This window comes from Bidens hawaiensis, unplaced genomic scaffold (assembly GCF_021521415.1).
Source record: "Bidens hawaiensis isolate Kalapana, Puna unplaced genomic scaffold, B.hawaiensis_p1.1 tig00419516_1, whole genome shotgun sequence".
NCBI classification, from domain to species: Eukaryota; Viridiplantae; Streptophyta; class Magnoliopsida; order Asterales; family Asteraceae; genus Bidens; species Bidens hawaiensis.
The window spans coordinates 195,422-267,510 of record NW_027504887.1 but is presented as its reverse complement, the minus strand read 5'-3'; the positions used below and the strand labels follow the sequence as shown (position 1 = coordinate 267,510).

At 36.2% G+C, this 72,089-nt stretch overlaps 4 protein-coding genes and 2 pseudogenes across 6 annotated transcripts; 4 read left to right on the top strand and 2 right to left on the bottom strand.

The window, feature by feature from the left end:
- Positions 1-1,776: 1,776 nt before the first annotated feature.
- On the top strand, positions 1,777-6,893 carry LOC143609214 (glycoprotein 3-alpha-L-fucosyltransferase A-like). The gene is made up of 7 exons (XM_077084032.1): positions 1,777-2,354; positions 3,531-3,688; positions 4,806-5,047; positions 5,445-5,549; positions 5,756-5,912; positions 5,987-6,211; positions 6,287-6,893. The coding sequence occupies exons 1-7, from the start codon at positions 1,932-1,934 to the stop codon at positions 6,543-6,545; spliced, it is 1,569 nt and encodes a 522-aa protein (XP_076940147.1). The 5' UTR covers positions 1,777-1,931; the 3' UTR covers positions 6,546-6,893.
- Positions 6,894-19,668: 12,775 nt separating this feature from the next.
- On the top strand, positions 19,669-29,577 carry LOC143609224 (ferredoxin--nitrite reductase, chloroplastic-like). Its single transcript, XM_077084036.1, has 6 exons — positions 19,669-19,937; positions 22,336-22,337; positions 26,891-27,159; positions 27,819-28,173; positions 28,271-28,559; positions 28,650-29,577. The coding sequence occupies exons 1-6, from the start codon at positions 19,713-19,715 to the stop codon at positions 29,388-29,390; spliced, it is 1,881 nt and encodes a 626-aa protein (XP_076940151.1). The 5' UTR covers positions 19,669-19,712; the 3' UTR covers positions 29,391-29,577.
- Positions 29,578-30,052: 475 nt separating this feature from the next.
- Positions 30,053-31,693, top strand: LOC143609235 (nuclear/nucleolar GTPase 2-like; annotated as a pseudogene). Its single transcript, XR_013149385.1, has 8 exons — positions 30,053-30,067; positions 30,246-30,347; positions 30,430-30,534; positions 30,627-30,755; positions 30,838-30,978; positions 31,063-31,163; positions 31,262-31,319; positions 31,421-31,693. The product of XR_013149385.1 is annotated as a nuclear/nucleolar GTPase 2-like (transcript).
- A 10,160-nt stretch (positions 31,694-41,853) lies between these two features.
- On the top strand, positions 41,854-43,244 carry LOC143609244 (uncharacterized). Its single transcript, XM_077084051.1, has 2 exons — positions 41,854-42,444; positions 42,837-43,244. The coding sequence occupies exons 1-2, from the start codon at positions 41,993-41,995 to the stop codon at positions 42,841-42,843; spliced, it is 459 nt and encodes a 152-aa protein (XP_076940166.1). The 5' UTR covers positions 41,854-41,992; the 3' UTR covers positions 42,844-43,244.
- A 3,229-nt stretch (positions 43,245-46,473) lies between these two features.
- On the bottom strand, positions 46,474-49,842 carry LOC143609234 (uncharacterized). The gene is made up of 12 exons (XM_077084045.1): positions 49,784-49,842; positions 49,585-49,672; positions 49,289-49,335; positions 49,106-49,181; positions 48,931-49,000; positions 48,631-48,728; positions 48,352-48,420; positions 48,163-48,239; positions 47,897-48,023; positions 47,663-47,815; positions 47,348-47,439; positions 46,474-47,225 (listed from the first exon to the last, which is right to left on the bottom strand). Exons 1-12 carry the CDS (start codon positions 49,840-49,842, stop codon positions 47,153-47,155), a joined length of 1,029 nt encoding a protein of 342 aa, XP_076940160.1. The 3' UTR covers positions 46,474-47,152.
- Positions 49,843-66,878: 17,036 nt separating this feature from the next.
- On the bottom strand, positions 66,879-70,662 carry LOC143609233 (disease resistance protein RPV1-like; annotated as a pseudogene). Its single transcript, XR_013149384.1, has 5 exons — positions 70,142-70,662; positions 69,931-70,032; positions 68,739-69,837; positions 68,359-68,649; positions 66,879-68,259 (listed from the first exon to the last, which is right to left on the bottom strand). The product of XR_013149384.1 is annotated as a disease resistance protein RPV1-like (transcript).
- Between the last annotated feature and the right edge of the window lie 1,427 nt (positions 70,663-72,089).

The following is a 72,089-nucleotide window of genomic DNA, read 5'->3' as shown; positions in this document are numbered from 1 at the left end:
TATATACATATTTTTATGAAAAACAACATGTATATATAATGATTAAACTTAATTTCACAACCACTGGATTGGTTTAGTGACAAAGAGGGATGATTTTCAATCCAAAAGTTGTGGGTTCTAACCACACTTGAGACATATTAACCATATTTTTATAAAAAAAAAAGTTTCTTACACAACCAATTCATATGGCTAAAAAATTATTTTATAAAAAAAAAAGTTTCTTACACAACCAATTCATATGGCCCAAAAAATTAAAACTTATTTAAAAATTAAATTGTTTTAACCCAACAAGATACCCCTTTTTATTAAGGTCTAAAAAAAATTTCCCCTTCGGCTTGAAACTTTTTAACCGTTCTCGAAACCGGGCCTTCTAATTTAATGAATATTTAAAAATGAAGTGGAATGGAAGAACATATCGATTTGGATCTGAAATGTTTGTCAAGCTGAGAAACAAGATTTCAATGCTCTCTCAAATCGAATCAACTGAATTAGAGTTATGAACCAACCTAACATGACTTGACCAGACCAAAACCTCTTTGGTTAGAGGAATCTGACGGCTTTAGTACATTTCTCTTGCTTTTTTTTTAACATAAGAAATATCTTTTTTTTCCCTTTTAGGACGATAGTTCACACATTTTTAAACTCAACTCCTAAATTAGTATAACTTTTACAACTACAGGACTTGAACTCACATCATTTAAAAAAAAAACAAAATCTTATCCAACACACTGATATCGCTAGGCCAAATAAACTTATGATATTTTTTAAGATAAAAATCAACCATTAGATTTCACCTCTTACAAACAACCAATCATAAAAACTTATCTCACTTTTACCTGATTTCTCCCATATTCCCATAAATACCCAACTCATGGGGGATGGTGTTCCCAATCTACACGATTCACTTTTCCTCACAAAGCTTCTAGATTATTTGGCAACCATTCGGTTACTTTTAGTTGCTTTCTTTTCCCAAACACTACCCGATTCATAAGGGGTGGTGTTCTCAAGCTACTCGATTCACTTTCCCGAAGGTATCCTTTCACCCTTATAAAGGTTGACATGAAGTTGAAGCTAACTCAAAACTAACTTTATAATATAAAATATATTATTTATGGACAATTCTACTAGCTTATTGTTATTGTTAACAAGCTAATATTTAAGCTTAAGCTTAGACTTAGTTTTTAAATAAACTGATTGCGATGTTTAAATTTTAACTAACAATTCGCACTTGCATATGTAAGTAAAATTTAACATCAACACTAGTATTATGACTTAATTAATTAATTATATCATGTGAGCTTATTTGTAAATAGAAGTAGAATATAACCTCTAAACATTAAAAAGTAGCACTTATCTTAAAATGTCACACAAGTAAGCCAATGAGCGAGCGTACATTAACAGATTAGCTCGAGCTCAACTTATTTACAAACTAAGATAAATCAGTCTTCTAACCTATCGATTTCGATCAAGCTTAAAACAACTCTCTTACAACCTTAGTTTTAAGTCATCAAAATTATAATTTTCTAAATAAGAATGAGATCGGTATCATACTTATATCAAACAGGGTACGGTACCGGTATTTCATGCAAAATTAAGAAAATACCTACCGAAAACTTAAAAATTGATATTGATTCGATATTAACGATAATGAATCGATACCAAAAACGCTGATCCCTACCATAGACTTGACACATCCAAAATTTCAAACACATTAATAATACCCATAATAACTATAAACTCTCAAATTAAATGTAACTTAAAAAAAAAAAAAAAAAAAATCAACCAAATCCTACATTGGGCTCATCTTCTAGGTCAACCAACTACTAAACTGAATGAATACTGTTAGTCTACCTGCAGGCCAAAAGCATAGCAATCCATCATTTCTTCCCTAATACTTCACGTTAACCCTCAGATTCAGTTCAATTCGAATTATGAGTATGTTAAACCCTAACCACAGGCCATCAAGAACCCCTGCATTAGATCACCATCTACCTCCAACCACCAACGGATCAACATCTTCATCTTCATCAACTAATGCTCACAATTCGCGTAAAAAATGGTCCAATCTGTTACCGCTTTTTCTAGTGTTAGTTTTCATAGCCGAGATCAGTTTCTTAGGCCGATTAGATTTGTCGAAGAATGCCGATCTACTCAATTCGTGGACTGAATCGTTCTATCAGTTTACTACGTCGTCGTTTTCGGCTTCTTCGCTTGATATCGCCGATGATGATCCGATTTTGGGCGTTAATGAAGGCGTGGTGGATAGCTGTGAGGAGTGGTTGGAGAGAGAAGATGCTGTGGTGTATGTTAGGGATTTTAAGCAGGACCCTGTGCTTGTTACTGGTGCTGAGCAGGTATTATTATTATTATTTGTGTTTCTAGGGTTTAAGAAATAGCTTAGTTTGATGAAATGATACTTCACAGTCACACCTGTAATTTGTTCTTGTTGGACCTATACATACAGAAATTTGAAACAGTTATCCCCATAATTACAGGTGTGTGTAGTTTGTAAATACAGAAAATAAGGAATAAACTGTTTTGTTAGACGTCTAAGCTACATCTGATTTTGAAACTTCCTTGATTCAAAATTTGTTTACAAATTAGCGGGTTTTTAGACGTCAGTTTCATATTGTTTAGTAATTTGTGTCATCATCATCGTACTCAGAAAATCCCACCAATAGGAAAGCTATGGTAGGGTCTGAGGAGGGTCAGATTAGACAGCCTTACCTCAACCCCCTAGGAATAGAGAGGCTGCTTTCGGTGAGACCCCCGGCTCGATAGTAGTTTTGCATAAGCCTTCGACATAAGGGGGGACGGGGGCACCGCGTGAAGGGTGCTCCATCACGCGTGATGGGTTTTTGCACACCGCCACCAGTGCCTTGTCAAGCTTGAGTGATGAGATTTGTGTGATGGCCATCACGCGTGTGATGGGGGTGAAAATCAAGGGATGGAGCTGTTGGATGGATTATTTCATCACATCCATCACACACCACACACCACACCACCACCCCTAGTAAAAAACCATCACATGTGATGGATTTGGGGTTGGTGATGTGGCACCATTTGATTGGGTGGAGTGTGTGATGAGTGATAACCACCCCTCCCCTCTAAGGTACATAACACTCACCCATCGGCCGATTGGTGCATGCACTCCTGTCTTTCGGCTATCAACGCCACCACATGATACGTGATTAACCTTCTGCCACTTTTCACGTTATTTTCACAAAATTAGTAAACAGTTTAACTGTTGCCCCCTGAGGGCCACGCATATATACATTATATGCGCACACCGCAAACAGGGCGTTGTTTAGTAATTTGGGTATGTATAGAAAATAAGGAATGACTGATACATTAAGTTAAGTATTGATAGGGCTCAAAATTTTTTGAATAAGGATAAAATGTGTCTGTTTTGTTAGACATGTTAGCTATATCTGATATTGAAACTTTCTTGATTCAAAGTTTGTTTAGAAATAAGTGGTTTTTACTTTTAAAAGATAGTACAATATTGTTAAGTAATTTGTTTCATGAAGGAGTGGAGGTCGTGTGCTGTGGACTGCAAGTTCGGGTATGATAAGCAAAAAGCTGATGCTGCATTTGGATTGCCCAATGTAGCTGGTACACCTGGCATTCTTCGGTCAATGGAATCAGCTCAATATTATCCTGAAAACAATATTGCTTTCGCAAGACGGTGGGTAAGAACTATCTAAGATAACCTATTGAATAACCATATTAAAATGACATTGTTTCAACATTATAGTTTCTGTATATTTCATTTTCGAATTATAATTTTTTGAGTGCTTATGAATATGTTGCTAGCAGTAAACAGGCAATTGTTAAAGAAAAATCCTATGGACTTTTGCTGAATTCTGTCATAAGTCGTTCGACTTTATTTTTGCATGATTAAATGCCTTGACTTTTAAAATCTAACGATAATTCCATGCTCTTTATTGTTAATATAAAAGTGGTTTTGCGCATGATTAAGTCCCTATCCTGTACTTTTCAGAGTTTATAGTTAACGTCCTTTTTACATGATTAAGTCCCTATACTTTTTAATCTGTGTAGTTTTTATGTATTCACACCCAACACTTTTTCAATTTAATTGCATTATATGTTACTTCATATTCTCAATGCTTATGCTGGCTAACCTCTCAAACATCAGCCAATTCAAATTGTTCACCATTGATTTATTTAGTCAATTTGTTTGAGTTATAACATTATTTTTTTGATTAAAGTTAAGTTAAAAGACAGCACTGATGTTGAAGGTATTGATGTGTTTTGGTAACCATCTAATTGTCATCTAGTAACAATCTTTATCAGTTGTTTGATTTTAGCTGTAAATTGCTGATGTGATGCGGAACTTCTTGGTTACATGACATGCATATACTGCATATGCAAAAATGCTAATGAAACTAAAATTTAAACTTTTATACAACTTTGATAAGTTAATATATTTTCAAAAATTTTATATTTAATTTTAAGGCAGAATTTGAGTCATGTTCTTGCAAAAGTTGGAAATTACAATGCATCTACAGCATGTTTTTGTCATATATTAACTTCCAACTTTTGCAAATGAAATTGCCACTACAAATTACTTATTAGACGCTACATCAGATGCCACTTGGCATATATGACTATACGTATACAGTAAAATGGTAAATAAGAGGTCTTGTCAGCAAACTTTGAATGATTCGCAAAAACGAGCTTAGTTTCTATTTCAAGCAGTTTGTTTATAGTAAATGTGTGGGAGTAGTATGCAAAATGCTACCTTTTGTTTTATGTGATTAATAAAATTTATCATGTTTCAGAAAAGGATACAGCATCGTTATGACAACCAGTGTCTCCTCAGATGTACCTGTTGGTTATTTTTCATGGGCCGAGTATGATATAATGGGCCCAGTTCAGCCCAAATCTGAAAAAGCATTGGCAGCAGCATTTATTTCAAATTGTGCTGCTCGTAATTTCCGTTTACAAGCCCTTGAAGGACTTGAAAAGTCAAACATCACAATTGACTCTTATGGTGGTTGTCACCGTAACCGTGATGGGAATGGTAAGCATATAGGCGTGTTTGGTTTTTGTAATCAGTAATAAGAGATTTGGGGAAAATATTTATTATTCATATCATTCAAAAAACAATATGCATGATATATATAGGAAAAAGTTTTTATGAAATGTGTGTGTGTGTGTGCGCGCACACGTATATATATATTTGTGTGTGTGAGAGAGAGATAAATTTTGCTGTTTTAAAAGGGTAAATATGATTTTATGAAATTTAGAACGATATTGTTGATATAAATCCTAAAAGAAAATCAGTTACATATATCACTGTGTTGCTGTTTTGTTTTGTTTACTATAAGATTGGTTTTTTTGTCTTATGTTTAGTGACTTTCAACTATATTCAATTTGAATTTTTGATAATAATTTTTTTGTTTTTTGCCTTTTGGCAGTGAACAAAGTTGAAGCATTGAAGCGTTACAAATTTAGTTTGGCTTTTGAAAATTCCAATGAAGAAGACTATGTCACTGAAAAGTTCTTTCAGTCCCTTGTCGCAGGTATATGGATCTCATAATATTTGTATGATTTTCATTTCTCTATTTTAGACTAAAAATACCTACCTAGCAAATTACGTTTAAAATTAATTACAATGATGTTGGTTGCTAATAATGGCAATATTAGAGATTTGTAACATTTTTAGACTAAATATTTATTTTTTCTAATAATGCATGATAATTGATAAAAGATTAATTGTAATTTACAGGATCCATTCCCATTGTTGTTGGTGCTCCAAATATTCAAGATTTTGCTCCTGCACCTGGTTCTATATTACATATTAAGGAGTTGAAAGATATCGAATCAGTTGCAAAAACCATGAAACATCTTGCAGATGATCCCATTGCCTACAATCAATCACTAAGGCAAGTTGTTCATCATCATAATACATTTAAGAATTTGTAGTTTTTTTCCAAGTTATAGCATACGTCTTTTACAGATGGAAATATGAAGGGCCCTCTGATTCTTTCAAGGCCCTTGTAGATATGGCTGCAGTTCATTCTTCTTGTCGATTATGCATTTTTCTAGCAACAAAAATCCGTGAGAAAGAAGAAAGTTCGTTATCCCCCAAACGCCCTTGCAAGTGTGAACGAGGTGCTCAAACTGTATATCACATCTATGTAAGAGAACGAGGGAGATTCGATATGGAGTCTGTTTTTCTAAGGTAAATTAAAAGTTCTTTTTATAAGGTATTCTTAACTATAAAAACTGAGATTTATTTTTGTTCATCAATGGGCAGGTCTGGAAACTTGACCATGGAAGCTTTAGAAACAGCTGTTTTGCTGAAATTCAAATCCCTAAATCACGAACCCATTTGGAGAAACGAAAGGCCCAAAAGTATAAGAGGTGACAAAAATGCCCTCAAAGTTTACAAAATATACCCGGTTGGCATGACACAAAGGCAAGCTTTATACACATTTAGTTTCAAAACTAGTACTGCGTTTACGAGTCACATAATAAGCAACCCGTGTGCAAAATTCGAGGTTATTTTTGTGTAATCGAGTGCGACATAATCTGTAAACGTCACTTAGCGACTTTTGAGCGTATTTTAGTACGGATTTGATAGTGTTTTTCTGGTAGCAAATAGTATGAGTGATGAGGGAGGATAGATGAATATGAAAATGAATTAGAAACTCTTAAATGTGTTTTGTTTTCTTGTCATTTTCTACTATCTGTTATGTAAATTGTGGTATTCGAGCTTCAACAGATTAAAAACCTCAAGTCAGTTAAGGACCGAAACCGGGTTTCCGTCGGTTAGGTCATGAATCTGGTTAAGTATCAAGCCTGAGCCTGGCTAAGATCGAGATTAGGTCAGATTGGCCATAGGTCGGATATGGTTTTGTCAACTTTTTTATTGTTTATTTTATATTATGTATTGTTGAAGCCATCTGTTTTTACTATTGGTAAGAATATTTTGTTAAAGTTGTTTATAAGTTTAATCTAGTGAAATTAAGGTCAGTTTTTAACTTCTTTTTGTGAGGTATACTTTTAAACAATTTAAATTGATAAAAATTAATTGAAGGCAATTTAATCTCTAGTGATAGTAGTTCTTAGAGCCGAGTGTAATTTTGTATCTAATCTAGCTTCTTGCTAGTCTAGCTTTTATTTACTCAATAAGATTGATTGTTAAAAAAAAGTTCTTAGTTTAACATCCTACTTTTGATTATGAATTAATAAAATAACTTTCGTTTATTTTATGTGTCGTGTATCGGTTTAAACAATAAACCATAAGATGGTAGGCTTGAACTTTAGAAGATGAAACAAGAAATGGGATGGGCATTGGGTCCATGGGTTTAAGGGAGTATAAATACCCCTTAAACCCTAAGCTTTTCCATTTTTATCTTTACACCTACACCATAGTTTACACCATAAAAAACATACACAAACATTATCCTATAACCCGAGTCAAGATCCGAAGACGAAAACCCGAGATTATTGGTGCTAGAACGTTGTAACGAACCTAAACTACATCAAGGACCAGCTCGTGTTCGTATTTCAACTCGTTTAAGGTACGTTTATAATCAAAAATCATTTCTTTAGGTTCGGATTCATTTAGATAATCTTAGATCTGTATACATATGGTAAAAACGAACCAAACGTGATGATTCTTGCTGGAAACCATTAACGATTGATAGGTTAATTACTAACCTAAAGAACTCGTAACATATATGCCCAAATCGCACCACTTAAACACGAAAGTTTGGCTGATTTGATGGTTAGGGTTTGTAGGCGATGTGATTACGAGTTCATGGATACCAAACTCGTGTTATTTCGTTGAGATTTGAGGTGCTAATTGCAGATCTGGATAAGTTTGACTGCGGATGTTCTTATCAATTTTGACTTTGACCCTATAGTCAAAGATCTGAATAAGAACTGTTGGTAGTTCGTTAGGGATGATCAATTCGTTACGCGTACATAACGAATGGGACTCATTCGTGTAAATGGATAACGAATCTATCCATTCGTTATACTAAGATAACGAACTAGGAAACGAACCAGAATCACGAACCAGATAACGAATCAGGTGATTCGTTACGAATGAGGTAACGAATCAAGTCATTGGAATGACGAATCAGATGGTAAGAAGGGACGAATTTGGATAACGAACTAAGTAAGGTTATATAACGAATTAGGCTTAATTCGTTATAGCAAATGAGTTGGGGAATTAGAAAAATAATTTAAAATCCTAATGGAAAATGTGTTAAGACAGTTAATGAAAATAAAATTTTTCCAAGCTGACCCCAGCCAGGGGCTCTGCCCCTTGAACCCCGCTAGGGGCTGTTGCCCCTAGAACCCCGCTGCCAGGGGCGCTGCCCCCGGACCCCCGTTCGTTGTGAGTTATGATTAAACTAGAAACACGATATAGATCGTAATAGTTAATTGATATGTGTAATTGTTATACAGTTAGTCGTGCTCAGCTCAAGAAAGGAATAACTATAAACGGTGAACGTAACCGCATTCAGGTGAGTTTCTAGCCCAACTTCCTTGTTATGTTTTCGGGGTTGTGTGCATACTCGATGTGATTAGTTAATACACTTACCTTAAATGATAAGTGTATGTCTTATATGAATTATGTATGAATGAATGCTTGATGATGTATGAACGATCTTCGGATATTGCATGTACCGTCAAGGGATAGTTTAAAGATATGATATATATATATATGTATGATATACAAATGATGTATGTGCTATGGAAGTTATAATTAAGAATGTATAGAAAGGTATGGAAGGTATGGTTAGAAAGGGAACGGACCTTAATAATATCAGCGAATGAAGGGAACAGACCCTAATAATATCCGCGAATGTAGGGTACGGACCCTAATAATATCCGCGAATGTAAGGTACGGACCCTAATAATGTCCGCGAACGTAGGGAACGGACCCTAATAATATCCGTGAATGCAGGGAACAGACCCTCATAATATATGCGAATGTTTTAGGATGAGGTATATGTATATGTGTATATATGAAAGGAAAGAAGAAGGTATGATAGTATGAACATACGAAGGAAGGTAAGGAACTATGCATGTATGTGTACCTTCGGGTGCGTATATATGAATGTGTATGGACGTATTGTATGTTACCTGATTAACTAGAACTCACTCAACGTAGCTGACTTTTAGTATGCAAGCATGTGAGTAGAATGAGTGTTGGGTCCATATTTGGTGGTTTGTACTTAGTTCTATGTATGTTGGGTTTACTTTTGGGCTATGTATGTAAACCGAGATCCTTATGGATCTCGGTGGGCTTTTGGTTTATATGGGCCTAGGTGTTTTGGTTTCCCTATATATAGTTCATGTAATGTATAGGGTAAGGGTTGTTCACATTAGCACTTAGCAGAGAATGAGCAGAACTAGAGGGTTGTTCATTCCTAGTAATTGTGATCAAGTATTGTAAGTGCTTAAGCACCCGACGTATTTATCAATATACGTGTGTTTTGAAGCAACTATGTGTTAATTTACTTTGTCAACTCGTGTTCTTGAATCACCGATATAGGTATTCCGCACCTATACTTGTTGTATTGATATCATAGTTGTAGTGATCCAGATTCGGGACTTACAATTGGTATCAGAACCTTAGACCTTATTCAGGCTCGTTATTGTGATATCAACAGATTCAAGATATCTAGGTTTGGTGGTGTTGTTAATTTCCGGAGGGTCACTGTTCGGAGAAGAAGATAGGAGCAATTTTGGTAGAGATTTGATCATTTTGGAAACAATATTTGAATCCCTTGATTTATGGGATTCAGTTGGTTACAAATATCATTCATTTAATTCAGATCTCGGCTGAAATAATTAGCTATTCTCGGCCATTAACAAGAGTTTTCAATAAATATTAAGTGTTCTCTTCCAAGGTCATTATAGTTCTCGATAAGTATCAAGAGTTTTTGGCCTAAATTCATAGTTTCCGGCCAAGACTTGTGTTCTTTGCCAATATTAAGAGTTTTCGGTCAACATTTTGTGTTCTCGGTCAACGATAATTTCAGTCAACGCTAACTATTGTTTGTTCTTGGTCAGAGGGTGTTTTCGGTCAACACTTGTGTTCTCGGTCAAAGAGTTTTTTGGCGGGAAAAATTTTCTTGAAAGAAATTTTTCCAGAATACTCCTTATATGTAAAAATTAATTTTTGAAAATTTTGGCAAAAACAATTTTTTTCGGGGTGATTTTAGGTGAATTTTTGGCGGGAAAATCGGAAAAATTTGTCTAGAACGAATTTTTTCATAGACCCTTCTTTTGAGTGGGACATCTTTCTTGAAAATTTTGGTGATCATATTTTTTCGAGAAATTTTGGCAGGAAAATCAGATCAATTCCTTTTAACTACTCAATAGATTCTCCTCAACTCATCTCAATGTTTGGAGTTACTCTTAATCAGTCTGCTCCCTCACAAGTAACAAATTCATCTGAGCTAAGGTTTCAACCATGTTCTCTAAATTGTGGTGAAAAAATAGAAATGTATAAGCTTCATAATGACAGTCTAAGTAGAGATATGGAAAGAATAAAATCAGAGAATTTTAAACTTAAGAAGAATGAAAAAGGTTTTCTAGACAAAATAGAAGCTCAAAACAGGGATATTAAAAAACTTAAATATGATCTTAGTATAAAATGCTGTCATTATCTAGATGCTCAACAAGAAATTGCTGAGTTAACTGCTCAACTAGAAGCTTCCAAGTTAGAAATTTTAAATCTAACTAATAAGTTTGAAAGGGCTGAACTAGACTTCAACAAATTCGAGGGTTCCAGTAAAGTAGTCAATTCAATGATTGAAAATCAATTATGGTGGAAAGAAAACGAAGGCGAGGGTATAGGATATAGTCAACTACCCCCACCATACAATGACAACTATACTAGTCTTCCTCTTACCGAAAAACAGGAAGAAAAGGTTAAAGATATGAAGTATGGTAAACAGGTTCATTCTGAAATTATTGGATCAGGATCCCTAGAGGAAATCATGCATGTTTTTAAATGTGTGAACAATTTTGATGCTTCTACTTCATGTGCAGATATAGTAAATGATGTTGCTTCTGATAGTAAAGGGGTTCAGGCTAATAAAACTGAATCTAATTCTAACGTGTCATCAAACTCAGATGACACCACAACTCAAAATTGTACTAACAATAATACACAGAGTTGTGGCAGCAAAGGGAATGCACATAAGAAATCAGCACAACAAGGACAGTCTCGTCCTCATAGATCCTCCGGATCTCCATGTGTTGATAAATTAATGGGTGATATTTATATTAAGAGGCAAACATGTTACCACTGTGGCACGCCAGGACATATAGCCAGAAATTGTGTTCATCGTCTATATGTTCCCTATTACAAGCAAAATCAGAAGGCTGCACCAAGGGGTAAGAAGAATGGAAAAACTTTTCATAAGAAGGAATTCCAACATGAGGCTAGTGCATACGTTGACATTAAAAGAAGGATAAAGGCGTGTTTCGTCTGCGGGAAAGGCGAGCATTTGGCAAAGGAGTGTCACTACCGTGCTGTTAATAGACAAGCTCCTCAGGTGAAAGGTAACAGGTTTCAACCGAATCTAGTGGTTAAATAAAATGCTTATTTTACCAAACCACGAGTATCTGTACAACGGGTCACATATACTCAAGGATTCAAAGTTAATATGACAGGTTTGCACTCAAATGATCTAGAAATTGTTAAAAGAAAAATAAATTTTCAGAAATCAAAGAGTGTGGAAAGTTTTAAGAATTCGAATTCGAATTGCTCCACTCCAAAGTCTGTTCTATCAAATTTTACTAAACCAAGACAGATTTGGAAACTTAAAACTCAGCAAACAGAATCTGTATTAACAAATGATTCTGTTAAAGATGGGAAAGATATGAGTTGGCAAGAGGTCACATATAAAGATGTTCAAGGTAACCCCAAGACATTTATGACTTGGGTTCCTATGTCCAACTGATCCCGCTATGCGTGTAGGAACAACCACAAATTCATTGTTTATTAAATGGGTTGTTCCAGGCACATGACAGGGCAAATATCCATTTATTTGAATTCTTTAAACCATAAAATGGATTATTTGTTGCATGTACGGGATTTTAGGGTGAAAGAACGTTTTTAATCTGCTCTCTAAGTGTGTAGGAACAAATCAGGGAATACATTGCATATTAAAAGGTTTGTTCCAAACATTCAACTCGCAAGGATGCAGAATCTCAAAACAAGCTTATTCCTAGGGAGATTCTCATAAATGGAAAAATGATGTCTTGAAAATAAAAGGTAACTGTATCACTTTGGTATGAAAGATTGATCTGTCAAAAAGATTTTAAAATTTTAAATTTTTATTAAAAAAATACAAAAATATGTTCATGTATAGTTTTTCAAGTATAGTGTATTTTGTTTCAAAAAAAAAGAGAAAATGACTTGAACGTGCATGAGAAATGATAGTACATCAGTTGGCTGACTATCACACTTCATAAAAGGTTTTATTAAATACTACGTTTCGACGATTGAGTCTTTTTGAGATTAAATTTGTACATAAAAGTTCTCCTTTCGGTCAAATTTTTTACACAAATTTAGGGGGAGAAAATTAAAAAAATTCAAAAAGAGTGTGTGTGTGTTTAAAAAAAATAAAAATTTAATTTATAAGCATTTTGTCTTTGTCTTTCAAACTTCACTCTCGCTTAAAATTATGTCGGAAGCTCAAGTTTGAAGAACATATACTTGTATATGTTTGGTCCGGTGATCTATTTGTAGATTCACAGGATAGCCATTTATCTAAAGACTAAAAGCATCCGCTGGGCGATTGTGATGTGTTTTTTGTGTTTTGAATTCTTTCACTTAAAATTATGTCGGTAATTCCAAGTTGGAGGGACACGTATTCTCATATGTGTTTTGGTCCTGTTAACCACTAGTGGTCATACGGGATAGCCATTTACCTGAAAACTGAAGAGTGACCGGGGTGACTGAGTTCTTAACATGTCTGTCTTCTGTAAATTCTATGGGAAATGATATTATTATTCAGTTAACAGCCTTTTAGAAGCTTCAAAATATTTTCAAATGAAAACTAATCCAACCTTTGGAAAGTGATAGATAAATTGTTTTTGTGTGCATAACGAGTGAAGTTATTAAGCTTAAAAGGCTCTAGATCAGTTATTGATTTGTATGGTAGCTTTCCATGATGCATAAAAGTTAAAGTGATATAAACTAAATATGCTAAACTTACTGTGGAGAGTCATTTTGAATAAATGTGCATGTCTCCAGATATATCTCTCCGAATGATAGGTAGAAAAGCAATTACCCAGTCATACAGAGCCCGTTAGTGTCTTGATCACCAAAAATATTATGTTTCTAAGTTTTTGCTCAAGTTATAAAAAAAAATAAAAATAGATAATAAAAAGAAAAAAAAAGGATTATTGTGAAGCAAAAAATAAAAAATAAAAAATTCGTATTTCAAAAGCTTAAAGGGTCAAACTAGAACTACAGAGATGGGGGCACACAAATAAGTCCTGTCATGTCTCGAATGAAAGGCTTATCAGTTTAATGGCACTAAGTCCAATTTTCAACCTTAAAGTCTAAGCTTGCTTTTATATAAAATCTTTTGATCAAGCACTAAGTGGAGTCAAATTGGGGTGATCTGGGGAAAACCAAATAAGCTTTGAGAAGAGATAGGAGGCATCACAGATCCATGAGTGATGTCCATCTAAGCTTTATGCCGAACTGAACCTAATTCATATCACTGATGCAATGAAAATCATGCTAAGTTCATTATACCTGCTATCAACCTGTCTCTTTATGTCATAATAACGTTGAACATGAATCATTGTGACAACACCTTAAACAATATGATTCCATGTTCGGATCTTTTCATAAAGGCGGCATTTTTATCAAAAACTGAAATTTTGATCCCAATTTTTAGCTAAATTACAAGAAGACCGGGTGATTAAATTTGTTTTATTTGTTGTTTTTGATTTTATTTTATTTCATTTATTTTATTTTTACTTCTTGATTACTCTTGTCGAAACAATTGTGTTAAGAAATCATCTTAAAAATTTTGTCTTCAGCTAATGAAACATGATATCGGTTATTGTGTTATAGTTGGTTTAGCTGGTATGATCTCATTTCAAGTCTTTTCAAGAAAATAAAAAAAAAACAGAAAAATAAAAATTAAAAATATGTATGTCTTATTTTGTTTTATTTTATTGTTTTCAAAAATATTTTGGTTGATCTTTCTATCAAAGTTGATTGTTCTTTCAAGACTGATTTCTTGCAACGGAAGTATATGAAGTATCTGAGACTCAAATTGGATGATGCTTACAAAGAGGGGGAGATGGAAGAGTATTGGATGCAGATGCTGAAGTTGCTGATCATGCTCTAGTAAAGATTCTGAAGATCTTGAAAGCATCAGTCTAACGGCAAGATTGTTGGGTCATAAATTGGTTAGACTAACGCATATCAAAAGGAACGACATGATCAAGACTAAAGTGACATAAACAAGGACGAGTTGAAGAACTGCATTGGTGTAATACCGAAATCTCTATAGATTTCGGTTAGGCTAGTCTGAAGTGGAATAAACAAGAACGAAGCTACAAACCAAGGGGGAGATTGTTGGGTCCATATTTGGTGGTTTGTACTTAGTTTTATGTATGTTGGGTTTACTTTTGGGCTATGTATGTAAACCGAGATCCTTATGGATCTCGGTGGGCTTTTGGTTTATGTGGGCCTAGGTGTTTTGGTTTCCCTATATAGTTCATGTAATGTATAGGGTAAGGGTTGTTCACATTAGCAGAGAGTGAGCAGAACTAGAGGGTTGTTCATTCCTAGTAATTGTGATCAAGTATTGTAAGTGCTTAAGCACCCGACGTATTTATCAATATACGTGTGTTTTGAAGCAACTCTGTGTTAATTTACTTTGTCAACTCGTGTCTTGAATCACCGAGTATAGGTATTCCGCACCTATACTTGTTGTATTGATATCATAGTTGTAATGATCCAGATTCGGGACTTACAATGAGGCAGTTGGCTTGAGCGGGGCACATGGCAGAAGAATAATAGTCTGGCATCTGAAGACTTGTTATGTTATGTTTTGATTTTGAAAGACAAGATGAATGTTTTAAGACATGTTATGACTTATTATTGTAATGTTATGAAAGTTTAATATTTCGCGAATGTTTTAATTAATTCTGATGTTTAGAACTGTGTTTATGAGTAAATCCAACGTCCAAATGTAGGGCACCGGCAACGGGGCCTTACACTTAGAGTGAGAATTTGATTCTATTAGCTCATGTGATATGTTACGTGATCGTAAGATGAAGTGTGGCCGCTTAGGCATCACGACCAGGACACGCCTAGCCGACCCTCCTTGGACCTTGGTGATTAGCTTGAGCATGAGCCAACTCATGAGGGTGAGCGAGGGCTTAATTTGATTTCAATTTGATTTTGATTTTTTTTAAATCTTTTGGTCAATCAAACAATACCTATTTTATTTAACTTAAAACTTATTTTGATATTTTTTGTTTCAAATAACTTTTGCTAGTTAGTTTTATTTAGAAAAAACTAAATACACAATCATATTTATCACTCTCTCTCTCTTGAAAACTATGATATAAATTTAAAAAAAACAAAATTTCTTTAAAAGGCCTGTCTTTGGTCTCGTAAGCAATTTTGACATGTGCTTGGATTGACTTTCAGATGGCAAGTAATCGTCTTAAAAAATAAATAATATTAATAATAAAATACATTAAAAGTTAAAAAAACACACTCACCATCACTTACCATTACGGCATTACATGTGTGTTAGTGATAGTGAAACTCCTCTTGTCTACGTAGATCTACATTACATTACTCTCACTATCACTTACCATAATACACGGTCTTCAATAATGGAGAGAATGAATCCGAGACTAGGATTTTATCTTTTGGATTGCATAAATAACTTGGGAGCTCTTATAACTCTTGAATAAGAGTAAGTATCGTGATAAATGAGGGAGAGAGACACAATATACGAGGAAGAGAGATGTGAGTAGTAAATGGGAATTGGGAAGTAATAATGCATTAACCATAGGGTTCGTTGCTTAGTAATGTGTGCACATAAAGGAGTCATCCCCATGTGTTTAAGGGTTCAAATCCATGGTGGACAATAGTGTAAATTTTGAAGTATAATTAAATGGGGTTGTGTGTTTGTCGTTCTAAAAAATGTATTGTTTATTAGACTTAGGTATTAACGGTTGAATGCCCTTACTATAAGTCTAGACTTGACAAACAAGGAGTGTTATGTTCGTGTTAGGGCATTCAATACCCGCTGACTTTTTCAATGGCTAGGTGCTTTGAAAACGTAGCTTGATAGCACCCATCAATCTAGAGCTACATCACCCTTCAATCCAAAGACACATTCTCCGGTTCCATTATATGGGAGTTGTTGCTAAACAATGTAGTCCAGAGTTGCAGCTCTAGATGTGTTGATCTGAGGGTTACACATCAAATTATTTAATCTTATTAAATTTTTGTAGTTTTTATAAACTCAAATTTTCACAATTTATTAAGCATAGGAGGAAATAGCGCGTGTGGGTGATTAATATTTGATTTCATACTAATAACATCGATGACCAAGCTGAAGCGAAGGCGTTTAAAGCTAAAACGAATTGCATATTTGATTTTCAGCTTTTTCGAACCAAAATTGAATTGGGGTTTAAAACAATCTAAGTTCGATTGAAATCGAATAGCAAATAATGGTTTCTCAATCAAATTATAGTTTTACTTATCCGGTCCAACAAGAAACACAGGCTATTCGTTTTTTCGCACGAAACCAAAATGTAAACTGAATTTAAATGAGGTCTCGAGTTCGGTTTTTAAATTGTAAATCTAATAAAAACCCCGTTCAAAATAAACCGAACAAATCAAAAACCGAATAAATTAACACTCAATGGAGTGTTGTCTTAAAAGCATTCTTAGTATGTGCCGTATAATTTATGTGAGCGAGTTTTGTAAATTATATGGTATGATAATGAGTGATTGTGAGTAGAAGAGATTGAAAATATTATATGAGAAACTTGAATTTAGGGTTTACCATATATAGCCTATAATTTTTAAATGTTTTATGAGAGTAATAGTGAGTATGGAGAGTAAAAAAATAATAATAAAGGTATAAAATTGTATTATTTAACTGAAAATGGTAGAGCATTCACTTTACTAGTGAGAGGTAGGGGGTTCAAACCTCACTATCACCAATTTATATGAGAGATATGAGGGATGACCCTGGCTTGCCAGGGTTCGAGTTCTGATCTCACCCGGTTTTACCGGCTCCTCGCTGTCGTGCCGTTTGGCTGGCGTGGGGGTCGGGTTTTATCCGGTGAATCCCTCAATAGGTGGACCGCTAGGGGCTCTGTCAGTCCGGAATAGTGACCGGCTTGGGTTACCTTTAGCCAATGACGCGTACAGGGTACCCAACGTTACTTAGTTGTCCGTTAAAAAAAATGAAAATGAAAAAAATAATAATTTTTATTATAACTACATGACTATGGATAAGAAATAAATGAAAATACTAATTAATATTTTAAACTATTACATTTTACGATTAGTTTCAATATAAATATTTACTTGATGATTGTTGTGGTTGACTATATTAGAAAATTAAACCCGGTCCATTCAAGGAAAGGAGCACATGGTTTTTGCTGCGGCTTGGCTTGACTCCCATTCGTGTGGGTGGGCTAGTGGCTGCCTCTTCCGTCTTCTCTAAAGCCAGACCACACGACCTCCTCAACCGTCACCTGCCGATGCCATTTATATCAAAAAGACCATCAAATAATTACAATATTTTTATTATTAATAATATCCGTTCTTTTTCATTTTTTAAAACCTTGTATGTATATTCCTTTTTAGTAACAACTTGATACTTGCTTCTTACGCAATATTATAAAACACCAAATATTTGCTCAAAATATTATCCTTACGGCACTTGTAATATTTTATTACCGGAATAGTTATCAAACTTTTAAATTAGATTCCATAGTGGAAATTGCGATATTTCGAAGTAAAACTATGGTGTTTTTTAATTTTATTTATCATAAGAAGTGTTTTTATTCTTCATCTTTATGCCAAAGTGAAGAATGAATAAGCATGTCAATCAATCATTTTGCTTTTTTCTAAAAGAAATATCGTAAGAGACTAAGAGTAACATTCAATTAGTTATATAAAAGATGCCTTCACCAAGACATTTTAAATTACAAATAATAACACACCGAAAAATTACAAAATAAAGCTAGATGCAAGAATTACTACATCTGTTGGAAAAAAACAAGAATCTTATAGTTATTTGTATACACTGTATTATATAATTGACACATCTCGTCTGTTTTGATAGTGTAGAAGTACCTTCCGTTATTTTACTCTACCATTTTTTCATGTCATCATCATTATACACAATATTATATAACTGACACATCTTGGCATTTTTTTCAAGAAAGTAACTCCCTTCTTATGAAAAATGCACAACATTACATTCACTTCAAGAGACATCATTGAAACTAGGTCATTTGTATATACATACATGTGTACTTCACTTAACTTCAATTTACATGTTTAAGGGGGTATTTTATGGGACAAAACTCAAGTCGTCAAAAGGCCACGTTGGCAGGTTTTAGCGTCAACACCTCACAGGTGAAAGGGCATTGCCCATCTAGCACTATTAGTTTAACGAGCACTTCCCTCACAAGACATTTTTTTTAATTATTAAAGAATTATGTATCTCCACCTTATCCCACAAACACCTTTTACATTTAACAGCACCATAACACATCAAACTTGGTGTGAAATGTGAAAGCCCACACTACGTACCTACGTGACGTCTATACGTTGCCACTTCACATTCAACACATCCAATAACATATATCCTAATCATGCTTTAGCAATTCATTTTTGCCAATTACTACTTCGCACCTAATTCCTATATTAAACACATAACGCGATTAGGTTTGAATTAAGAAGTATTTAGCTAGTTCATGATCAGTAAATCCCGCAAGAAGTTGAACCAGATAAAAAAACTAGGAAAATATAAATAAGAAACATATGACTAATGTAGAGTAATAGTTTAAGTCAGTCCCGGTTTAAGTTACCGGTTTGAAGCTGAATTAAGTAATAATGTTTATACCCGATATATCTATAATCCTAACATAAACGAAAACCACATTGAACTTAAAACTCATGAAAACCACTATTAAACACAATTTTTTTTTATTTTTAGTTATATTAATCTTCGTCAAAACTAAAAAGAGAGAAAAAAATATAGATTGTGGAAGTACATACGACATATATGTATCTTGCGAAATTACATATATGTATATTACGAGCTATATATATGTATTTTCACGAACTATATATATTTCTTTTAACTTTTTTTTGGTTTTGATAAGTATTAAAAATACATAAAAGTAATGAAAAAACCAAAAACCAAGAAAAATTTTTAGAAGTGGTTCTAACGAATTTTAAAGTATCTCGTTTATTATTATTTACTATATATATGCTATCCATACGTTATTCGAGACAGGTGTAATCTATTTTAACACACATACAATTTTATATATACTATTTAAAGCCCAACACTACTCATCATACAATAAATATAAAATAATTATATAAAAAACCACTTACTCGAAACGCTGACAACTAATTTAGGTAGGAGCTGTGATCCAAATTGTCGTTCTTGTTTCTACTTCTCATGTTTAACTTAAACTTAACACACGACCCGACTCTTAATAATATCCAAGAGACACCACCCACCACCTCCTCCGCCCTACATAACCCACCCACCCTCTCTCTCCTCCACCACCGTCTTCTCTCCAACATGTCATCTTTTGCCGTCAAGCTCATCACACCTACACCGACAACTAAACTCAGTTCAACCAGGCTTTATGCTACTCCATCGCAAACCGCCGTGCCGGCTGTTAGAATAAATATATTTATATATTTATTTATGGCCCTTATGATTATTTATATTATTATAATTGATCAAATAATATCATAAGCCTTATTAGATAATAGGTAAAAGCTTGATGGACGCTTTTACCCTTAAGACTAATTAAAAGGTTTCCCCTTGGGTGTATATATATAGAGAGATAATTAGAGAGTCTAAGGTTGGTTAATTGGCTAATCATAACACCTCAGAGTCACCCTACAACTCTCTCTCTCAAATCGTGTTCATCAAGAACACATAACTCCATCCTAACCGATACACCCTAAAGGGGAACCGAATCAGATTAAGAAGATGTCGATCTCCAACATCACTGGATTATCAGGTATTACATCCTTACTCGTTTCCATTATATCATCAAATAGAAGAAACTGAACAACATGTGGTATCAGAGCATGATGTTGATTAATCAGTTTCTTCGATGTTCATAAAACTGGAATTAAAATCGGAAACGAATTTTTGTTTAAAACCCTTATGTTTACGGTTTTGATCATCATCATAAAATTGATTGGATTTGATGTTCGTATTACTTCCAACGAATTGTCAGGTCTGATTAAAACCTGTTTATTATCAAAACCTGATTATTTTCGAAATCTGTTTTACAAAACGTTAAGATTTCGATTCCAGTGTTATTAATCTGATAAAATAATCGAATTATCAGTTTCATTATTTTTTTGAAACTGTTCTTATTTTCGAAGATGTTCTTGATGAACATCATAATTTTCGAAAAACTAACACTAATTTGGATTAACTTGGGAAACTGAAATCTGTTAAAGAGATAATGTTATCTGTAAATTTAATTTCAAAATCTTTTAAATAAAATAAAAGATATTATTTTGAAATCTTATTAAATTTTGAGATAATCTAAAATTTTAACAGAATCTCCCAAATCCCTTAAAATTAGGAAATAGGTTATCAGGTTGATTAAAATTAATTTTTCGAATTCTGCTAATGTTGCTAATCAAGGCATCCATTCGCAACAAATGGACTCCAATCGCAACAAACAAGATGTTGCGAAATCGCATGATGTTGCGAGTACTCTTAATCGCAACAACTATGTTGCGAGTGCTTTAAATCTTGCGAGTAACATGTTGCGATTATCAACTAATTATGTTGCGAATCAGAACCTGGCATCACAAAATGTTGCGAAAGGGACACATGTTGTGAAAGGTCACTAATGTTGCGAGTGCTTAAGATGTTGCGAGTATTACCTATGGATGTTGCGATCAGCCTTGAGATGTTGCGAGTATTACCTTATGTTGCGAGTACTCTTAATCGCAACAATTATGTTGCGAGTACTTCAAATCGCAACAATGCTGATTACATCGCAACAACATCATTCGCAACATCTCTTATAAAGCATCAATCGCAACATTACTTATGACCTCACTATCCGCAACATCTAAAATCCCCTAACCAAATTCGCAACATTATTTCGAAGTAATCGCAACTTCTCTTATATCTTAGATGTTGCGAGATGATCAGAAACCCTTATGATAACCTAACTGATTAAGGGGCCCTGTTTGTTTTTTTTTTAGGGGTAGCAAAATTTTTTAGATGATGTGTAAGGGGGCGCTGCCCCCCGCACCCCCCGTTAAATTACTTAACTTAAATAACACTTCTAGTTCACTTCTGCCCAACGGTGATGTGTAACCTAATATTGTTATTTAAGTCTAATTAAGTATGTCACTTAAAAGTGTATGTCCTAACATTATCAGACATTCGCGTGATTTTAGTTTTGCCTTAAATACACAAAAGTTTTCACTTCTGCCCAACGGTGATGTGTTATACTTAGTGCATTGCGAACCTACTTAGTGCCTAAAATCTTAATTGTCTCACTTCTGCCCAACGGTGATGTGTTACAATTAATTTTGCACAAAACTTTAATTTTCATAATTGCTTGAATATATTCACTTCTGCCCAACGGTGATGTGTTTTTATTTAAGTAGAACTTAATTTAAGTCTGTTATTTTGGTGTTTTATAATAGACTATATCACAGCTTCCTTATATAATGGTCCTTACTTGTTTGCCTGCTTTAGATTAAGTGCCCTTAGATCACTCTAAATTCTTCCTTAAGTTTCCAACTAGATGCCTTATTTAGATTAGTATCTTATTTTCTCATCTTATTTCCACCAGCTCCCAACTGTGGGATTGAAACCTTGACTGGCGCTAACTTTACTGCTTGGAAAGACTCCCTTACGCTGACACTTGGTATGCTGGACTATGATCACGCGCTCAGACATGAAGCTCCTCCTGCTCTTACTGATAAGAGCACAGCTGAACAAAAACTTGCTCATGAAAGGTGGGAGAAGTGTAACAGGATGTCACTTATGCTGATCAAGAACTCTATTACTGCTACCATCAGAGGAGCCATTCCTGATTCAACTATCGCCAAGACTTATCTGGCTTCTGTGGAGGAACAATTCAAGGGAACGTCTAAGGCACATGCTTGCACTCTTATGCTTAAGTTGGTGACTACAAAGTATGATGGAAGGAACGGTATTCGTGAGCACATCATGATGATGCAAGACACGTCGAACAAGCTTAAAGACTTGGACATGTCAATCAGTGAGGGTTTCTTAGTCCAATTCATTATGACTTCTCTTCCTGCTTCTTATGAGACTTTTAAAGTCAATTACAACACACAGAAAGAAAAATGGTCAATGAGTGAGTTGATCGTTATGTGTGTCCAAGAAGAGGAACGTCAGAAAGTGGACAAACCTGAGATGGCTTACCTTATGACTACCGATAATTCCAAGAAGCGGAAAGGAAGTTTCAAAAAGAAAGCTGCTTCTAAGTTCCAGAAAAACAATCCAAGTACAAGCACTGCCTCCAGCTCTAAGAATCCTTCAGGGAAGTTTTTCTGCAAGTTCTGTCGTCTGACAGATCATAAGCAGAAGGACTGCCCAAAATTTAAGGAATGGCTGGCTAAGAAAGGTAATGATCTCTTTATGATACTTGAGTCCTTTAATTTAGAAGTTCCATCTAATACTTGGTGGGTTGATAACGGTTCAACTGTTCATGTATCCAATTCTTTACAGGGATTCCTTACAATCCAGAAGCTGGAGGGAAACCGAAGAACACTAAAGATGCCTAATGGAAAGCCTCTAGTAGTCAAGGCTGTGGGAACTTTTGAATTACGCATGAGAACTGGGTTTTGTATTAAACTTTATGATACCTTATATATTCCTGAAATTACCAGGAATCTTGTATCAGGAATAAAGTTAGACAATGACGGTTATGTAATTTCTCATGGTCATGGCAAACTTACTATTAGCTTTGAATCTAAAGTTGTTGGTTTTGGCTATCTGGATGGTCTCTATAAATTAGAATTGGATGATGATTTTACCAAGTCTTTGTTATCATATAATCTTAATGAATCACTAACAAAGAATAAACGAAAACGAGACTTAGAAACCTCATCTAAGTTGTGGCATGAACGTTTAGGCCACATTTCACGAGAAAGATTATCTCGACTCGTGAAGGATGAAGTCTTACCATCTCTCGATTTCACTGATTTTGGAACTTGTTTCAAATGCCTTAAAGGTAAAATGACATCAGCGAATAAGAAAGGTGCTACAAGGAGTTCTAATTTATTAAAAATTATTCACACTGATATCAGTGGTCCTTACACTATCGCTGGAATAATTGGACATAATTCATTTATCACTTTCATTGATGATTATTCACGCTACATGTACTTGTATCTCATTAAGGAAAAATCTGAATCATTAACAACTTTTAAAGACTATAAAACTGAAGTTGAAAAACAATTAGGTCTTCAAATTAAAGTTGTTCGATCAGATAGAGGAGGTGAGTATTATGGTAGACATACTGACATTGGACAAGCTCCTGGCCCATTTTATGAATTTTGTAAAAGCCAGGGGATTGTGAACCAATATACCATGCCCGGTACTCCTCAGCAGAACGGTGTTGCTGAGAGAAGAAATAGAACCCTAATGAACATGGTTCGCAGTATGTTGGCCAACTCTAATTTACCTCAATTTCTCTGGACTGAGGCCTTAATGACAGCTGTTCATATACTAAATAGGGTTCCTTCCAAATCTGTCCCTAAAACTCCTTATGAACTTTGGACAGGGAGGAAACCGAATCTAAGATATATGAAAGTATGGGGCTGTCTTGCTGAAGCAAAGCTTTATAATCCTTTTCTAAAGAAACTTGACCCGAAAACGATCAGCTGTTTCTTTATCGGCTATCCTGATCACTCAAAGGGTTATCGCTTCTATTGTCCTTCTCACATTACTAGAATTGTAGAAACCAGGCGTGCCGCATTCCTTGAGGATTTTAAGGTCAGTGGGAGCAGTGAAAATCCTAATGCTGATTTGCAAGAAGCACAAGACGCGGGGGAGAGGGATTCCTCGCTCACATTAACTCCGATTACTCCTCTTGTACTCAATGCTGCACCGCATGTCACTGCACCAAATTCTACAGAACTTATCATACCAGAAAATGAAGTCACATTAAACGATCAATATCAACACAATGCTGAACCCGATAATCAACCCAGAAGGTCATCTAGGCCCAAAAAGCCTACTAATTTTGGTGATTATGTAACCTTTCTGGCTGAAGCTGAAGAAATGGATGATGGAAAGCTTAATGATCCTACCTCTTATCATGAAGCCATTAACAGTGATCAATCTTCTAATTGGAATAAAGCTATGACTGACGAGCTTGAATCCATGAAGCAAAATGACGTTTGGGATTTGGTTGAATTACCCAGCGGTGTCAAACCCGTAGGATGTAAATGGGTCTTCAAAACAAAACTGGATCCGAATGGAAACGTTGAACGCTATAAGGCGAGATTGGTTGCAAAAGGCTATACTCAGAAAGAGGGAATCGATTATCAAGAGACCTTTTCTCCAGTTTCTCGAAAAGATTCTTTAAGGATTGTCATGGCTTTAGTAGCTCGTTATGATTTGGAGCTACATCAGATGGATGTCAAAACTGCTTTCCTTAATGGTGACTTGGATGAGGACGTGTTCATGACACAGCCTGAAGGTTTCAAACCCAAAGGGCAAGAACACTTAGTCTGCAAGTTAAAGAAATCTATATACGGGCTAAAGCAAGGATCGCGTCAATGGTATCTAAAGTTTGATGAAGTCATGAAGAAACAGGGTTTCGAAAAAAATCAAGTGGATCAATGCACCTACCTCAAGATCAGTGGGAGCAATTTTACTATTCTTGTCCTTTACGTAGATGACATTCTACTGGCAAGTAATAGCTTAGACATGTTGTGTGAGTCGAAGCGCTTACTTTCGCGAAATTTTGACATGAAGGATCTCGGAGAGGCTTCTTACGTTATTGGCATCGAAATACACCGAGATAGACACAATGGGATCTTAGGTCTATCCCAAAGGGCCTACATTGAGCGTGTCCTAACCCGTTACAACATGAAAGATTGCAACCCCTCTACAGCTCCAGTAGTTAAAGGAGATGTTTTTGGCTCATTCCAAAGTCCGAAAACAGAGGCTGAAAAGGCGCAAATGAAAATGATACCTTATGCATCAGTAGTTGGAAGCCTTATGTATGCTCAGGTCTGTACTCGTCCAGATATCGCCTACATCACTGGAATGCTTGGGCGTTATCAGACTAATCCTGGTCTGGCTCATTGGAAAGCAGCTAAGAAGGTCTTAAGATATCTGCAAGGGACGAAAGACTATAATTTGACTTATAGAAGAAGTGATCATTTGGAAGTGGTGGGTTATTCTGACTCTGACTTTGCTAAATGCAAAGATGATAAGAAATCCACTTCAGGGTATATCTTTATGTTAGCAGGCGGACCTATTTCATGGAAGAGTCATAAACAACAGTTGACTGCAACTTCTACCATGATGGCAGAATACATAGCTGTTTACAACGCTACCTGTCAGGGAATGTTGCTTAGGAATCTTGTCACTGGACTCAAAATTGTCAATTCCATTTCTAGACCATTGAAGCTTTACTGTGATAACTCAGCTGCCGTTAGTTTCTCGAACAGTAACAGTTCGACTGGCGCTGGACTATTTCTTGATACAAAGTTTTTGTTCGTACGTGAACGAATTGAGGAAAATAATCTTTGTATTGAGTATATAAGTACTAAAGATATGCTTGCGGATCCGATGACAAAAGGTCTCCCATCTAAAGTATTCGAAGAATTTGTTTCGAGAATGGGCTTATTTAAAGATCTTATTTAATGGCATATTGTACTTACTTACGTTTATTAATAAAAGTTTCCTCACTTACTTGATTTACTTGTCTCTTAATATGTTCACGCTAGCCTAATGACATATAGACACTAATATGTAAGTCAAAATTAAGGGAATGATTTGATCCTAATGTTAAGTTTTAAATTTGGATTGTAGTATGATTAATGGGGGTCTTGTTTCGATTACTGATTCAATGACTGTATTTCTCTGCTACATTTGGGTTTAGAACTAAAATGAGTATTAATTCCTGCGCAGGCTTACCTAATGCTCATAATAAATAATCACTCGGCCAAGTGGGAGAATGTTAGAATAAATATATTTATATATTTATTTATGGCCCTTATGATTATTTATATTATTATAATTGATCAAATAATATCATAAGCCTTATTAGATAATAGGTAAAAGCTTGATGGACGCTTTTACCCTTAAGACTAATTAAAAGGTTTCCCCTTGGGTGTATATATATAGAGAGATAATTAGAGAGTCTAAGGTTGGTTAATTGGCTAATCATAACACCTCAGAGTCACCCTACAACTCTCTCTCTCAAATCGTGTTCATCAAGAACACATAACTCCATCCTAACCGATACACCCTAAAGGGGAACCGAATCAGATTAAGAAGATGTCGATCTCCAACATCACTGGATTATCAGGTATTACATCCTTACTCGTTTCCATTATATCATCAAATAGAAGAAACTGAACAACACCGGCAACTTCTCCGGCGGAGATAGCGGCCGACAGACTGGAACCTAGAGTTGAAAAGAAAGGAAAGTATTATGTTTTAAAGGAGAAGTTCCGGCAGGGTATTAATCCTCATGAGAAGGTGAAGATTGTTAACGAACCTATGAAGCTGTTCATGGAGAATGGGATTGAAGATCTTGCTAAGATACCCTTTGAGGAGATTGATAAAGTTAAGGATACTAAAGATGATGTTGATGTTAGACTCAAGTGGCTTGGTGTGTTTCATCGCAGGAAACATCACTGTAAGAACATGTTTTAAATATCTTTTCAAGATTCGTTTTTTTAGCATTATAAAGATAATAACTTTTGATTCAAAAACTGATCTGAATGGTTGGTTATGGTATCTCTAGATCAAATCAGAATATACCCATTAATCTTTGATTCGAGTTTTACTATTTTTATTGTTAGTCATTTTGTGGGATCATAAAGATCATAACTTTAGATTCAAAAACTGATTTGAATGGTTGATTCTGGAATTTTTTTTATTAAACTAGAAGATACCCGGTAATCTTTGATTCGAATTTTAGTTTTCAAAAGATTGAATTTTGCAATTCAAAAGGGTTGCGGAGCAGCTTGTTGCCGGTCAGCCTTCTGTCTTGATGTAAACATTATATTTAATTATGAATAAAAAACAGTATTTTACTGTTATAATTCGAGCTAGTCATTTTGTGGGATCATAAGATCATAACTTTTTAGATTCAAAAACTGATTTGAATGGTTGATTCTGGAATCTTTTGATTAAACTAGAAGATACCCATTAATCTTTTATTCGTGTTTTAGTAGTTTTACTGTTTTAGTTCAAAAAGATCATAACTTTCGATTCGGAATCAAGAAAATAATACCTTTCGAATTTCGTAACTTTTTATATTAATCTTTGTCATCAATGGGTTTAAATGTGTAGATGGTAGATTTATGATGAGGTTGAAGCTTCCAAATGGTGTGACAACTAGTGCACAAACCAGATACTTAGCTAGTGTGATAAAGCAGTATGGTGATCAAGGTTGTGCTGATGTCACCACACGCCAAAACTGGCAAATTCGAGGTGTTACGCTACCGGATGTACCCGCGATTTTAAAGGGTCTTGATGAAGTTGGGTTAACGAGCCTTCAAAGTGGTATGGACAATGTTAGGAACCCGGTTGGGAACCCGATTGCAGGAATCGATCCGTACGAGATTGTGGACACGAGGCCGTATACGAACTTGTTATCGCAATTCATTACCGGGAATTCGCAAGGGAATCCCGCAGTTACCAACTTGGAAGATATATTTTGATCTTTAAGTGTTAATTATCTTTACTTTTTGGTTGTGAAAAGATATACATTTTGACCTTTTTGAATGGCTTTTCTTTTGTAGGCCAAGGAAGTGGAATGTGTGTGTGATCGGTTCGCATGATCTTTATGAGCACCCTCATATCAATGATTTAGCATACATGCCGGCTACTAAGAACGGTAGGTTCGGGTTCAATTTGTTGGTAGGGGGTTTCTTTAGCCCAAAGCGGTGCGAAGAGGCTATACCTCTTGACGCGTGGGTCCCAGCCGAATATGTGGTCCCGGCTTGTGGAGCGATTCTCGAGGCTTATCGTGATCTTGGTACGCGAGGGAATAGGCAGAAGACTAGAATGATGTGGTTGATCGATGAACTCGTATGTCATTGTCTTTAAATTTGGTTTATAACTATAAAATTTCAATTCTGGAGGGTCTCTCTTGCTAATTTTTGTTTCTTCGGGGTGCAGGGTGTAGAAGGGTTCCGATCGGAAGTGGTCAAGAGAATGCCCGAACAAGCATTGGAGAGAGCATCTACCGAAGACCTCGTTGACAAAAATTGGGAAAGAAGGGATTTATTTGGTGTGCATCCGCAAAAACAAGGAGGTCTTAACTTTGTGGGCATTCACATTCCAGTTGGTCGAGTCCAAGCCGACGACATGGATGAACTAGCACGGTTAGCCGATGAGTATGGCTCAGGAGAGCTATGGATAACCGTTGAACAAAACATCATAATCCCAAACGTGCCAAACGCAAAAGTCAAAGCTTTACTTGACGAGCCACTTTTAAAAGAAAAGTTTTTACCCGAGCCACCTATTTTAATGAAAGGGCTAGTAGCATGCACGGGTAACCAGTTTTGTGGGCAGGCTATAATCGAGACAAAAGCTCGTGCATTGAAGGTAACAGAAGAAGTGCAAAGACTTGTTTCTGTAACCCGTCCAGTACGAATGCACTGGACTGGGTGCCCAAACACGCGTGGGCAAGTGCAAGTGGCGGATATAGGGTTTATGGGATGCATGAGTAGGGACGAAAATGGGAAAGTCGTCGAAGGGGCGGATGTTTTCGTTGGGGGCAGAATTGGAAGCGACTCGCATTTGGGGGATATTTATAAGAAGGCTGTCCCTTGTAAGGACTTGGTGCCTTTAGTAGTGGACATTTTGGTTGAGAAATTTGGTGCTGTTCCAAGGGAAAGAGAGGAGGTGGAAAAATGAAAATAATATTGGTGTGGGGGTAACATGTGTACATCTAAACAAAATTGAGGGACTCAAACTGAAAGTGGTAATATTGCCTTGAGGTACGGTAAGTTTAATGTTGTTCAAAGGTCCACACGTATATCTTTAGTTTTTTGATAATTGAACAAATGTAATAATAATATGTAAAAGTGGGGAATCCACTTAGACTATATAAGGGGGTGTTTGGTACAGAGAATTGGGGGGTGAGAAATGGAAATGGAAACAATTCTCTTGTTTGTTTACGAAAGAAAGAGGTGAGAAATGGAAATAAACCATTTCCATTTCCCCGATTTCTTTTCTCTAAAAAAAGCGGAGAAATCATTTCTCTAGGGTTTCATTTCTCACTTCCATTCTCTTCCTTTTCACTTCTATCACCAGCTTCCTCCTTCAGAGCACCGCAACCCAAAACAAGGTATGGTTCAAATTTCCGATTAACAGATCCATAAGCATTCAATCTATATATATCAGCTTCCTTTTCACTTTATTATTATTAATCGTACGAACTGGGTTTTGAGATGTTGAGTTCTGTGTAGTTTGTCTGTGCTTGCTGTATCAAGTTGGTTTTTCTTCCATCTGTGTGTACCCACCGCTTTTCCACAAAACCTTAATCATAATCAGAAATGCTCTTTTTCTCTCCCTCTATGTGCGATGTGATGGTCGCTTGTCGCCCCTGTTTGCCTACTGTTGTCGGGTTCAATTTCTGAACCCTAGGTGACGGTGGTGTGGTGGCCTGGTTAGGGTTTCTGATGTAAAGCCCCGTGACTGACGGCTGTGGGTCTTGTTTGCTGTTTGAGGGAATGAATTGATAAGTGGTACACATGTTTCTGATTACAGGTGTTGGATGCTAGGGATCCTCAAGGTACTAGATGTTATCATCTTGAGAAGCATTTAAAAGAGCATTGCAAACACAAACACATGATTTTACTGTTAAACAAGGTAACTGTGATCTATTTCTGTAACTAAGGTCTTTTTAACAAGGTAACCATGATCATTAAATTTTTTACTCGCATTTGTGCAGTGTAATTTGACCCCACCATGGGTCACAAAAGGATGGCTTAGGGTACTGTCTAAAGAATATCCTACTCTCGCGTTTCATGCCAGCATTACTAAGTCTTATGGCAAGGTATGCTAATTGTTATTAGTTACTCATATGTATATGCATGATTTCTGCCATTTTAGTTTCTGTTTGATGATCTTTTGTTAAATTGCTTACAGAATTCCCTTCTATCGGTGTTGAGACAATTTTCACGCTTAAAAAGTGACAAGCAAGCTATATCGGTTGGATTTGTTGGGTACCCAAATGTTGGAAAGTCGTCAGTAATTAACACGTTGCGTACGAAAAATGTAAGTTCATTATTTCTTTTTTTCTAAGCATGTGGAGGTCTTAACCGAACTTGATTATATTTTTTTGTTTTCTTTTATGAAGGTCTGTAAGGTTGCTCCAATTCCTGGAGAGACGAAAGTTTGGCAATATATAACACTTACAAAAAAGATATTCTTGATCGATTGTCCTGGTGTTGTTTATGGAAGCAGTGATACAGAAACTGATATTGTTTTAAAGGGCGTGGTATGTGAATTTTAACTTTTATCATAATAACAATTCACTTTCATTTCAAAGATTTTGCTTATGCTTAGTGTGTTATATTTGCAGGTTCGAGTCACGAATTTGCATGATGCCACAGAACACATTGGTGAAGTGTTGAACCGTGTCAAGAAAGAACACCTTGAAAGAGCATACAAGATAAAACAGTGGTATGCCTTATTTTTCCGATATATTTGTCTCATAAAGAAGTATTAGTATTTTTAGAATTGCAAATTCAATTTAAATTTTATCTGATTTTATGTCACAGGGAAGATGAGAATGACTTTCTGGTTCAGTTATGCAAATTAACAGGCAAACTTCTAAGGGTAACTTTTTCTCTCTATTCTCCAATGGGTTAAACATGTGAAAGTAATTTGCTTTATTCAAAATGAGTATTGTGATATATGTTTTATGTTTGAATATACAGGGAGGTGAACCTGATTTGATGACTGCAGCAAAAATGGTTTTACATGATTGACAGAGGGGTAAGATACCCTTTTTTGTTCCACCTCCAAAGCAAGACGGACCAGAAGAAGCTGATGTGGCGAAGGAAGATGTGGTGGTTGACGAGGACAAAGATTTAGCAGCAAAAAGAAGCATTGAAGACATTGTTTCCTCACAGCAGCTAAAAAATGTTCCTTTTCAAGAGGATCTGTTTACTGAGAATGAGCTAAAGGGGGATGCTGCAAATGAAGTTTGATCATAGGTTTCGGTTTTCTTGCATAGGTTTTTTTGGTAATTTTATCTGGTTTTAATGATCTGTTTTACTTTTTGGGCTATTTATGCACTGGCTGTTGTAACCAATTTATGCACCTTTGAGAGTGATACTTGACTAAAATTTTGTTTTATGTGTTAGAACAAGTTTATATTCAATTGAACTGTAACAAACAAATGCTCCTGAATAGTTTGATTATAAATTATTATTATAGAAGGATTTGTGGAATTAAGGCACTGTGCTATACAGGCGTTTAATGTACATGTTTTTCCTGTCACATAAGTTGTTTCACTTGTATACGGGTGTTTAAAGTTGAGTATTTCTATGCAAATGGGCGTGATGATTCCCTTGTAAATGAGCGTTCGTCCTTGCTTGTCCTGGTAATAATAAAGTTGGTTCCTTCTAGCCTCACCCATAAAAAACATATAGAATAAACATAGAATAAATGTATGACAACGTTGTCTCGCTATATTAAAAGCTCCACTATCCTCAAATGAAAGCATCTTCATGACATAATAGTTAATATGCTCTTCTGCGTGCCAGTGGTTAAAGAAAGTGAACCGCAAACCACTGCTTGCTGCTGTGGAGAAAATGAAAGAAGGTAATTGGTATATTAATCAATGCATATTTTGGTTGGAATTTATGCATCTTTTTATATATTTTTTATTTTTTAATAAATATTTGTTATGAAAAAACTACTTGTGCTAATGATAAAGTTGATATAATTATCTGTTTATTTCCTATGTACCAAATAAGAGAAATGATTCTCAGCTATATTTCTCTACTGAAATCTCTGTACTACCAAACAGAACAGTCAATTCTCATTCTCCAGACCAATTCCCTTTCTCTGCAATTCCATTTCTCTATTCCATTTCTCTACAATTCCATTCTCTGTACCAAACACCCCTAAGTGTCTCCCAATTTCTCTCTCATTAATAAAAATAAATTTTTTGTGTAACTTTTTATTTTATTTTATTTTTTAGTAACACAAAGGGTCTACACAGTTGATCCGGTTTACTAGTCTTGAATTGTCTTCATTTTGGCCAGTCAACTATGGGCCAATCTATTGAACCGACAAACTGGATCGGTTTTAGATTGGGTTTACAAAAAACAAATAAGCCCCATCATTGAAAGCCGATTCATGACAACAAATAAGTTCATCATTGAAAGCCGATTCATGTGTGATTGCAACCCTCATGAAAGTGACATCATTGAGTTTGTATGATGGTAGAGGAAAACGACGATAAACATATGATAAACAAAACTGGTTTCGATCCCTATGTTCTGGTTTAACGGTTTTTTAATGGTTTGGATCGTGTTGATTTTAAAAAGTTATATGTAGCTAAGCTGGAGTTTATGGATGGTTTCATAGAAGTGTGTATAAAATGCGTATGCTGTATAATTTCCACATGTTAACCTAAAATAAGTTGGTCATCTCAACATATTATAGCTTGGTTTGCCGGTTTTACTGGTTTGAATTGAGTTTTAAAATAGTCAAAACACTTCATGTTTTGAAGTTCTTAAGTCACACACGAAAGAAAAGGTTACAATTTAGATTTATAAAAATGGTTTCGATCGGGTTTGAAGTCGCTCAAAACCTCTTGGTAGAAATTATTCCTTTTGCAATAGTTTTTGCAACATTATTTTCTAGAGAATATCTCACAGAATAATAGACAAATGATGGGCAAATGATGGGAGGAGAGTCCCGGCCCGACCCTACCATCCGTCCATTCTAACCGCCTTTATAAATTGCCTCTCCATTTTGTCATAGTTAAACATATAAACTACAAACATACTCGTTACTCATTGGGCTAATTTGAAAAAAATAAAATAAAATCATAATTAAATACATATGTTTTGACAACTCAAATTAAAACAAACGAAATAATTGTATATAACTTGTTAATTTAAAGTTTATTCAAATGGATTATCATCACCAAGGACCATTTTTGTCTTAACCATCTACTCGTTGTTGCCACCTCCACTAGCACCTTCACCATCACCACCACCACCGACCCCACCATCATCATTAACAAGGGCACCGCCGCCGCCGACACGTTTGCTGCCTCCATAATCGACTCGTCGTCACCAATGATACCACTGATAGCGCCGTCACCACCGGCACCAGGGTTACCTTTATCTCAATCAGCATCACCGCCACCGATTTCTGGCACTGATAGGGGGTGAAGTCCCTCTCTCACATTACAACTTGTTCAATTAGTGATATTAACAATAGTTGTTTCCTAAATAAGCAAATCAACGTATTTAAATCATTTTATTTCACTTATAACTTATAAATGCTCTCATAAGGAGTATAGATAACAATAATAGTAATAAAAAAAACCCGAACATTTCTAAACAACTAACACTGTAACCAGGGTCGGCCCAACTATATACCCAACCAAAGCTAGGACTTTGGGCCCTTAAAAATTTAAGGCCCCCATTTTTAGAAGACTTATTTATATAAATTTTTACTTTGATATTGTGAACGGAATGGTGTTCTGCTTATAAAAATTAACTCTAGTCTCTAGTACTTAAAGTAACCTTTATCTATCATTAGTCTGTTCATTATCCCTATTTTTTAGTAATATTAAATTATATTATGTATTAATTTAATGACTGAGTATATGTTATTAAATAAAAATAATTATTTAAGTATATGTAGTAGTTCTTAATAAGTGATCAAAACTTGTTTCGGGTTTATAATTGGCATTAACCAACTTGTTTTTCTCGAAATTAAAATGATATATGTGCATAATAATTGCAAACGTAAATGTTGAAAAGAACCAATGTGTGTGTTGTTGTCCACATGATGTTTCATTATTCTCCGATCAACTTGCATCATGACGTGTTTTAACATATTTAAATTATTGTTGGTTAAGAAAAAAAATTCACGTGTTATTTTATATTATAAAATAGAGTATCTAAAGAGAATTGAAACTATTTTAGTTAAAAATTTAACCTATTCATTTAATTGAATGTAAAGAGGGATTCATTTTTTTTTAAAAGCACAACTCTAAACTTTTTAGAAAAGGCCCTCGTTTTTTTACTCGCTTTAGGCCATCAAAATCGTTGGGCCGGCTCGGACTGTAACAGCTACGTCAATTATATAATTGACAGGTTTTTATAAGCAATCACAAATACCCCTACTCCCCTAGTTAAACCATTGTCAACATAAAAACTAAATGAAATTTATTTTTTCACAAAACTGAATACATGTAGTTGGCGAAGCTAAAATTGTTTTGTAAACTTTATATGAAGGAATTGAGGGGACCGATGGTTGCCCATACGGTCTTAACCCCGTACCCGACATCATTTTCATGGATAGGTGACCTACTAGTGTCCTTACGAGTAAAAAAGCTATGATCGTTTTAACGAGATAATAGTACTAGCTCATGATTATTTATTTAAATGAATTTATGTACGTTTAGATCCCGGAACATATTTTCCCCACTAAATTGCCGAAAACTCATTGCCATTTGAACATGGGTTGCATATGCTTGGGTGTAGAAAAAAGGTACTCTTGACAAATACATGAAGAGGAACATGCAATGCACCATACTTATCAAATTAATATCTATTATCCTTTTCTTTTAATATACTAAAAGGTTATGCTATCTTGTATACCAAGTATTAGTAAAAACATATAATAATGTTCAATAATACAGGATTCCAAGAGAACCCAAAGGTTATGCTACCTTATATCATGTGTTAGTGCATGTGTGTTATGACTTATGAGTGTGTGTATTAGTGTTGTGTGTGTATGTGTATTAGTTTAAAAGTGTATGCGCGTGTGTATATATGTGATGTGTATGTATATGTGGCACTAGCTAGCATATATAACAACTTTATAAATTAAATTATATTGTATTTCAAAATGATAAATATAGATTATATTACATTTGTAGATGGATATTGAGAACTATATATATTGATGATTGCTAATGATCATAGTAGACGAACAATATTACTTCACACAGTCACACATTATATTACATTTTCAGATATTACACATTAATTAGGATGGATAATGAGTAATATAACAAAGGAACGTGTGTGCTTACGAGTGCTAATGCCTAGGCGATGGCGTCCTACCAATGCTTTCTCGTTATCCACATTTTTTGTGCCATGAACTCCAATGACTCGAAATGACATATATGGTTTAGCTCCACATTTCGAAGCTATCAATTCCAATACTGACATCCCATCATGATATAAGATATAAATGGCAATATTTAAATTCCGAAATGCCTAATTTCAATTGACTCGCTAAAATGACTTTCAACGTTAGCTCGCTTACGTGTTCTCAATAATTATGTACAAATTAGGAATCTTCTCTAGTAGTCCTTAATTAGAAGTTTATTGTTATGTGAAAAAATGTGTTATTTTCAAATTGTACAGTTTCCGAGTGACTTAATGTCACAAACCACTTAAATGTCAAGCCCTTTAAGGGACACATGTAAATAATATTTGGTTGTTCAAGCCCTTTAAGGGACACATTTAAATAATATTTGGTGGTCTAATAACAAATTGGAGGTTGGGTGTTCAAGCCCTTTAAGGGACACATGTAAATAATATTTGGTTGTTAAAAAAATATATGTAAATCGTCATCAAACAGCCGTCATTGGTAAATGGTCGTTTGAAATTTGTAAGAATCTATCAAGGATACCTGGCGCTGCTGATCCCTCAATAAACACTTGGTAAATTCGTTTAGCACACCTGACACCAAGTTTTTCGGTAGAGTATAACCAACGATTACCTACGTACGGGACCCACTTTCACCGATAGAACGAATACACCCAAAGATGAAAGCCCTCTGCTTTGTAGTATGCATGTAATAGTGTTTGAAATTGGTTAAACCAGAAACCATCTATGTTATCAGTTCGATCACCAACCGGCAGATTAAACACAACCAAAACGACTGATCTTAAGCAAATCCATAATAACCAGAGGAAAATGATTGAAACTATATATAATAATAATAATAATAATAATAATAATAATTCCCGTTCTTTTCGATCGTTTATGAGATCCAGTTGACATGATTACGGGCAAAAGAAGGGGAGGCCCGTTTCCAAGAATCAGCCATTTGTCAACATTTCATTCGAATAGTTTCAATCCAAAAAGTGTACATTTAACCAAACCATGTGAGCATCAATACCTGATTTCCTATTTTTTTTTAACTATATTTTCACGTGCATTTATGCTTGTAGCCATTTAATATTTGCTAAGAAAAAAAATGTTTCATTTTCATGAATGCAATAAAACATAATGATTTGATTGTACTCGAGTCAAACAAATATGTTTGAATGAGATGTATTGATTAACGCCATTATGAGAACATGTGATTGATGTTAATCATGTTATATTCATACAAATATAAATTTACGTATATATATAGATCTATAAATCAAGACAAAATCAATGGGTAACAAGTTAAAAATCAAATAAACGAAATTTTGCTTCAATTCAACATTAGCAGTACAATCCGAAATGATCTAAGTTGCTACAATTTTGAAATTGTTAAATTCGTTGCTCTTGTCAAGAAATGTATAATGTTTATTTTCCATTCTTTTTGGACTAATATTAGGGTGTAATGGATACAATACAAAGTGACAAACTTTGCCTTCACCTTATAACCGAGTTGTCTTAAGAGATGATGGGTTCAAGAAATAGGTACGTTGGATTCGCCTGATTTATCTAAAAATATATGTATTTGCTTTTGGTATCAATATGGTTGGTCTTCATTTTGAGTGGACTATTTGATAAGCTTGATTTATTATGCGATAAGAACGATTAGCTAGGTTGCAAGATCCAACTTTTTAAAAGGATGGCGAAGTTTTGCATAGAAGTATATATAGGTATTTAACATTCAGAATAGAGAGAAGAAAAACTTAAAAAGGAAAATAAAACAACCTAGAATGTGATATATATATATATATATGTTCACTATATTGTACAAGTTTTATGAACTCAACCAGGTTTGGACAATTGTTACAAATATTTATGGTTTGTTTTAAACTTATTTTAAGCACATATGAAATACACATTTAAAAATGAAGTAAACACTAACAATTCTTAAGTCTTAAATAACCAACACAACACTCTGAACAATAGGAAATGTATGCCTCTAGAGGATGAAAGGGAGATAATCAAGTGAGTCAGTGTGAAAATGATTGCTAAAAGAAACACTATTTCAACGACAATCCACTAGATATGTAACCGATCTGGATAAATTTTGAAATCATGACTTCAAAATAACTTTAAACTTCTATCATGCATCACGTTGAAATTTTGAATTAGTATACTTATATATTAATCAAATTATTATCATCCAATAAGTATCAATGCCACTAAATTAAGGATCTAGTGGTTGGAGAAGTAGAAGCATAAGGAGTTAATGGAAGAAGTTGAGATGAATTATTGATCAGAAATGACAATAAGGTAGTGATATGGTTAGGTTTGACCATTGACCCACTAATTGCATGGTCAAACATCTACAGCTCATCCACATTCCACTATCACTTTAGTATCATCACTAGTTTCTTTTCACTCTTGAGGCTTGGATTTTTCTACTTAATATATGGTATTATAGTTTTGTGATATAATATATTTGGTTGTATTTAATGGATATGTATTTAAATTGATTTTATAGATTTAGAATCACCATTAAATTATAAGATTAAAAAATTTGATTTGTTTACAAAATTTTCTATACAATTCTAAACTACTTTTTATAATTTATATATTATATATGTATTATCACTATTTGGTTTAATCTATTTAAATACTTTTATGACATTACTGTTCTTAAACAAATTTTTATGTAACAAATTAAATGTAAGTATCTTTATTAACAACAATAATATGAGTAATTAATTTTATATAATGTACTTAAATATATTAGCTTTTAACGTATGATTTTCTAAAATGCCTATTTATATATATAAAAAGTAAACAATCTTAAAGCTATATACATAAACTAATAATTTGCTTCGGAAAGCCATCAAGTTTAAAGGAAAACCAAAAATCACTAAATGTTAATTTATTTATGAATTGCGATTTTTCAATATTTTAATATAATAAGCTAATACTATATAAAAGTCAAATAAATAATATCAACTGGTTTTAAACATATTATGTGTTTAGAACCAAATCTAACTATATAAGTAACAACTTGTTAATAACACATGTACGTACTTTAATAAATAAATAAATAAAAATATAAACTTTAATAAATATGCATTCTAAAAAATAAACCAATTAAATAATAGAAGTACTACAAACATAAAACAATAGGAGTAAAAGTACAAATAAAATTTGATTTTAGGTGTGAAAATTTTTAAATAATTTAGTACCTTTACTGTTACATTATCAGAATCTTTAACACAAGTCTGAGTCCTCAATGATGATTTCCATAGTTCCAAGTTCATATTATTCTGGCATTATTCCTGCTTCAAAAGAAAACATTTAACATTTTTTTTAACCAGTAGACCCGTCTTTAAAGTTCAAGGGATCATTAAAATCAACTCCAGCTACTGCCAACACCAATCGAGCTAACTCTAATAGATCTTGTATAGTCCGAGCTGTATTTAACCTTAACTTGTATTCCACTAGAATTATCTTCTAGTGTTGAAACTAAGGACGTGATATTCTGACCAAATATTAGCATTATGTCATTTCAATACTGACTGAACACCAGTATTAGCATTTTGTGATACTGGGACAGGTAAGTTTGATGCTTACGAATGACCAATTGTGAGACCTGGGGTTGAGGTCTTACAGTTAAGGGGTTCTTTACATAGGTGTGAATTGATAATTGATCTATTACGTATTCCCTTTGGTATTATTGAAAATCAAATACGGAAATATGGAAACAAATTAAATTCAGTATTATAACACAAGTTGATAATACCAAGTACACACACATATTCCATAAATGAAACTAGATGTTGCATTCGGCGCAGCGCGCCGATGTATTATAAAACTAATAATAGAAACAATAGAAATTACACACTTTATTTTACAAAAAAGAAAAAAAAATAACTAAAAGTTGGCTCTCGCAAGGTTCAAAGTCGCATTAAATATAATGCAACACAACAGCTTTACCACTACATCATCTTAGTTTTTCGTTGTTTGATTTGGTATGAAATCTATAAATAAAATACATAGGTCTATTTCTATTTTTGAAAAAAAAAACCTAAAAATGAGCCAACAACATGAAGAAGAGAAAAAAAAAGAGCCAAAGATAAGCCAAGGTCCGAACTCAGGTGTTATAGATGGCAACAACATAACCATACCACCACACCACCTTTAACTTATGTTACTTTCTTTTCTTTCAAATCAATATATACATAAGGTTGTTTCAGAATATTTAAAAAAAGAATTCAGTGGCTAGTTTAGGTTAGTTTAGGGGTCTTGCGTATTACTAGCCATTTGGTAGTACGGCACGTGTATGATTATGCGTAAACTTTTGGGGTCTTGCTATGTGTTAGTGGTTAGTTTGGGTTACAAAAAAATGAATTAGTTTATAACAAGTAATTTTGGTGTTAAAAATATATACTTATACGCCTTTGGACCCCTATAGGCATTGTCAAATATAAGTGGGTTAGTTTAAGTTACACAAAATCACATTCTTTCATTGCAAGTCATATTAGTGTCATATACATGTGTATGATTAATTGTACACTCATTGGCATTAACACGCCTTGCCATTTGTTAGGGGGTTAGTAAACAATTTACACAAAACCATTTATGTCATGAAAAACATGCTCAAAGGGAGGGCATGGACTGAGGAGGGTGATCACCGCAGCTCAATCTTTCGAGAGACCTATAATTCTAAAAAAAAAGAAATATTTTATATATAAATTTGTTTCAAAAAAAGAAATAGAGTGCACAATTGCGATTACTATTTACCTAGACAAGCAACCCCATCCATTACCATCGGTACTAATCTACAATTTCACCATATATAACAACTTTACGTTCCTGGATATTAAAACTAAGATAAAACTAATAAATAGCTAGATATGTGTGCATATGCAGGTAGAACATGTACATATAGGGGACAAACTCTTGGTCCATGTCTGTCTTCAACCCTAGATCGAACTTGGAATCCAATCCGCTTATTATGTCGATTCTTTATCTACTGACTCCTAGACAAAGGATTATGGTGAGAGCGAAGGTGATGCGAGTCCCAGAATGGAGTATTTCAATTTCAACAAACCTGTTGGCATCGTATTAACTTACTACATGACAGATTTAACAGCACATTTCTGGATCCGCCGGCCCACATACCGCGCCCAAATGTTTATCTTACAAGTTAAAACACACGGGGTTGACATTTTCAGGCTTGAAAGACGGGAGATTACCAGTTTCTCACCAAGCTACTGTTGTTATTTATAAGCATCATTACGGATTGAGTTAGCGATGGAAATGCCGTCACAAATGGTTCCCTCTTTGAAAAGCGACTACACTAAATTTTGACAAGAGTCTTATAAAAATCTTATCTTCATATTACTGACGGACTTTCGAATTACTTTTTCCCATTTTTGTATTTAGGTGGAATCCGCGATGATTATGGTGATTATCCGTCGGTTAAAGCTATTTGTGTGGTACGTATAGTGACATTTTGAGATCATCCGAGTATTTTAACATCATATGTATACTAAAACAGTAAAACTACTCTATAGCTAATTAAGGTATGCAATATTGCAATGTGTACAACAAATCTCGATAAAATACTACATTGAACCTTTGTTTTTCGATAGATGGATACAAATATATTTTTGCATCTTAAAATTTTTAGAGCGTTTTTTTTGTCCTTAAGTATGTTGTTTTATTGAACCTGATACATTTTGTGGGATCCAGTACAAATAAAATTAGCATACTAAACATACAAATAACTAGAGTAATTACAGTTTTGAACTAGACTAATTATGTTATAAAAAACAATATAATGTAAAATAATTACTCTAGTTCAAAAATTATACTGTAATAATAATTACTCTAGTGTTAGCATAATTAGTTTAGTTATTTGTGCATTTCTCACAATTAAAACATTTGTATTTGATCTAAACTCTATACATTACTATTTATGGAATCCAAAAATACTTGAATACATGGTCTTCACATGTATTATTCTTAAAACAAATCATAAAGATAAGAAGCATCTCTTTGTATAAATAGGAGCATAAACATGTGAGTTGCAGCTACTTATAGAGTTTAGAGGAAACAAGAACTACTGTTCAATTCCTCTCTCTTTTTATAAATAAAATTTAAAAAATGGCATGCTTAAACATGCAAATGAATGAGCAACAACAAGGTGGCTTCTTGGGGCCAAGAATCTCATTTTCAAATGATTTTGTTGACACCCAACAGACAACAGCAGCCAATTTGAAGAAAAACACTTATACAGAAGCTCCTGTTTCTTCTGAATTTGAGTTTTCTGTGCCTTGTTTTGCTTCAAATTCTGCTGATGAACTCTTTTTCAAAGCCAAGATTCTGCCATTAAAAGAAAAGGCTGTCACAACACTTAGAGATGAGCTCCTTGCATCTAATGATGATGATGATGATGATGACATCTTCTTTCCAAAAAGCTCAGGGTGGTGGAGATTTGGAAAAAGTCAAAGTCAAAGTCTAAATCTAAATCACAATGGCTGTTTGGCAGCAAAAAAAGGTGATCATAAGAATCATGGTGGTTTGGAGACCATTGATGAAGCAAACCAATATCTCAGGTTAGCTACGTTATTATATTTTCTCTTTTAAGTTTAAAATATCACATTTGTCATTTCAAAAACTAAAGTTTTCACACAAACAAAAACATTATTTGTTGACATGATTTCATGTTGGTACATTATTTTTCGGTTTTTTTACTCATTATTTTTTTATTAATCTATTTAATTATAACTTTTAAAAGAATATATTGTTACATTATATATAGAATGATATATAAGAATTATATTACACAATATGCATGACGACAATGTATAAAACTTGTCAAACACGCAAAAAATCAGAGTTTTCGAAATCTTTTCACACATTGATATATACCATCATGAAGATCTTGGGTCCATAAATTGTTATTATCGGTCTAACACCATATGCATGAAACTACTTGATTTTGCAGGAAATGATTGCTATGATGGCGATGAGCAACAATTACAAGTGACAGGGTGGATTTTCTGTTTTTTACTTTAATCTATTTATATTTGTTTTAAGTTAATTATGAGGTTGCTTTGTGGAGTTTTAGGGTTTTAAATTTGGTCATAGATGTTCAGATCCGTGTGTATTCATATTGTTCGATATGTTACGATTATAGTTAAGTGATTTCAGTTATATATCGACAGTTTTTTGTACAGGATTTCATTGGAAAGTTGTTTGTACTTACGTTAGAAAGTTGTATTGATGTTTATCGTTTGTGTATCACGATTGTTTTAAGAATAGTCGGTGTCAAATAAGATTTTATCCTTACACGTTAAAATTAATACGTGCGTGAACAAATTTCATGTATATCTGATTTATGTTCGCGTATAATTCCAGATGTCTTGAAAATTAAGTATCTATCTTACCCATATAAATTTTAAGATAATACACTATATACTTCACATGAATAAATGTATTTAATAGAATATAAGAATACATGATTATTGATAGTCTTGGGTGTATTTCACATGTATGAAATTTTTTAATGGGAAAAAGAAGTTGGATCAGTTCAGAATTCAGATCTCAATCTCAATGGTCAATAGCATTAAAAGAATAGAAACTGATCTTTAAAGATTGTTGTTTCCTTCAATGCCCAGAAATCGCTAGGAAGCTGGCATTTTTCATATTACAAGAAAACTTAAAGAACATTGATTGATATCTGGATAATAGTAAATAAATCTTGAATACAACTGTTAAACCAAGAATGGTGCCATTACTATAAACACACTTGTACACACATGTTGATTAATTAGGAATCTTGATTTTGGGAGTGAAGACTAGGATTTAAAACTTACACACAATGGAGTAGATTATTTATTGGAGTACTTTAGAACTAGGAGTAGGGATAGATGGGTGTGTGTAGCCGTTAAAAAAAAAGATGGTCCAAAAACAAGTCGGGTGACAACTGTTTTTTTTCCAATTAATATGGAATTTCGTTAGATTATATTTGTTGCAATATCTCATTAGTTCCTGTGTTTCATAAGTCAGTCGTAAAATTCCTATTGTCATATAACTTTATGGCTAACTATACACATCACTATTAGAAAAAAAGTATAACTGATTTTTTAGTAGTTTGTCGGTTGGTTTAGGTTACGACGGGCATATTTATCAGTAACTTTCTGTCACTCACTGTTTTGAGTCGTTTGTCGGTAAGAACGGGTTGCAATGGGCATATCCGTTAATTAGTAATATGCCCTACATATAACAACGAAAATGTTATAATTTTTTTTAACTGACGATTAATCAATTCAAACCACAAAAAATGGGATATTCGTTTTCGTTCGATACCTATAATTTCACATATTCTTTTATTTTGTGGTTACTAAATGTTTGAATTGTCAGTTTGAGAATTAAAATCCGTCAAATTAAGTTGGTCTTGGAATCCTCGTGTGTGATGATCCAGATACCCCATGTGTACTAAAGAAGTGCACGCCATTTGCATGACTGTTATTTAGTTGTAATTCTCGAGTGAAATCGAGCTATGAAATACACATTGTAAAGATTAGGTTTCCTAGTCATGAGTTAAGGAACAAACATGGTAATGCGTGGGTCATGATCATCAAAGTCACTTGTGATGGAAAAAAAAAGTAGTAAGCATGGTAGTGTGTGGGCTTGTCGGTTTAGATTTGCAGAAGTCTACACAATAGGGAGTTAATTTGTGTACTAGCTAATTGCCTTAATACATGTAATAACGGGTCTGTTTATTAACTTTATTTATTGGTATAGAATAATAGATATGTGGTACCAGACACATTGATGACATTGTGAAATATCTGGAAACGTAAGTACACAAATATTTATTTTGTAATTGCTAGAAATGTAGCGTATTTTTGTCATACACATGTCTTTTAATGCCAAAATGACTTGTTATGGTCTAATGTGAATTTTGTATACTAAAACCAACTCACTAACATATTACAAGGCCCATTAGTTTACTAAATCAGCATAAATGTCTTTTAACACGCCAAGTGACTTTGTGCACCATAAACTAGCTCACTATCACATTACAAGGGCCAGAATGTGATCATACGAGTCAACGACTCATTTAGTGGTTTTCATAAAGGATTACCGAATGATTTTGCGACAAACGTGTTTTCGGCATTTTCCATTCTTCGGCATCATCAATTATCGTTGTCATCATGACCATAATTCGATAACCAAAATCGTCATCAAATGTTTCCAATGTGATTTAAGGGGTGAATTCGATAACCAAAATCGTTTCTCAATACAAACGACCTCCAATTTCGTTTTTCATTTTCACAAACCTCTCAACAAAACATAAATTCGGAACGCAGGCCGGATCCAGCAAGTCAATGACATCATGCTTACCCTCCTCCTATCCCACTGGCATTTTGGGTTGAGGCACTTCATACCGCTTGCTACCTTCACACCATATTACGCGTCAAACTCCTAAACTTTCAAACCTCAACATCCACTTTATATCTCAAACACCAATCCTATGATCGCCTATAAGTTTTTGGATGTTTGTGTTACCCGAACACCTCTTCCACTCGTCAAAGTTGAGTATAGGGGTATCGCAAACGCTATCGCTGAAAAAAGGAGTTGGATATGTAACCTACTGTTAGAACTACCTGTTCCAACCTGCAAGGCAACTCTAAGTTTTAGTTATATGGTATATGTTGTTTGGTTGTCCAAAAATCCTGTGCGGCATCCAAGAACAAAGCATGTAGAGCTTGATATTCATTTTGTGCGGGAAAAGGTTGTTTTGAAGCAATTCAAGTTCTATGCATTCCAGCTGATTTCAGTATGCAGAGGTTTTCACGTAGGGACTACCACATTAGTTATTTAATTGTTTCCGATTCATTCTCTGCCTATGGCCTTCTATGATTTCGACTACATGGGTGTATTAACGTAAATATTATTGTATTTTATTAGCAGGTATCCTATTATAGAAGGCGGAGATTTAGTTTCCTTATAGTTTGTATTGTATTTGTATATATCCTTGTAATCGATTCAACAATATGAGAAAAATACCTTCTCCGAACAAATCACAGTACTTGTTTTGAAATATTTGGTATTTCATAATCTCTGTCTAAATCGTCAACAATGATACTGAAATTATCAATGTAACAGATTTAAGAATCTGAGTCCTTCTGAATTTGGTGAATCTGCATAATCTTTGTTGTCTTCTGATGAGACACACTACCTAAATGTTTTCTTGTATGTTTTGTTTAGGTACAACCATGCCCATATATTCAATGTTTTATAATATTAATCATATCATATATGTTGCGATGCATTACATTTTACATCATATCATATGATCCTCTACTACTAGTCTCTATGTATATTATACTGCTTGTATCAAATAAAACTATCACATTTAGAAGACACTTTTGATGGAATATACATCTTTCCACCATATCGGATCTTGTTTTGGCATAATGTAGGTTCTCTTCCATATATGCTCATTCGTCTTCGTCTTCATCATCATCCTCATTTCTCTTGAGAAACCATTAGTAAAGACGCTTTCTAAACAAAACAACACTAGAGGTTACATTATAAATAGAAAATATATGGGGAGTGCATGGGAGTATATATATGTATACCCACCATGGTTCCAACGACAATAGTGCCATCAAGCGGATGAGTGGCACAAGCAGTAGCTCGTAATGATAATGGTACAAATATGCCTTGATCATGCTCAACACGCTCCTGGGGACTCTTGCTACAAGAATAATTATGAAAGTTCAAAATAAAATTTAGCTTTAATGGGAAAAGAAAATATGGGAAGCTTCTTACTCATTATCTACATGACACGGGGAGCTACGGTGTGGATTAAAATCTAAAAGGTACAGACCGTTGCTAGAACTCGATGGAGCTGCATAAATCTGCACATTGGTATAAGTATCAACTGAATCATATGCATGCTTTTGTTGACCAATTATTAAACAATTAACATATAAGTTAACACCACAATTTGTATAAACTGATCATGTGAGAATTTACTTAGCATCGGTGTCATGGAGCTAATAAAATGGTAAAAGAATAACTATTTTACTGAAAAGAAACACGTAAAAGTTAACGAGAACAAAGAAATAAAGAATCTTCTTTTACCGAGTTTTCAAGCCATGATGGTCTCCTTGAGGGTAATACAGGGATTAGAGTGTTTGACCTATCCATATTTTTATAAACAAAGAGAGATATTACAAACTTTGGATTATGAAAAAGCTATAACATAAGAGTTTATAAAGAAATAACAGAGAGAATTAGGAAGACTCACAACCAAGGTGGACAGGGAGGGCAATGAATATGCGACACTCGGGAGTTGTGCATATCAAAAACACCGGAACTAAAATTTTTAAGGCAACATTCAAAATAAGTGACAAACACAATAGGAAAAATAGATAAAAAGGAACACACTAATAAAGACATCGCGACAAATGAATTTATTTCCGGAGATATCTAACTTACCAGCCATCAGCAAGATGAAACCCCAACTGATATGAACAAGACGGATTAACGTTTATTGACTGTATTTCTTTCTGTAAAACGTTTGTCTTCGGCTGAACCATACAATTTGTAGAAGCATATTCAGAAAATAAATTAGGCAATTAAAACATAATTTGGAAAAAGACCCTATACATCAACTTTTTATACCTTTAGAGGGCCAAGTTTATTCAGCATAGATTTTAAGTTTATAGATGTCAGAGGAGAAGAAGTGTGCGCCTAACAGGAGAGATAGTTATTGTTAACCAAGAATGACTTATTTCAAAGTTGTGAAATTTATAAAATCAGAAAATAAACAACCTCAGAAGCACTTTGCAAAACATTTGATGATGATCTTCCACCACGTTGATCCCATATATGTATATACCCACTCTTACTAGCACCACATACAAACTGACAAATAAACATGCAGTTAGTGTTTGTAGAAGCAACTAAAAAGGTTAGTTTTCCACAAATTTAAATACGTGACATAAATTTGTTGTAGTTCATTATAAAAATGTGAAAGGAATTTACTTGATTTCCATGTAAATCAATGCTAGTAACACTGATGTTTCTTTCACTTGTGAGCACCATTTGTGGAAGACCATTTACTCTTAAGTCCCACATATTTACCGCTCCGCTAAAGTCAGAAGCGAGTACTCTATTCAACGTATCACGAGACTTACAATTATCAACACAATCAATCAAACCAGAGCAATATAATGATAAAAAGAACAACCATCGGTTACTCGATCGAGTTTTAGTTATTAATGAATATTAATGTTTTCTTAATTTCAAACCTTGTCCCTTCATTCACAAATGCTATATCAGAATAACCTTTGAGAATAAGATCATTCACAGGAGTCCTTCTTAATTTCTGCAAATTTATAAACAAAATAAATATGATTCTCATTGAAAGTTTATGTGTGATGAATACTAAATCAGATTGGCAACTGACTTGCTATGAGTATTGAGTAGAAAAAACATACGTGAGTTGGTTCGGCAAACGCAAGGTCATAGAGTATAAGTTCTTCATTTCTCCAAGATGAATATGCAATCTGATGCAACTCAAATGTTAAATCAACCCCTCTTAATATAATAGCAAAACCCAAACATATATCAATGCTACAAGTTTCTCATAAAAAATAAAAATAAAAAATTTCACTTAACGTTTGCTGTTTGGAAATTAGGGTGTTGGGTGGTGGTGGTGGTGGGGGGGGGGGGGGGTGGTTTAGAAAAAGCAAAAGACGTTATAACTAATAACACACCTCGGCCTGTTCAATAGGATTCCAGCGGATAGCGCTCAAACCCTGATGATCAACTAAAAAACCATGCCACGCCGGTTCGTTCTCATCTTCCTCTTGGTCTATAACCAAAATAAGAACGAAACAAAAACATAAAAACCAAACTGACAAACAATGATCAGGTTTATAGTTAAAACTTAACTGCCGACAGTCGAGTTTAACATATGATGAGTGGTAATTGGCTAAACAAAAATGTCCGTGCATGCTAATTAAGATGACTCTCACAAAAGTTCTAGCATTACACAAAAGGGAAAATAAGCTTACTATTGTATAGAGACTCATAGTTATGCACGCTTAAGCACCCTGATCTTGTAACGGATGCCAAGTAAGTCCCCTGTTAATAAAAATAAATAATTACTAAAGTCGCGCCACAACGAATCCTAAATATGGAAAATAAATTTGCCGACATGAGACCCGAATCAACAAAGAAAAACTAAACCTTTGTGTCAAAGTCCAAAGCAGAGACACCCAGACCGGAAAACGAACGTCGCATGTTGGGGAGCACACCTCGATTTCTGATATTAAACCAAAAGAAAAAATCGAATCAAAGCAATCTAAGCTTGTTTACAATGCAACTTAATATGAAAAATATAGATTATAGAGCAGTCACATAAATGCTTACAGTAAGCCTTCAGAAACGTGAGCTGGTTCATCATAAATCATACGCAGCTGCGAAACATCGTTACATTATATAAGCAATCATTCAAAACTAAACAATGAATTAGGCAGGAAAGGATGCAAACCAAGGGAAAGGATCTGAAATGCCTGGTATATGTGGGACAAGAGATATCTATGATATGATACTCGTGAGGAACTGCGCGAATCTGTCACAGAACACAGATCGATCTAGGGTTAGTAAATTACAAAAATATGAACCAAATACACACACACACACACACACCGACAATTCAGATATACCTCAGTGTAGGACTGCATTAGCAACTGAGAAGCCCCGTGAATGTAACTCCTTCCAGATCTGCCAGTGAGTTCCCGATTACAGCGAGACCTTCATTCGGATCGGATGATAATTAACAGAACAACAATAATAATATTTAGCAAATGATGAAAACTATCAAAATTAACAGTCTGAATTAATTTAGAGATCGAGTCGACGTACCATGCAACAGGTTTGGTGTTTGCACCGATCGGAGCTGCGGGAATTGCATTGTTTTCCATAGCGGATTATGTGATGTGAAATCGATCAATTGAGGTTTTGGGGTGGCGATGGACGATGGTGTGTAGTAGCTAGCAGCAGCCGTACAAACTACAAAGTTTCTTACCCTTTTATAGTGTTAGTTTATTTTCAGGTGTAACACTAACCTAGTATTTAGGGTTAAGCACGCAGATTTAGGGTTCCCGCCCGTTGAAAGTGTATATTAAATTCATTTCAAATTAATTTAATCAACATATAAAAAGTAATATATGAAATTTACTTGATTTTACTGAATTTTAACAAGTGTAAGATACCTTAAGTTCCAAAAAATAATAGGTTAGCTTCAAGAGATCTTCTGATCGCGAATTCCTTGTGTAAACGATAAAAAACAACGGATACAAGGCTCATGGCTTCCGGTATTTATGATATCGACCTGGACGAGCAAGTACAAAAGACTAGAGCCTCAACGTAAAATAAACATAGATGTATCAGCTTGACTGCCAGTGAAACATTGTTTTAAAAAAAAGTGTTTAGATGATGAAACCAAGCTCAAGGGCTTGTTTGAGGCGTATAAAGTTTTGTTGAGTCGATAAACATAATCTAGGTGACGCGAGTCAATGAACCCTAGTGGTTGTTATATGCAAATTGTTTCAGGATAAACAATTTAAAAAAACGGTTTTAACATCAAATTGATGAAGAGACCAACGGTTAATGACAATAATAGAGAGCACGGGATTGAATGTGTGACAAATCAAACATAAGAATTTTTGTAAAACCTTGAGCTACATGACGAGCATTATAGCAATAAAGTGAGCCATTGGATATATTATATAAAACTTGGAGCCAACGATGTTTGATGAGAGAAGACAACTAAAAAGTGTCCATGATTGGTTTTGATGAAGCGCAAGATTTCATCACTCATGGCATCACACCAATGTTGATGAGTGATGGTTGTTTAGATACCTTTGTATCATCCGCTGCAAATAGAACATAGTGATACGGAATCTACTTCGTAGCAAGTTAATCAGAATATGAGAATATGTCTCCGTTTAGTAATTGCATTAAACCCCAATTCAACGTCGCACCAAATTTTCAAATCATATCGTTTTCCATTACAAATTGTCTCCAATTTCATTTTCCACAAACCTTTCAACAAAACAGAAAATTGGAACGCATGATCCGACAACTTATTAATAAAAATAAAATTTTTCTAAGCTGACCTGGGGCTACAGCCAGAGGCTCTACCCCTTGGACCTTTCTAGGGGCTGCCGCCCCTAGATCCCCATTGCCAGGGGCGCTGACCCCGCACCCCCGTTGGCTAGGGGTTTCACTAACCTAAAAGTATGATATAATTAATTAGAGTTAGTTAATTGATACTTATAATTATTACACATTTAGCGGCGCACAGCTAGGGAGGGGAATTACAGTTAACTAAGAATAGAACATGGCACAAGTGACTTTCTAGCCCTATTTTCTTGTTATGTTTTCAGGGGTGTGTGCATACTCTGTGTGATTAGTTAATACACTTACCAAGTATGGCAAGTGTATGATATGTGAATGTTTAATGAATGATATAGAAAAGGTTAAGAGTATATATGAAATGTATGTATGGATGTATGGAAAAAGGGACCAAACCCTAATAATATCTGAGATCAAAGGAACCAGACCTACTAATATTTGAGATAGAAAAGAAATAGACCAGACCTTACTAATATCTGAGATGATAAAGATAGTTATACATGTACTCCCTCCGTCCCTTTGAAAGTGTCAACATTTCCTTTTTAGTTTGTCTTATTATAAATGTCCACTTTCAAACTTTATTAATTAATTTTCAAATTTACCCTTCAAAATGCAATCATTCCAACTTTCTTAAATTTTGTCTTTTTACATATGTTAGGGGCATTATAGTAATTTGTTAAGAAAAAGTGTAATCATTTAAATTTTTTTAAATTTTGTGCTTTTCAAACCATGACACTTGTAGAGGGACGGAGGAAGTAATATGAAAGTATGAGAGAATGTATGTATGTAAGAAGGAATGTACGAATGTATGTATGAAAGAAAGGCAAACATGTTAAGTATATAATATGTATCTTCAGATGCGTATATGTAAGTATGTGTATGAAATGTATGTTGCCTGATTAACTATAAGTCACTCAGCGTAGTTGACTTTTAGTATGCACGCAGACAAATAGGTTAAAGGAGCTGGCTTGATGATGGCACATGATATGGACTGAATGACTGACATCTAAAAAAGAAAGACATGATGCTTTACTTTTAAGTTTTATATTGAGACAATTTGTGATGTTTTAAGACAAATATCATATTGTTTGTAAGATATGGTTGACTTTTATTATTCCGTAAAAAGTTTTAATTAACTCTGATATTTGAAACTATGTTTATGAGTAAATCCAACGCTAAATTAGGACACTGAGATCGGGGCCTTACATTATACAATCAATTTTGATTCAATATCTGCCTAGGACAAATATCTGCATGGGGTGTATTAGTGTAAATATTATTGTATTTTATTAGCATACTGGCTTTAGAACCCGTGTGATACATGGAAAATGCAAAAGAAATACATTTAAACTATAAATATCAAATAATTAAATTTGAAAAAACATATATCTTATTAAATTAAACAGTTTAATAAGTTCAAAATACAATGAAATATTCATACAAATACGTGGGTATTCTCACGTAATTTCTTCATATTCACGAAAAAGATACACCTACTGATTTTATAAGTGGTAATTATATTTTTTTTAGAGAATAACGAATTATAACAAAAGATGATAAGATGTTTCATTATAAATGACATAAAAAGATAACATCATATATAAAATTAGCATCACTTAAACACACTTTTGTATTACATATTTGAAAGAGATGGATAAGAACTCCGTGGATCCATAGAGGTTGAATGAATACAAGAAAATAAAATTGTTATTCATTCATAATTTTTTCTTGTTTTATCTTCTTAGACCTATAAATTTCGTTCATTAATTTTTACCGCATTCATTTCCTACACTGAAAAGTGTTAATAAATTGTTTAATAAAAAAAGATAGATATGATTTCATTAAAAATATAAATATTTTTATTATATTGACATAAATACTCACATATTTTTAATCTCTATAAGTTAAATAAATAGTTATTTGATTAAATGATGGATTGATATGTTTTAATTAGACTAACATAAATAAGTTTTCATTAAAAGAGGAAAATTTTGTCTAACATTAATCTCCAAATAAAATTATCTCTAATTATTTTACTTTGTAAGAACACATAGAGATATCATTTTAGTTTCCTTATAACTCGTATCGTATGTGTATGTATCCTTGTAAATAATTCAATAGAATGATACGAGAGTATTTACCTTCTCACAATAAATCTTAGTACTTGATTCTAAAATGTTTCGTCATGTTGTTGTACCATTGTTTGACCGACCTTAGGAAAAACATATGCATATGGTTTTCAACTTAGACGAATGATATTAAACATCAACAAATGGGTCAAACAAAATGTCATAAATCATCCACACGGTAATAAACAAATGTCATTGAACACCAAACAAATTGGTCAAATCCAAAATCAACACATTTTACTAATAAAATGTTTCGTATTCACTATCCCATGAAACCTCGTAAAATATTGCATAAAATAGATTTCCTAAAATATTGCAACAAAACGTTTCTAGAACAAATTTGTTTTCCATAATCAAACATCTCGCTTCTTCAAGATTTTAAGTTGAAATTCATGAAGTGTATCGTTGAGGTTATGTTCTAACTCTAGCACACTTTCATTTGTGCAACACTTGCTGTTTCGTTAAAACGCCTCTTCTAGCTAGTTTCAAAATCTAAGACCCTTCCTCAATTTGGTTTGAAATGCAATTAGGAAATAGCCAACTTAAAAGTTCAATTTCGAATCTCATGTCCAACGTTTCACGTCGGTATATAAAAAACTTATACGCACTACTTTGTCAACAATACCGTTTAGGCTACTTCCTTGCCAATGTTTCGGTTCTTCCTTCAAGAAGCTAACAACAACAAATACTCAAATTGTCTACTAGGTTTTATGGCAAAGTAGTTATTTTTGGTACACATGTATATTACATTATTTTGATATATAATCATTTGGCTTATTTTTGTCTTCCCTTATGATTACATTTTTTGCCTTATAGAGTATTTGTTTTTAGCTTCGTCTTGAAAGCTCGAATAAGCCAAATGATTACACTTTTTTGTCCATACAATGCTAGCGAGCTACTCGAGATCGACTCGATAAAAAGCTCGAACGAGCCAAGCTTTATCGAGCCCGAGCTCGATCCGAGAAACATAGGCTGGACTCGAGCCGAGCTCGAGTAGTGTATAGCTCGAGCTCGGCTCGACTTGTTTGCACTCCTAGTCACTTGTCTGACACGACTTTTTTCAGCTAATTGTAAGAAAATATGTTGAAGAAATAAGAGCCACTTATTGTTCCATTTGTTGGAGATGCCTCATGCTATAAATATCTCGCTAAAATCACATATAAGGTGATTATAATTAAATTAAGTAAATATTTTGCGATGGAATTCAACTTAATTTTGCGATGGAATTCAACTTAATTCCATGATAAAAGTTTAATAGATTACATTTTTATAATTATTGGATATTAGGTTTAATAGGGTGGAATTTGTAATCAATTAAATACCTATCGAATGTAAAAGTTCATGCATAACATTATCTGTCAACCATTTTCCAATAGCAAAGTCGTCAATATTATGATAAGAAATTTCAACATGATATGGATCATCACAATGTATAAGGCAAAAAAAGATATAATAGACCAATCACGTTATTTTAAAACTGTTAAAAGTAAGCATCCACTCTCGCAAAAGAAAAGAAAAAAAAAGACAAACCTAAATGGTAATCGATCATAGCGTCCTTTTCACTGACAAATTTAATTCACCATAGCTTTAGGGAGGCCACTACAATGTTTGCACGGTATAATACTAAAATCTGGAAAATTGATAATTAAATGAATCTGCTCAAAAATCAAAATAAACTTGATCCAATATGTTAAACACGATCCATATATTTATCGGATTACATACTGAAGAAACACTAACCGGACCCCGAGCAGATTACTAGTAACCTGGGGGGTTAGATGTTTCCCACGAGGGGTTAGACCCTGAGAAGATGGTTCTTCTGATAACCTGCAAAACAGACACCGTGAGCTTGTCACTGAGAAGGGGGGGTTCCTCCTTGTGACCACCCTCCGGCGTGAGAATCAGACTAGATTGCTCTTTAAATATAAATGTATATTAAGAGATTGCTAGAGCAGATATCAGGTATAATATGATGATACAAGATAAGATGAGATGGTCATACCATTTGTGGTATTTATAGCCGAAGGTAGGTTTCCAAGGAGGTGTGGCCGGCTGCAACAGTATTCCTGTTCCACCAACAGTAGCCTACGCACGTGCCTGTTGGTAGTTGGTGGGTAGGCAGCGGCTGATAGCGACCAGGCCTGCTGTATACTATTCCTTTTCCACCAACTGCCGGCTGCGCACGTGGTATGACAAGAGTTGGTGAGTAGGCAGCGGCTAATAGTGACATACAGTATAGGAGCATGCTGGTCGCCATACTGTTGTCCATAAGCTGTCGTATCTTTAGTCAGATCTTTTTCCCATACCTCGTCAGGTACAGTACAGAAGATCTTCCCGTATCGTACGGACTGGCTTATTTGGGCGGGAGTATTCCCCCTCCCGCCCTTGTGCGGGATTGTTCCCGGCTTCGCTCATTCCTTCAGGTGACACTGAATGATTGAGAGCTAAGTGCCTTGTGCGTGTAGCCTTGCTGAGCGGGTGGCCTTCCCTAATGGCTTGTATCCGAGGCTGCGGGGACAGGCGGAGTCCTTCACCATTGGGAGGCATTTCCTGCGGGAACAGCTTGCGTACTGCGCGTGAGGACGTCACGTCTCTGAGCATGGTTGGTCCTGCGGATCCAGTTGGTTTCTGCGCAGACGTCCCTGTTTAAGGTGAGTCTTGCGGGTCCAACTGGGCTCTGCTGGGACCTACCTCTTCAAGTCCCCCCAGTCCAATGTTCTTCTCATGCGTGTTTAATAAAGTGAGGTGAACTTTTGGACTTAAGCAAAGGGTTTTGAAAAGGGGTTTTTTAAGGTTTTCCATGGGGATTCTTCCCGCGGAAGTCCTTGTCACTTGCAGAAATTCCCGAGTTTCCTGCTTGGTCTTTGGGTATGATGCGGGTAGGTCTGTAACCTCCTCGCAAGTCAGGAGCGTTGAGTCCCACTTGTGTGGATTCTCCATGAGGTTTTGGTAGTTTTGAACATAGTGATCAATTATGTTAAAACCACCAATTCCATCCTGGAGCTTCAAACAACGTAGTTCTCGACGTTCCCGCTATGCGGGGATGTTATTTCCGTTTCCGCAAGCATTTCCCAGAAGATCCTTCTTGGTTTCAATTCCCAGCGGAGTGCTAGGTACGTGAAGGGTTTTGCCTTAACACTGTACCAGCGCTCGTCTTACGGTTACTTTACTTCCAAGGTATTCCTAGCGTCAATTCCCTGCGGGTGCTAGGTATGTGAAGGGTTTTGCCTTTACACTGTACCCGCACCCGTCTTATAGTTACTTGGTTGCCGAGGAATATTTGGCTTCAATTCCCTGCGGGTGCTAGGTATGTGAAGGGTTTTGCCTTTACACTGTACCCGCATCCGTCTTACGGTTACTTGTTCGCCAAGGTTTACTTGGCTTCAATTCCCTGCGGGTGCTAGGTATGTGAAGGGTTTTGCCTTTACACTGTACCCGCATCCGTCTTACGGTTACTTGTTCGCCAAGGTAAGGGGTATTTTCCCGCTTACTTTTTAACATTTTTAAATTTTGAATTTTGAAATTCGAAAGGTTGGTGGAAAGATAGGAACAGTCCAAACCTCTGAAACGTCGTGCGACGGTTTCTTCTGACTGTGTCAGGACGTGCAGGAAGTTATGGTGACGTGACAGTACATGGTCATTCCAGACGCTTTTACAGGCGCGTGGGCGCGATTTTTCGGGCGCGTGGCCGCGAAATTAATGGTACGCGTACTGTCAACAGCTGTTGCCAGCTTGCTTTTTGCCACGTGTCATAGTTTCATTGCACCTTCGATTTCTCTCTCCTCCGCATTAAATTCATCGCATTAATTGCGATTAGTATATAAAGGGGGAGATGGCTCTTTGTAATCCACACTTTCACCCTTCTCTTCTTCTTCTTAGCGATTTCCGGCAAATACTCACCTTTTCAGGCAAGCATTTTCCCGAAATCGTTTTCTTCTTTCTGCAAGATGTCTTCACGTGATCTCGAGTCTACAGCCGATGACAAGAGTACTGCTGGCGAGTGCCAGTGTGCTCTGCCCGGCGATCTGTACCGGTATGTTGTCAGGAAGTTCATGCTCGATCCTCTCGAGCCTGAGTTTCCTGAACCCCATCAGACCGTGTACGATGCCCCCAGAGGCAAGATCGGGGTTTATGCAGCATTCTTTGTCTATGGGAATCTTAGGTTCCCATTGACAAAGTTTGTTTACCGTGTCCTTGAGAGGCACGGTGTTCATTTGACCGAGCTGCACCCTATGGCGGTCGCCAAGATTCGCCACTTTGAGTGGGTGTGCCGGATTTTGGGCATCGAGCCCCATGTTGACCGCCTGATGACCTTCTACACTTGGAGGTGCATCCAGGGGTGGTATACCCTGACAACCCGTATCAAGGGTTTGAAGATTTGCGCGACCGAGCGCAGTCTTCGCGCGTGGAAGCGGGAGTTCTTCTTTATCTCCGCTCGCGCCATTCCCCTTGCCATGAAGTTTAAGAATGGGCAAGCTCTCCCAAGCCTTCACGCCTCCAACTACCAGGAGGCGGAATGGTTTTCAAGGATATCTCGGATCCAATCTCCGGTTTACCGGTTTGCGGAGTCCGGGATGGTCATGTTGGGAATGAGCCGGGTCTGGAAGGCGGCGGACGCGCAGAAGGTTCCGATACGGTTCGAACTATGTTCCTTACGGTATGCTTTCTTTCCTTTTGTTGATTTTAAATTTCTTCTAACTTTTTCCCTGTTTATTTCAGAGGGGAACGACCTGAAGTCGCTCCTTAACCCGCGGGAGGCTGACGGTCCCGTACGGATGGGTACTCGCGCTCTTGACGAGAACGAGTTGCCCATCCTCGAACAAACTGCGGATCGGTTCGTGGAGGTCTATCCGCTAGGCCATGAGATCCTTAGCGCCAGGCGGCCAGGTAAGGCGCTCTTCAACCCTCGACCCCTCAATGTTGAAACCTCTGCTGGAATTCCTCTAATCGTCTGTTCTGATGAGGAATCCGCAGATGGTCCTCCGTTGGTGCGGAAGAAGAAGGCTGCCGGCGGGAAGGGAAAGGAGAAGGTGGCCTCCACTGCCGATCCGGTGCCTCTGTCTGACTCGGAGACTGAGAGCGAGGAGGTGGCGGGGAATCCCGGTGGTGATAAGACCACGGCTCCGGAGGTTGAGACTGTCACCTCCGGAGAGCCCAAGAAGACGACGGTGACCGGCGCAAAGAAGCCGGCTCCATCGGGTTCATCCCCGCCCGTTCGTACTTTCAGGCTCAAGAAAACCCGTAAGTACAACTTCCTTCAGCTTTTATCTTCATAGCTTTATCCTTTTTAACACTTTTCTTCTTTACGCAGGCGTGGATGTTGACGCATTCCAGGGTGGAGCGCAGAGGAGTACCTCTCCGCCGATGACGGTAGGCTTGGTCAGCCTACCTAAGGCGTCGACCCAGGCGCCTGCGCCTGCTCCCGCTGGTTCAGTTGCTCACTCCTTTGAGCCGACTGTTCCAGCCGAGATGACGTCACCGCCGGCCGTGAGTGCGATTTTTATAGCATCCTTCACCGAGCCGGCGGTTACCATTGCTGCGTAATCTGCGGCAGCGACCGCGGCGGCGACCACGGCGGCTGCTACTATGCCCCCGCCATCGGCAACGACGGCCGGTCCATCAGGTACGCGTGGGGGTTCTCGCCAATCTTTGCTACCTTCCCATCTGCCTGACCTTTTGGATGGGTTTCCTTTGGGTTCAGGTGATGGGTTCGGCGGCTATCGGCCTGTTATAGACCCTACAGGTGCGTAGGGTTCCTTTGGCCCTTTTTCACTTATATATTTTTTATCATCTTTTCCTAACTGCTTTTTGTTTTCTGCAGTGTCGGATTCCAATGAAGTGTATGTTCCGCGATGGAACATACGCCGAGGAACAACCCTTCGTACCCCTGTGGAGTGCGTGGAATGGGCTCGTCACGCTGCTCCCAGTGGTGCGTTGGGGGAAGCCATGGCTAGCTACCAGGAGGGTAGGCTAAGCAATGAGCTTCGGGTTCTCCTCGCCCGGATGCAGCCGCGCGTCGAGCTGCTTTGTCGTGAAAACGACAAGTTAAAAGCAGCTCGCGCTAAAGAAGTAGCTCAGGCGCGGGCTATCCGGGAGGAGAACCAAAAACTCTCCGCAGCGGCTGCGGAGAAGGAGAAGGCCTTCAAGGCCCTTGAGGTTGAAGTTCAGGCTCGACTCGAGGCCCGTTCCAAGGCTGCCCAAGCTGTTAATGAACAGCTTCGGCTGGCTAAGGAAATTGCGAGGAACGCAACCGAGAGGGCCACCAAGGCTGAAGCTGTTGCTGAGCCTCTACGCGTGGAGAATGAAGAGCTTAAAGCAAAATTAGAGGCTCTCCAGCAGGCTCATGATGCCTTGGCAATGGAGGATGCTAAGAAGCTTCAAGAAATCCTGGACCAGAGGGGGGTGCTTGACCATACCGAGCGTAAGCTAAAGGGCGTCGAAGAGGCTGCGGCTAAAGAGGTGTTGCTTGCCAACCTCAACAAGAGTGAAGCCGAACGCGCCCGTAACGAAGCTCAAGCTGCCCTACAAGAAGCTCTGGCTGCCAAGGAATGGCTTCTTCGAGAAGCGTTGTCTCAGGTATGTTTTCATGTCTTTACGCTTTTCTTTGCAAATAGAAAAGGTTTGACACTTGTATATTTTCTTTTGTAGGTTGTGCATCGGGTCTTCTCAGAGACATCTTACGACGATGCTATGAGCGCAGCCCTCAACGCTTCTCACGAGGATGGGGAAAAGGCCGGCTTTCTGCTTGGTCTAGGGTTCGTTGAGAAAGGAATCCCGCCTTCCAACTTCCCTTTATTCGATGTAGATACCGAAGCTGTATACGACCAAGCAGTAAATCAATACGCCGCCTTCCCGCATCCAGTGGTGGAGAAGGTGAATGAAGTTGCTGCTGCTGATGACGGGCTAGCTATCCTCAAAGCTTTCCTTGAACTGCCACGCTCTACTGATGGGGCTGGTCCAAGTGGAAGTGGCCCTGAAGCCTGATCCTGAAGATCCCTTCCCGCTGCTAGGATAGATATAGTATAGATTTACTCTTGTAGGCGGGTAGTTACCCGGCCATTCTTGTAACGAATATTTATGAAATATAAATCTTTTGTGCGGGTAAGACCGTTTCTTTTATTGGATTCCTTGCTCTATAAACGTTATATGACTTGCATACTTTAGTTTAAATTAGCAATTTTCCAAGTGTTTAGAATAAGTTAACCTTTGAACGTGGTAGATAATAGGTGTGAAGTTTTGCTTCCTCCTTAGTGATTGTGCGGGTAGGACCGTCACTTGCACTTAGTAGGATGGCTAAACTTTACCCATATCTGACCTGCGTGTAGGTTTTCCTCATCTTTTGAGGATAAGTTAATCTTTGAACGTGGTTGATAATAGGTGTGAAATTTTGCTTCCTCTTTCGTGATTGTGCGGGTAGAACCGTCACTTGCACTTAGTAGGATGGCTAAACTTTACCCATATCTGACCTGCGTGTAGGTTTTCCTCATCCTTTTAAGAATTTTGTTTTGAACCGTTCGACGCGCGGTTGTCAATAGGTTAGTGTTCAGTTTCCTTTCATGATTCATGCGGATAGACCGGCACTTTCATTTGATGGGATAACTGAACTTTTCCCCTTCAACTGACCTGCGTGAAGGTTTGCCGTTTTTTGGGTTTATGCGGGTTTTGCCGCCTTCCCCAGCCAACGTCTTTTCACGTAATTATGCGGTGAAAACCGGCATATTAGTGTTGAATAAATTAACCGTTCGACGCGCGGTTGTCAATAGGTTAGTGTTCAGTTCCCTTTTTCATGATTCATGCGGATAGACCGGCACTTTCATTTAATGGGATAACTGAACTTTTCCCCTTCAACTGACCTGCGTGAAGGTTTGTCGTTTTTTGGGTTTATGCGGGTTTTGCCGCCTTCCCCAGCCAACGTCTTTTCACGTAATTATGCGGTGAAAACCGGCATATTAGTGTTGAATAAATTAACCGTTCGACGCGCGGTTGTCAATAGGTTAGTGTTCAGTTCCCTTTTTCATGATTCATGCGGATAGACCGGCACTTTCATTTAATGGGATAACTGAACTTTTCCCCTTCAACTGACCTGCGTGAAGGTTTGTCGTTTTTTGGGTTTATGCGGGTTTTGCCGCCTTCCCCATGCAACGACTTTTCACGTAATTATGCGGTGAAAACCGGCATATTAGTGTTAGTTCATAAAAATGTAAATGTAAAATCATCAGCGTCAATGTTTTAAGGAGAATCATTTCCATTAGAAGTGGCTCTTGGCCTTTTCTTTACAAATTTGGAATTTATTTACATGCAAACTGTGTAAATGAGCTCCCTTCCATGTTGTTGGGATGGGAGTGCCATCGAGCCGATACGCACCTGGTTCGGGATCTCGTTCTTTACGCAGCGTGTAGTCTCCACCTTGAAGCTGGAATTTTATTCGTGTTTCCCCCAGCTGGGGTTCTACACGCATCAGCCTGCTCAGCGTTCATTGCGCCACGAGGTGCGCAAGCGTCCCATCTCTGACGAATGCTTCGACCATGTCCTTCACGTCTATGCATTCTTCGGTGGTGTGGCCTTTTGTCCTGTGAAAGTCACAGTACTTACTCCGATCAGCATTGTGACGATGTCGGATTATTTGAGGCTTTGGCCATGGGAGCTCCTTGGTGGCGAATATCTCGGTGACGCTTTTGGTGAGCGGCGTCCATCTGGGGTTCTTGGACTGTATGTTATCCCTTCCGCCTAACCGATGCTGCAAGCCGGATGAGGTGTCAAAGTTTACCCTTGACTGCCAAATGCCTAGCTTCCGCTTTTTGTTTAATCGGGCGGTGAGAACGTTGTCCTCTCTTGTTTTCTGGGTGTAGAGGTTTGTGCTCTGTGGGAGATCTCTACCCAGTTGCTTCTCCGTTTCCGCAAAGCGTTTAGCCGCTGTCATGATGGCATCCCATGTGGATGGCATGCCATCTTTACCTGTTAAGGTGCGGATGAGCTCTGGGTCGTTCGCGCCCTGTATGAAAGCAGCGCGAATAAGGTCTTCGCTAATGTTACCCAGACTTAGCTTCTTCGAGTTGAAGCGAGTGATGAAGTCCAGCAAAGATTCATCTGTTTCTCGAATGCATTTGAGGATTGTCCATTGCTCCTCGGTATACTTTCTTTGCTGGCTGAAGTGTTGGCTAAACTTCTGTTGGAAGTCTGCCCAATCGTAGATGTGGTTGACCGGTAGACGATCGAACCACGCTCTAGCAGCCCCCACGAGCGTCATTTGGAACATGTAACACCACGTAGGTTCCGTCCAACTACTGACGGTTGCCCCCGCTATGAATCTGTTCAAATGATCATCGGTGTCAGATATACCATCATATGTGCCTATGCTTGACATTTGTTTGGCACTTTTTGGGGCGATTGCTTCCGCAATGTCCCTTGCAAATTTGGACGTTCCCGCATTTGCAACGTTTGGTCTGAACGTTTTGGAGAAGTCTCGTGGACTTCCACCTCTGCTTTTTGGTTTGAAGGCTTGTCCAAAATGCCTTTTCGGTTGGGATTCCGTTTCCTTACGTTTCCCTTTTGCCCTATGGCGAGGGTTCGCGTCGGAGTCGGATTCCTCCGAGTCATCCTCCAAGTATTCGAATTCGTCGGCCTGTTGTACGGAACGCAAGCGTTCGTCCAACTCAGCCTGGAATTCCTTTTGTCGTGCCTCCGCCCATGCCTTAACTTCATCGAGAGTTTGGCGGGGGAGTCTTCGTTTCTCAAACTGGGTGTCGGTGGATCCCAGTAGGCGATCATTTACTGCACTTGCCCCAGCTTGAGTAACTGGGGTAGTGTTCGTAAATTTACTTCACTTGCCCCGGCTTGGGTAACCGGGGTAGTGTTTGTAAAAACTGTGTTGCCGGTATTCCCCCCAGTAGCTGGGGTTGTGGTTACCGGAATTTCTCTAACCATCTTTGTAGAAGTTTGAAAAAACTGGAGAAAAATGTAGTTCTAGCTTGGTCCCACGGATGGCGCCAATGAAGAAACACTAACCGGACCCCGAGCAGATTACTAGTAACCTGGGGGTTAGATGTTTCCCACGAGGGGTTAGACCCTGAGAAGATGGTTCTTCTGATAACCTGCAAAACAGACACCGTGAGCTTGTCACTGAGAAGGGGGGGTTCCTCCTTGTGACCACCCTCCGGCGTGAGAATCAGACTAGATTGCTCTTTAAATATAAATGTATATTAAGAGATTGCTAGAGCAGATATCAGGTATAATATGATGATACAAGATAAGATGAGATGGTCATACCATTTGTGGTATTTATAGCCGAAGGTAGGTTTCCAAGGAGGTGTGGCCGGCTGCAACAGTATTCCTGTTCCACCAACAGTAGCCTACGCACGTGCCTGTTGGTAGTTGGTGGGTAGGCAGCGGCTTATAGCGACCAGGCCTGCTGTATACTATTCCTTTTCCACCAACTGCCGGCTGCGCACGTGGTATGACAAGAGTTGGTGAGTAGGCAGCGGCTAATAGTGACATACAGTATAGGAGCATGCTGGTCGCCATACTGTTGTCCATAAGCTGTCGTATCTTTAGTCAGATCTTTTTCCCATACCTCGTCAGGTACAGTACAGAAGATCTTCCCGTATCGTACGGACTGGCTTATTTGGGCGGGAGTATTCCCCCTCCCGCCCTTGTGCGGGATTGTTCCCGGCTTCGCTCATTCCTTCAGGTGACACTGAATGATTGAGAGCTAAGTGCCTTGTGCGTGTAGCCTTGCTGCGCGGGTGGCCTTCCCTAATGGCTTGTATCCGAGGCTGCGGGGACAGGCGGAGTCCTTCACCATTGGGAGGCATTTCCTGCGGGAACAGCTTGCGTACTGCGCGTGAGGACGTCACGTCTCTGAGCATGGTTGGTCCTGCGGATCCAGTTGGTTTCTGCGCAGACGTCCCTGTTTAAGGTGAGTCTTGCGGGTCCAACTGGGCTCTGCTGGGACCTATCTCTTCACATACATTAGTGAAAGTCAGTTTACTTAATTTAGTCTCAACCCATTGGTTTTAATTTCTTATATGAGGTTTCCACTTCTGAATTTGGTTTTTTTTTTTTGGGGGGGGGGGAAGGGGGGGTTGCCAGCTATTGGTGCGGCCGCATACCAGGAATGTGGTCATATAAAATAGCCTAACATAGTACTAGATAAAAAAAGACAATGTAAAATGATGAGAACAATCGTCCAGTCGATAATGTGAATTTTGGATAGGAAGACTAAGTTTCTTAAAAAAAAAATTAAGTTTGAAATTGTATACCACACCTCCAAAACCGAAGCAACTCCGATGAAACTGTGTTAAACAGAATCAATTTTCTGAAGCAACATTTGGGCTTCCTTCATAGATCTATGCAGATGGTCATTCATTGTCTTTACCCAATTGACACTTTCACATGCTACAGGATTTATTACCAACCACCATAGGTTGCTTGGGATCTTGTTGTTTCTATTGCATAGGATTACTTCCTCGGTCAAATAAAAGGTCTTGAGTCTTCTACAATGTTGTTTGCTTTCATCATCATCTACAATCATCTTTGTCAGAACTTCCTTACCACTAGCAAACGCTTTTTTCTTATATCCTTCATATATGAACAAAATTTTACGAGTTTTGACTGGCATAATCTAGATAGTATCCTTTTATATTCCATACCAATAGCCTTGGTACCTCTTTGGTACAAAAACTAAAATATGTTTCGTTCAGCTGAAAACTGCTCTTATTGTGAACATAGTATTTACGTAACGTCGCAAACTAACATTTCATTAGATTCTCTGCCCTGAGTCATTGACATTGATGAAAGACTACAAAAGATGGAGTTTGTCATCATTTTACTTTGTTTTCAAGTTTCAAATTAGCATTCTTTTTAACTTTGACATGACCTTGAACGGTTGATTTTTTCCTTTTACACCTTATACATGGCATTTTCAATAAAAGCATTGTTATTAATAAAACAAACGATGAAAGATTTCAAGATTGGAAGGATCTATAACGTTTACCTTGTGAGCTGGCAAATCAAGGTTCAAACATAACAAATTTTTATGATGTGACCTCCTAAATTCATGTTCACGAGATCATGATCTTGCCGTAATGTTTATAGACTCTTCAATTCTGGAAAGCTTGAGTCCTTTCTTCTATTACTAATAATGATTTTATTGAAAATGTCATGTATAGGGAGTAAAAGAAAGAAATTAACGAACCAATCAAGGTCATGTCAATTTAAAAAGATAGTTGATTTGAAACTTGAAAACAAAGTTAATTTGACAAAAGACTCCATCTTTTGTAGTCTTTCATCAATGACCAATGGCAGAGAATCCTCTAAAACATTAGTTACGGCATTATGTAAGTATTATGATCACTATGAACGCAGTTTTCAGTTAAACAAGACATATTTTAGTTCTTGTACCAAAGAGGTAGCCAAGACTATTGATATGGAAGATAAAGGGATCAGTTATATAGAGTATGTCACCCAAAACTCGCAATCCTTAGAATTTCGTTCATATATGAAGGATTTAAGAAAAGCGTTTGCTAGCGATGATGGAGCCATCACCACTAAACAGATGACAAAAATTGACAAAGATGATTATGAATGATGATGATGAAAGCAAACAACATTTTAGAAGGCTCATGACATTTTATTTGATTGAGGAAGTACTCTTTTGCAATAGACACAACAAGGTCCCAAACAGGCTTATGATGGTTGGTAATAAACCTTGACGCATGTGAAAGTGTCAACTAGGCGAAGGCAACCGAGGACCACCTGCATAGATCCATGAAGGAAGCCTAAAAGTGGCTTGAGAAAAGTGATTTCGTTCAACACAGTTTCATTACAGTTGCACCTGTTTTGAAGGTATGGTCCACAATTTCAGACTTGGAAATTTTTTTATAAAAAATTCTTAGTCTACCAACCCAAAATTGATGTTGTCAACTAAACAACTGTTTTCGTCATTTTAAATGCACATTTTTAGTATTAAAAAAGTTATTGCCATTTTACACTGTCTTTTTTTTTATAATATTGTGTCACTATTTTATATGAACGGTACGACCGAATCAACGTGTTTCGCTATTTTATATGTGTGTCTTGTAAATTTACAGCAATCAATCATTGCATCGATTTAACAGGTTCCTCAAAACCAAATGAATTCAAGTGGGGCAGCAGATCAGATGGACTCAATCCAAATCCTACAAAAGCACAAACCAATGATCTGAAAACTGAAATAACTGATTCTAAAAACCATACGGTAACGTAGTTGAATTGAATTAAACTACCATACCATTACCAGTTAATCCACACATATACCATAACCCGTTCATAAAGCACGTCGATACATTTATACAAAAGTCATCTAACTCATAATTGTAATAACATACCAAGTGCTAGGGTTCCACGTAATATAATCGAATTTCAGGATTATCGTGTAGTTTCGAGCAGACGAAGACAGCAGCACAAGTGACAACTTTGCTCTTCATATATTGCATTAAATGTTGTACAACATGCATAAAGAACATGTAAAAAAATTTTAAAAAAATAGTTCTTAACTAGGCCCATTGATAAACCCAATTATGCAAAATCTTGTCCAACTCTTAAATATCATAAATTCATCCAAATAGACCTAACAATTTAAGAACACAATGTCAAAGCCAAAGTTGGCTTTAACTTGAATTTTTGGCTGAACACAACGTCCAGAATTTTTGGTTGAATAAACAATTAAAATTTTCAAATGAATGTAAAATTACTAACAGAAGATAAGTCCCTTTTACATTATATAAAATATCACAAGCTTAAAGATTCAAAAACTTCACTTTGAATACTTCCTTTCGAATCCAAATCATCTCTTATACCCGTGTTGTTAGGGCCTATCTTACTCACAGGTATACATACATAGTAGAAACGTCCTAAGATTACTGTCACGGATGTAAAACCATACGACTCAAGCTGCCCCTTGGACCCATAAATATCCAGACCTTCCAATTGATAAATGCTTTGCGGAAGAGAACTGATGCCCGCACCTGCTATATCTAACACTTCCAAACATTCTAAACGCCCAAACTCCATCGGCAATTTCTCCACCAGAATACAAAGGCGTAGATCTAAATAGTTCTAACACTTTATCTCACATAAACTGTTCGGGATCTCTCGTAGGGATCTACAATCCATTAGGTGCAACCCCTTTAAACTCTCTAATCTGTCAAAATCTTTGGGTAACTGCTCCAGAAGCCTACAAGATTCGAGTTTAAGATATTTAAGATAATGCAGCGTACAAATGCTATCTGGAAGATGCTTAATTTCCATCGACAAAAAACAAAGCTTCTCTAGACTTTGTATCTGGCCCAAATCCTTGGGCACCTCCGGAATACTTCCTTCAAGTGTAAACTCTCTTAAATGATGTAGACTAGAAATGCTTGCCGAAAAAGATTCAAGGTTTGTGCAAGCACATAGACCAAAAGAAAGAAGCTTTTCAAGATTTCCACTCCATGAGAATCCAGGTTCAACATATTTGCATTCAAACTTAAACTTTGGCAAATTACTGTTAGGATGCAACGGGCATATATCTTGGGGCATTGCTATCAGTGTTAACGTGGCCAAAGACATAAGACCAGCTAATTCAACCTGTTTGTCAACAAAAAAGTACTTAAACCTCGAGCAACCACTTAAGTTGAAGTTGACAAGCTTTTTAAAACATCCCGTCGGAGCGTGGATTTCTTGAAGATATTCACATCCTCTAAGATTTAACTCCTTGAGATTTGGAGTCAACTTGAGGTCAAGTTTACTGACCTTAGAACAACTGAGGTTGATGTCTTTGAGCTTTGGACATTGAACAGTGTGGACTTCTACCAAGTTATTACATGCTTGAAGATTTAAAACCTATAGACGCGGAGTCATCCCAAGGTTAATGTTACTCACCTTAGAGCCACTAAGGTTGATGTATTTGAGCTTTGGACATTTAACATGCATGTGGAGTTCTGCAAAGTCAGAACATTCTCCAAGATCTAATGTTTCAAGATGTGGGCTCATTCCAAGGTCAAAGGTTTTCAACTTTGACCCACGGAGATCAAGGTATCTGAGATTATCAAGAACCTATCATAAAAAGAAATTAGAAAGATGAACATCAGTGTAAAGACAATAAGAGAGCATAATAAAGCATCATGAAACACAATTAAACTACCATTATTCTACCTTTCTTTCTCCCACTTTCCAAAGCTGAGAAATATTGCTCTGGCCCATTTCTAGGTTAGCAAGCTTATTTGCTCTAAATGCTTTAGGTAAAGACTGAAAAGGGTATCTATTCCAACGTAGATGTCGTAAAGCTTCCGGTAAGTACGAGCTAACTTCATCAACTTCCCAATTTCCATATCCATTATCCACATAAAGAAAGATAAGTTCTTTCATCTTTCTAAGACCTTTCATGATAATTCTTGGATCAAGATCTGTAAACATCAGTTTTATGCTTCCTGGTGCTTCAGTGCCCTGTAATTAAAAAAAAAACAGATAAAATTTTTTTTCATAACAACTAAAATGTTCTAATTTTCCATGATTCATATAAACTTAAAACTTACCAATTCATTAACCAATATATCTTCAATTTCCTCTTTAATCCATAATCGACTATGTCTTCTAGGCTCGCTAAGGTGCACACGTCGAACAATATTCCTGCCCATTTCCTGTATATGGTCATGGAAGCCCAACCGGTCATTAGAAATAGTTATCAAAGATTTTTGCTCAAGAACACTTAAACCAATTTGAGCATTAAATCCACAACTTTCAAGTATTCTGATCACAGAGTCTTTCGTTTCATCTTTCAGTAGGCATGCAACATCTAGAAATATTTCTTTCTGATCACTCTCTAGACCATTATAGCTTAACTCCAATTTTTTTAAAGTTTTCTCTAACGGAATTGTTTTTATTCTTTCTATGGCATCTATCCATTCGCGCTTACTTCTACCACAAAGATGTGAACCCAAAACTTTGATTGTTAAGGGAAGACCTGCAGCATAACGTACAACTTTTCTTGATAGCCATCCATACCCTGGTTTTGGAATCTCTCCCTTAAATGCATACTTATGAAAGAGACAAATTGCTTCCTCGTGTGATAACAATTTAACATCATGAATGCAGTCCACTCCGTGTGCTACTAACACTTGTTGATCTCTTGTTGTGATGATGATTCTACTTCCCGGCATAAACCAAGTAAGCTCACCCGCTAAAGCCTCAAGTTGCTCTATATCATCCACATCATCTAGAACTACAAGAGCCTTTCTATTACGCATCATTTTTTTCATCATATGTTTCCCGTCATAAACACTTGCTACAGCAACGTTTTGATCATTTAAAACATCTGAAAGGACCTGTTTTTGCAGTTTCTTCAAACCAGACGATGAGCCTTTTGAAACTTCCCTCACGTTCTCAACAAAGCTTTTGCCATCGAACCTTTGGAATATATGATCAAAAACTGCTCTCGCCAAAGTGGTCTTCCCACTACCTCCCATCCCCTTGATCCCTATCATGCGAACATCATCACAATCAGTTTTCAAAGACCAATCAACATATTTTACCCGGGACTCCATGCCTACTATCTTCCCATCATTGCTAGAATTAATGAAATGTAGCTTTAGTGAAATATCTTGAACAATTTGTTGGATAAATTTAGCTTCGTGCCTGTGTCTCAAAAGAATATTCAGATAGATTACTCCATTTAAACACAAATTTAAGAGAAAAAAAAAAGTGAAGTATATAAGATGAAGGAATTACCCATTAAAAGTGTTCTTCAACTCCATCCCGGCGAGGTCGGCTGCTTCTTTCAGAGTATTTCTCCATCTTCCAACATCATCTTCATTTTCCTGGTATAACTTTCTTAGCAGCAACAAAATTTAACACAAGTATAATACATTTGAATCATAAATTACTTCTATTCTGAACACAAATTGTACGCTAATACTACATATGGAACAAATAGAAATACATATGCGGTGATAAAGATGTTACCGGATAAACTGTGAAACCATTCAATGAAGAAGAAGATCCGTTGCACCAAGATGCTACAATAGAACAAAGTCGATCAAGAGGTAGAACAGAGCTCCAACTTCCATTTTCATGTCTAGCAAAGGCTTCCCCAACGACCCCACTTTGGTTGCGGACTTCAGTGGGTTCCACATCATAGAAAATGGGGTAAGCCATATGATGCATCGTCTTCTGGCACTCCATGATCTTTACGAGCTCATCTAAGCACCGTGATGATGACGCATAGTTTTTGGAATTAACAATGATGTGAAATTTTGATTCTTCAATTGATCTAATGAGCTGATCACTGATTCTTTTTCCTTTCTCGATTTTTTCATCATCTTTATAAGTTATAATGCCTTTATGGTGAAGAGCAAGATAGAGATGATCTACAAAGTTCTTGCGGGTGTCTTCACCTCTAAAACTTAAAAATACATCATATCTGAACCTCTTTTGAACATGTGATGTCGAAGTAGATGCCATTGAATGTATGCTTCAAGATCAATAAACCAAGATTTTGTTAATATTTGGGAATTTTTATTAACTGATGATGTATTAATAATCCAATAGAGCGTTTGCAAGGAAGAAAATTGTTTGGGAGAAGTTTATGATAAGTTGGGAACAAGTGGTTCTTATTTAAATAACAAAAAATAAAGGCAAAAAGATAATAGAGTATCCATGGATTTCGTATGATGAAGTATATTCTTGACTTTATGAGTGTTAAAAGGTGAGTAAATAGACCTATCTATAATCTATCTATTTATAATAATATAGTAAACGAAATCTTTAAATGTTTCTGGTTGCTTTCTATTTCTTTTCAAGTTATTGAATTGTTTTATTTATTAATAGAGGTTTCTTGTGCATTTGATCTGAATTTATGGGTATGGGTCACCAAACTCATATAGCCCTTAAACGTGTTATAACATCTTATTAAATTAAAAATTAATATCACCAAATATTTGATGTGAAAATCCTATACAATAAGAATATACTAAAAATTAATATATGATTTAAAAAAACAAATATATTTATAATTAAGAAACAATTTTATAGTAAAAGAATAAGCGGGTCTTGGGTCTCACCAAACCCATAACTTTTAAACCGGGTTATAAAATCTTATTTACTTGTGAAACTTTTTTATCATCAAACCCTAAGTATATTATTTAACCTGCTTACAACAAATAAAATTAAAATCCAAAAAAATATATAAATATTGGAAACGAATAATGTAAAATAACTCTCGTAATACGGGAGATAAAAAATTAGTTATACATTATACCTTATATTGTGATAGTTGTTAATCATGATTTACTTATTTAAATATTTTACTAAAAACATGTTGAGTTACAGTTATGTTGGCGAGTTATTTAGCGATCTTAGGTTAATGCCTCATAAGCGGCATTCTTTTGCTACATAAGCGCCAACTCAACATCACTCCTTTTAAATAAAGAATGTGTAATGGTTTATGTCTCCTTTTAAATAAAAAATGTGTAATGGTTTATGTCGTCTAGTTATTTAGCGAGCTTAGGTTAATGTCTTTTAATTATTACCTAACTAGTATAAGGACCCCCACATTGCGGGGAACAAACGTGAACCACACACACGCAATGGAAGCGTCTTCTTGTGCTCAAATGGTTTAGATACATGTCAAGAATTCAGTGAAGCAATATATGTATATGCCAATCCTTACATCCTTCCTAATGAACCATCAAGTCGTGACGGTTGTATGACATTTCATATTCTTAGCATTAGCATGTCAAGAAACAAACACCCAATTTACACCATTAGTTAACATAAGCCATTGAAAAAGCATTCATTTTACAGCAAGTTGACCCTATCTATTGCAAGTAAAGCAATAAAGTGAGACTTTTGAGATATATACGTTTGATAAAAACAACCGATAAACCGAT

Coding starts and splice junctions, on each gene's coding strand:
- LOC143609224 (XM_077084036.1), top strand. CDS start 19,713: ATGTTTAACTTAAACTTAACACACGACCCGACTCTTAATAATATCCAA. Junction 28,174..28,270: donor AATCCCGCAGTTACCAACTT/GGAAGATATATT, acceptor TTTCTTTTGTAG/GCCAAGGAAGTGGAATGTGT. Junction 28,560..28,649: donor TGTGGTTGATCGATGAACTC/GTATGTCATTGT, acceptor TTCGGGGTGCAG/GGTGTAGAAGGGTTCCGATC.
- LOC143609244 (XM_077084051.1), top strand. CDS start 41,993: ATGGCATGCTTAAACATGCAAATGAATGAGCAACAACAAGGTGGCTTC.
- LOC143609234 (XM_077084045.1), bottom strand. CDS start 49,842: ATGGAAAACAATGCAATTCCCGCAGCTCCGATCGGTGCAAACACCAAA. Junction 49,336..49,584: donor TAATGCAGTCCTACACTGAG/GTATATCTGAAT, acceptor GATGTTTCGCAG/CTGCGTATGATTTATGATGA. Junction 47,816..47,896: donor TTGATTTACATGGAAATCAA/GTAAATTCCTTT, acceptor CTAACCTTTTTA/GTTGCTTCTACAAACACTAA.
- LOC143609214 (XM_077084032.1), top strand. CDS start 1,932: ATGAGTATGTTAAACCCTAACCACAGGCCATCAAGAACCCCTGCATTA. Junction 2,355..3,530: donor TTGTTACTGGTGCTGAGCAG/GTATTATTATTA, acceptor TGTTTCATGAAG/GAGTGGAGGTCGTGTGCTGT. Junction 5,913..5,986: donor GCCTACAATCAATCACTAAG/GCAAGTTGTTCA, acceptor CGTCTTTTACAG/ATGGAAATATGAAGGGCCCT.